This window comes from Nicotiana attenuata, chromosome 2 (genome assembly GCF_001879085.1).
Source record: "Nicotiana attenuata strain UT chromosome 2, NIATTr2, whole genome shotgun sequence".
Lineage (NCBI taxonomy): Eukaryota > Viridiplantae > Streptophyta > Magnoliopsida > Solanales > Solanaceae > Nicotiana > Nicotiana attenuata.
The window spans coordinates 27,826,042-27,898,130 of NC_031990.1; the positions used below are offsets into that span (position 1 = coordinate 27,826,042).

General features: G+C 41.4%; 1 protein-coding gene and 1 non-coding gene across 2 annotated transcripts; both read right to left on the reverse strand.

The window, feature by feature from the left end:
* TRNAQ-UUG lies at positions 18,856-18,927 on the reverse strand. The gene has a single exon. It is a non-coding gene; the product is annotated as a tRNA-Gln (tRNA).
* On the reverse strand, positions 21,620-22,832 carry LOC109222889 (elongation of fatty acids protein 3-like). Its single transcript, XM_019387183.1, has one exon. The coding sequence runs from the start codon at positions 22,501-22,503 to the stop codon at positions 21,634-21,636; it is 870 nt and encodes a 289-aa protein (XP_019242728.1). The 5' UTR covers positions 22,504-22,832; the 3' UTR covers positions 21,620-21,633.

Below are 72,089 nucleotides of genomic sequence, written 5' to 3' on the forward strand. Positions count from 1 at the left end.
TATTAACTGGAGAAATTAAAGCCTATGCTATCGAATTTGAAACCTATATCAAACATGTTCAAACAAGATTATACTAATATCAAAATTATTGAAACAGGACAAAATCAAACTAATAATGAAAACAGTACACGAACAGAATGAACAAAAATTAAACTAAAAAGAAACTAATATGAACCAATTAGTTGAAAAAACACATAATCGAATGAGAACTAATCCATACAACTACGATATATGAAAAATCACAAGACCCAAATCTAAAAATCCAACTCAAACTGGAAGTGAAAGATAAACAATTTGCATCGAAAGAACACAAATAAACAAACACATAAAAAAAAGAAAGAAAGAAATTGAGAAGCTTACTGATTTTCGGCCCCAAGTGCATTAGCTCGAATCTGGCCCCAAAAAATGATATTATATGTTTATTCCATGTCAAAATAAGCACATAATATCATTTTTAGGACCATTGGACACTGATAACCGTGGGTTGCAATTCAGACTTTGCTTGAACCCTAGATCCAAAATTTTTAAAGGTTGAGATGGATTTGGGAATAATGGCTTAGGGATTCAGGTAGAGGAGGAGGAAGGAAGTATGGGGTGTGAGTTTGGTAGGGTTTGGGTGGCAGCGCAGCCGTGCACGGTGGTGGCGGCGCCTAGGGTTTGGTATATTCGAGGAGTTCCGGTGACTTTCGAGGAAAACCAGTGGTGGCATAGGCATTAGGAGGACAAGGCGGAGCTTTGGTGTTATTTTGGAGGCAGTTGGAGCTTCACCGCCACCGTGGGCGATTTCCGGCAGTGGCGAGGGACAGTAGGTACGAGGAAGAGGGTGTTTGTCTCTGAATTTCTGAAAGGTTTTCGACATTTTTATCTAAAATTCGTGATTGAACCTGGGCCGTTAGATTAGCGTGGATGAATGGCCTAGATTTAATTTGGGCACTCACTAATTCAAACGACGTAGTATCCTTCTTATACTACGTCGTTTTATGGGCCTCAAGGGTATGGTCATGTGGACCGGGTAGGGGCGGTAGGTCTGAGGGGTGCGGACTGGGCCTGGTGGAGGAATCAAATGGCCCAACTGTTTTTTGTTCTTTTCTTTTTCTATTTCAATCCCTTTTAATTCATTTTCTCTTTTTTTTTCCAATTTCTTTTAATTCTAAAACTAAACATAAATCTAAATTAATTTCTACAACTGAATTAACCCTAAAAACTAATTAAACCTATATGATAATTAACCCAAAACAAATTCAAAAGAAACACTACTCAAAATCACAGTCAAAAGTTAAAAATGCAAATTAAACTCTATTTTTTGATTTTTCTATATTTTTGTAAAACAACTAATTTACTAATTAATTCTAAAAATGCAAAAATAGATCCTAAATGCAAATGCAATATATTTTTTGTGATTTTTCATTAATTAAGATGCACAACTAAAAATGCATAAAATGCCACAAAAATCCACAAAATTGTAAATACTAAAAGAAATTATTTTATTTTGAGTTTATGAGAGTAATTCATATAGGGCAAAATCACGTGCTCACAATGTCACAACAACACCCCACTCCTCATCCCTGAACCACCAAATGATCATCCCCACTACACTCCCATCTATGTGGAAACCCTACCACAATACACTCAACCCATTACAAACACACCGGAGTCTGATGACAAAGACCCTCTCATCAAGAACCTGGCTGCCGAGCTCAAGAAACTGACTAGCCGAGTCCAGGGTGTTGAAGGAAACAAAGGTATTGAAGGGCTGAATTATGAGGACCTTTGCATTCAGCCAGACATCGAACTTGCCGAGGGGTACAAACCTCCTAAGTTCGAGATGTTTGACGGCTCGGGGGATCCTAGAGTCCATTTGAGGACATACTGTGATAAGCTGATCGGCGTAGGAAGAGATGAAAAGATTCGCATGAAGCTCTTCATGAGAAGTTTGAAAGGCGATGCGCTATCTTGGTACATTAGCCAAGATCCCAAGAAGTGGACAAGCTGGGTAGGAATGGCGTCCGATTTCATGGACAGGTTCAGATTCAATACAGAAAATGCACCAGATGTCTTCTACATCCAGAATCTGAAAAAGAAACCCACTGAGACATTCCGCGAGTATGCTACTCGATGGAGATCCGAGGCTGCTAAGGTCAGGCCGGCCTTAGAAGAAGAACATATGAACAAATTTTTCGTCCGAGCTCAGGATCCACAGTATTATTAGAGCTTAATGCTGATAGAGGGCCAGAAATTCTCCGACATCATCAAGCTAGGAGAAAGGATTGAGGAAGGCATTAAAAGCGGTATGTTCACTAATTTCAAGGCATTGCAAGCTACCAACAAAGCCCTACAATCTGGTGGCACGTCCAAGAAAAAGGATATGAGTGCCGTGATGGTTGCACAGAGAACCAAGTCCCCAGTAAAATACCAAGCCTACCCATTACCTCGTCTCACATATCAACCTATCCCTAATTACCAAGCACCCCCGCCCTCTTACCAAGTTCCACCATCGACTTACCAATTATCCCCATCCCCCACATATCAACCTACCTCACCAAGATATTCCCAACCCGCACCCGTCTACCAAGCCTACAATGCTCAGCCTTCTCACTACCAATCACCTCCCGCTCGCCAAAACTTCCCCAGGCCCCGCCCTAACTTCGACCGTAGACCTCCCAAGCAATACACCGCCATCGCCGAGCCAATCGACCAACTATATGAAAGACTCAAAGCAGCCGGTTACGTCACCCCAATCCCTGCCATAACTCCAGAAAATCCTTCCCAATGGGTCAACCCGAACAAAACCTGTGCATACCATTCCGGCATGAAAGGGCATAGCATTGATGAGTGCCGATCTCTGAAAGACAAAAATCCAAGCTCTAATCGACAACATAATCATCGTGGCAAAGGAGCCTGCTCCTAATGTTCGCAACAATCCCTTGCCTGATCATAAGGGTAGAGGTGTGCACATGATCGAGGTGGAAGATGATTGGGACCCCAAAAGGTCAATTGGATTAATTGCCGAAGGTGACGAGCCCAAGAAACCAACGGTCACACTAAATCCGATTGTCGTCCAGATCCAGCCCTCTGGGGATGCTGAAGTGAACATGTCCATACCACTTGAGTTCGAGGCACCTTCTTCTGCAAAGGTGCCAAGACCGATTGAGGTTGAGTTTGGATCCCTAAAGGCACCTGTACCATTTGAAGTTGCTGTGTTACCTCCAAAAGCAAGGGTACCCATTCCTGTGGCTATGTCAACCATAGCACCATTCCATACGAAGGCCATTCCTTGGGATTACACCGCCGAGGCGAGAAGGAAAGGGAAAACCAAATTTGGAGAAGCAATTGCAGCACAGGGTATGACCATAACCGGCAGGGTTTATACCCCGGAACATTTAGCTGAATCAAGTAAGCAGGCCCCTGGACGGCCTATTGAAATTGGGCCTGATGATCTCTGGTGGAAGATACATGCAAAAGAATACTCAGTTGTTGATCAACAAAATAAAACACTAACGCAGATCTCCATTCTAGCTCTACTGCAAAGCTCCGATACGCATAAGAATGCCTTGTTGAAGATACTGAGTGAGGCATATGTACCCAGCAGCATAACTGGAGGAGAAATGGCGAAGATGGTAGGGCAGATATTGGAGAGTCATAAAATCACTTTCCACGAGGATGAGTTGCCCCTAGAAGGGTTAAGCCACAACAAAGCGTTGCACATCATTGTGTAATGTGAAGACTATTTCGTTACCACGACTTTGATTGATGGAGGGTCCAGCCTAAATATTTGCCCATTGGTAACTCTTAGAACATTGGGGAAGAGCCTGCATGAGATCAAGGATGGGACCATCAACGTCAAAGCCTTCGATGGTTCCCAAAGGTCCACTATTGGGAAAATCAGTTTGTGTCTGCAAATGGGACCGACTTGGTTCGACGTTGACTTTCAAGTGATAGACATCCCAGCATCTTACAACTTACTACTGGGACGACCTTGGATCCATGCTGGTGGAGCTGTAGCATCAACCCTGCACCAGGCAGTGAAGTTCGAGTGGAATCACCAAGAGGTGATTATTCATGGCGACAGTAGTAATCCCATATACAGTCGCCAAACCATTCCAACGATCGGAGGAAGGAGAAATATAGGTGGGGAAACCTACCATCACATTGAGCGAGTCAACACCGTAGACAAGGACAAGTGGTGGGATAACAAGATCGAAAGTATACTGAATTGGTGTGGATACGAGCCTGGCAAGGGACTTGGCAAAAACCTCCAGGGAATCGCCAAACCCATCAAGCTGAAAAAACATGGTACCACTTTTGGTTTGGGATACGAGTACACCTGGAAGGAATTCAAGGACTGGTCGCTACCATGGCGCAGTCCCTACTACCCACTGGAGCATCCGATACCTCGCCTGGAGCAGACTTTCCAGCCAGCAGATGTCATATATGGGTCAGAAGAAGAGGAAGCATTAGCAGCAATGAGGAACTTGTTCCCGGAGGATGATAATATGGACTGTTGTGTCATTTTCGAGGAGGAGGGGGAGGAAGGCCCTTCCATACAAGCCGTGAGCCGAGGAGCGCGCCTCAATAATTGGTCCATCAGAACCACCAAGGCCCGGAAAGCTTCGGGGTAGCAAGGCTGAACAAAGCACTATGCATTATCTTTTACTTTTCGCTAGTTGATTTCCTTTCCGTACTTTCTTTAAATTTCGAAAAGAGCTCCGATAATCAAAACAATTATGGAATTTATCAAAGTATTTCAGTTTCTTATAAATCTTGCTCTTATTATTTTCTCTATTATTTACTCTATTTACACAGCATTACTATTACTTATCTTGATGAACCGACGAATGTGACATGCGACGAGATAACGCAACGAATGGATATAGACTCAGAAGAGGATGCTATACCAGAAGAGGTCATTAAAGAGGTTGAGGACTTTGAGAATAGGCCTAAGTCCAACCTGGATGAAACTGAGATTGTCAACCTGGGGGATACAGAGATTGTCAAGGAAACGCGCATCAGTGTTCACTTGTCACCATCAGAAATGGAAGAGTACACGGAATTCTTAAAAGAATATGAGGACATATTTGCCTGGTCGTATGATGATATGACCGGTCTCAGTACATCCATTGTAGCTCATAAACTGCCGACAGATCCGACATGTCCGCCGGTAAAGCAGAAGCTCAGGAAGTTCAAGCCAGAGATGAGTTTGAAAATCAAGGAAGAAGTCACCAAACAAGTCAAAGCCAAGGTTCTCAGGGTAGTGGAGTATCCAACATGGTTAGCCAACATTATGCTAGTGCCGAAGAAGGATGGGAAGGTTAGGGTCTGGATCGACTACCGGGACTTCAACCGGGCCAGTGTGAAAGACGACTTCCCCTTGCTGAACATACACATCCTGATTGACAACTGCGCCAAGCACGAGTTGCAGTCATTTGTCGATTGTTTTGCTGGGCATCATCAGATATGAATTGACGAAGAAGACGCGGAGAAAACGGCTTTCATTACACCGTGGGGGATGTATTGTTACAAGATGATGCCGTTTGGATTAAAGAATGCTGGGGCCACCTACATGAGGGCCATGACTACTATTTTCCATGACATGATACACAAAGAGATCGTGGTGTATGTAGACGATGTCATCATCAAATCCAAGAAAGCCACTAACCACGTGGAAGATCTGAGGAAGTTCTTCAACAGATTGAGAAGGTACAACTTGAAACTGAATCCCGCCGAATGTGCATTCGGGGTTCCTGCCGAAAAACTACTTGGGTTCATCGTAAGTCGACGAGGGATAGAACTAGATCCATCAAAGGTTAAGGCCATTCAAGATTTGCCACCGCCAAAGAACAAGAAAGAGGTTATGAGTTTCTTGGGGAGACTCAACTACATCAGCCGATTCATAGCCCAGTCCACCGTCATTTGTGAACCAATCTTTAAGATGTTAAAGAAGGACGCCGCCACTAAATGGACTGATTATTGTCAAAAAGCCTTCGACAGAATCAACGAATACCTGTCAACGCCGCCAGTTCTGGTTCCGCCCGAACCGGGCAGACCGCTCTTGCTCTACCTTGCAGTATTGGATGGAGCATTCGGTTGTGTTCTGGGGCAACACGACGAAACAGGAGAAAGGAGCAAGCCATCTATTACCTCAGCAAGAAGTTCACTCCATACGAGACCCGGTACTCTCTATTAGAACGCACCTGTTGTGCTCTGACCTGGGTGGCTCAGAAGTTGAGGCATTATTTCTGTGCCTATACCACTTACCTCATATCAAGAATGGATCCGCTGAAATGTATCTTTCAGAAGCCATGCCCACTGGCAAGATAGCCAAGTGGCAAATCCTGCTGAGTGAATTCGACATTGTTTACGTGACCCAGAAAGCGATCAAAGGACAAGCATTGGCAGATCATCTCGCCGAAAATCTCGTAGATGGAGAATACGAGCCTCTAAAGACGTATTTTCCTGACGAGGAGGTCTCTTTCATAGGAGAAGACATTGCAGAATCCTATGATGGCTGGAGAATGTTTTTCGATGGAGCAGCAAACTTTAAAGGAGTTGGCATAGGAGCAGTTCTAGTATCAGAAACAGGTCAGCATTATCCGGTGTCCGCCAAACTCAGGTTCCCATGCACCAACAAGATGGCCGAGTACGAAGCCTGCATCTTAGGGCTCAAGCTGGCCATTGATATGAACATTCAGGAGTTGCTAGTGATCGGGGATTCAGACTTGCTCATACATCAGGTTCGAGAAGAATAGGCAACCAAGAACTCCAAAATACTCCCGTATTTGCATCATGTACAAGTGTTGAGGAAGAGGTTTACAAAGACAGAATTTCGGCATGTCCCCAGAGTCCAGAATGGGTTCGCCGATGCATTGGCCACTCTATCATCCATGATTCAGCATCTAGATAAGAACTTCATTGATCCTATCCCAGTAAAAATCCAGGATCAACCCGCCTACTGTGCTCACGTCAAGGAAGAAGCAGATGGAAAACCATGGTTTCATGACATTAAGAAGTATCTGTCAACAGGAGAATATCCAGAACTTGCAAATACTACTCAAAAGCACGCACTGCGGAGGTTATCCAATCACTTCTTTCACAGCGGAGGAATCCTGTATAGGAGGACTCCCGATTTGGGATTACTAAGATGTGTCGAAGCAAAGGAAGCATCCAGGTTGTTGGAAGAAGTTCATGCAGGGACCTGTGGTCCGCATATGAATAGTTTTGTCTTAGCCAAGAAAATACTCCGGGCCGGTTATTTCTGGATGACTATGGAGACGGACTGCATCCAATATGTTCGGAAATGCCATCGCTGCTAGATTCATGCAGACATGATAAAGGTGCCTCCTAACGAGCTCAATGCAACAAGCTCACCATGGCCGTTCGCCGCTTGGGGGATGGATGTCATTGGACCTATCGAGCCCGCCGCATCAAACGGGCACAGGTTCATTCTAGTGGCAATTGATTATTTCACCAAATGGGTTGAAGCAGCATCATATAAGGCGGTAACCAAGAAGGTTGTGGCAGACTTTGTCCGCGACCGTATCATTTGCCGGTTCGGCGTCCCAGAGTCAATCATCACTGATAATGGTTCAAATCTCAACAGTGATCTGATGAAGGCGATGTGTGAGACGTTCAAGATTAAGCACAAGAATTCTACAGCCTACAGACCTCAGATGAATGGAGCTGTAGAAGCAGCCAATAAGAACATCAAGAAGATACTGAGGAAAATGATAGAGAAACACAAACACTGGCACAAAAAGCTATCCTTTGCTTTATTGGGATACCGTACCACAGTCCGCACATCAACCGGGGAACCCCCTATATGCTTGTTTATGGTACAGAGGCAGTCATTCCCGCCGAAGTAGAAATTCCTTCCTTAAGAATAATACAGGAAGCTGAGCTCGACGACGCAGAATGGGTAAAGAGTCGCTACGAGCAGTTAGCCCTCATAGATGGAAAAAGAATGAAGGCAGTTTGTCATGGTCAACTTTATCAGAACAGAATGTCCCGAGCTTTCAACAAAAGAGTCAGACCGAGACGGTTCACATCGGGGTAAATAAGATTTTTCCACATCAAGATGAAGCCAAAGGAAAATTCTCTCCCAACTGGCAAGGCCCGTACATGGTTCACCGGGTCCTAACAGGAGGGGCCCTCATACTCGCAAAAATGGATAGAGAAGTTTGGCCAAAGCCATTTAATTCAGATGCAATCAAGCGTTACTATGTGTAATCATTTATGATTTCCTTTATGATGTAATTTAAACTACGTCTGACCTGATTCCCGTTTAAGAGGGGATACGTAGGCAGCCTTATGGGTTTGGTCACAATTCAATAAAATTTTCATTTCCCTCCGCAATTGGAAATTGGGGCAGAATTTTGAGGAGGACCCTCAAAATTCCGAAGCTGACTTTCAACCATTCATCGCACGCAACCGTCAGAGGCACCAGCCCAGTAAACTGGGGCAGAATTTTGAGGAGGACCCTCAAAATTCCGGAACAAAAGAGGTCGCAATGTCTTGAACCGCGTCGCAGTCGTCGGCTCATCTAAAAGAAAATCATTTTAAATTATGTGTTTACATCATATTTTTACTAAATCATGCATGGCTACTATCAAAATTGCTTTGTTTAGCGACGCTACCCCAACGAAAGCAAGAGCCAAGTAGGACAAGCGGAGTCCACGGGAAGACGAACTAACCTTCCCCCTTGACAAAACTCACGATCTTTCTTTGAATGTAGGCACCCCGGGACATAAAGTCATCAGATACAATTACATACTCATACATTTTCAGGAATACAACTCTCAGAATCATCGCCTATTATAAGTGTTGTCCACGCACGGCATCCCCAGCAGCCACAATGACGCAATCAGCTATCAGTTATCATCTCTCAGCTAAGAAATTTCATTATACCTCCACCTTTATTTCGTACATTGCATAAGGCTACCTTTCTGCCTTCCGAGACTAAGCATTGTCTCCATCTGCATTTTTTTTGCATTGCATAAGGCTACTTTTCTGCCTTCCGAGACTAAGCACTGTCTCCATCCTGCATTTCTTGCATTACATAAGGCTACCTTTCTGCCTTCCGAGACTAAGCATTGTCTCCATCTGCATTTTTCTTGCATTGCATAAGGCTACTTTTCTGCCTTCCGAGACTAAGCATTGTCTCCATCCTACATTTCCTTGCATTGCATAAGGCTACTTTTCTGCCTTTCGAGACTAAGCACTGTCTCCATCCTGCATTTCCTTGCATTGCATAAGGCTACCTTTCTGCCTTTCGAGGTTAAGCTCTACCTCTATCTTGCATGGCTAAAATATCGCCACCTCTTATTTACATCAGCTGAAATATCGCCAACTTTATTTAAATCCTGCATGGCTGAAACATCGCCAATTTTATTTAAATCCCTCACATGGCTGAAATATCGCCAACTTCATTTAAATCGCTATATCGGCTGAAAGATCGCCAATTTATATTTAAATCTCTATCGGCTGAAATATCGCCATTTATATTTATGCTTTATATTGGCTGAAATATCGCCAACTTCATTTAAACCGCTATATCGTCGCCAGATTGTATTTAAATCTTTGTCGGCTGAGATATTGCCATTTATATTTATGCTTTACATCAGCTGAAATATCGTCAAATCCTGCATTTCATGGGCTGAAATATTGCCAAATTGTCCAAGGGCGTCATTGTTTGGAGGCATCATTTTCATTGTCCGAGAACGCCATGCCATGGCCTGAGGACCCCCCGCTTTATATTTTGCACATCATTATTCAAAGGCATCATGGTTCGGAGGCACCATTATCATAGCCCGAGAACGTCATTTCATAGCCTGCGAATCCTTTATTATGCGCTTCATGGCCCAGGACGTCATGGTCTGAGGACGTCATCCTGCCCATCCGAAGACAACATTCATGGTCCAACGGGAACTTGCATCACGTTTAAATTTATGCACGATATGTTTGTATTGCTCATCTGCAGGTACACCAGCTGGCAACGGCCATTACAGCAGGAGCGATCTCGCTCCGGTTCCCGCAGCCCATCAGTCCCTGACCATCCTTCCCAACCTAAATATTGCGTCCGTCCTTTTCAAAACCTCCATCGGCATATTCTGCCGATGTATCCCGAACTACATACGACCTGATTCCTATAAGTCCAGGGATATGTAGGCAGCTCAGGAACCAGAGCTCGGTCAAAACATTTTTTTCAAGTCGTTTCTTTCGGTCGAAATTGGCCATCATATCTTTACCCGACAACTCTTTCATCCTTCCCGGGTAAAGAGGGGCAGCTGTTGATACCTAATTTTTCCCTACTTATTTTTTATACTCAAAATATTCTCAAAATAGCATGTATATGTTTACCCAAAAGTTTGATATTTTTCCTTTAATTTAAAGATTTTTAGATCAATTTATTGTCTATTTTTACATTACAAAATTCGATAATTATTTTCAAACTAGCATTTTTGGTGAATAATTTATTTCATTCTCATATTTANCACCTTAGAGAGCATACCGTCAAAAAGATTGCTAGTCTTCCTCCCAAAATAAATGGGGCATCCCAGATAAGAGAAAGGGAAAGACTTATCTGTTGATACCCAATTTTTTCCTATCTATTTTTATACTCAAAATATTCTCAAAATAGCATGTATAGGTATGCCCAAAATTTTGGTATTTTTCTAATTTTAAAGCTTTTAGATCATTTTATTGTTTATTTTTGCAGTACAAAATCCAATAATTATTTTCAAACTAGCATTTTTGGTGAATAATTTATTTCATTCTCATATTTACACTAAGATATAATTAAGGTGATTTTTGCATATTTTTAATAAATTTATTTGATATTTCTAAGCTAAAATTGCATAAAATTGCAATTATAGCCTATATTGCGATTAATAGCATTTTACAATTATAAAATTGCTCCCAGTATTTTTAGATTAACATTTATATATTATTAATTAATTCAGTGCTTTTAATTTGTTTTTAAAATTATTTCAACTATTTTAATTAAATTAAAAAGGAAAAATTGGCTATTTAATATATAGCCCATCTGCATTTCAATTATAGCCACATTACAGCCCCCAATTTAAACCCAATTTCAACCGGCCCAATTCCTAAAATCAACCCAACCCCTGACCCAATTAAATTACCCGATCGGACCCCCTTTTTAAATCACACCCGTTGATCTAAAAGATCAACTGCCCAAACACACCCTTTCCTTTTTAATTTACCAAACCCCCCCAACCCTAATTCATTTCTCCTAACCCGTCACCCTTGAATCCCCTTCCTCTCCCATTCTCTCTGCAAACCCTAGTCGCCGCCACCCAAGCTAACCCTAATCCCTGCAATTCTCGCCGGTTTCCATGGCTTCTCAGGCCATGAAACCCTCATACTCACCTCCTATCGCTCCTGTGTGCTTGGTATTCGAAGGTTTGAGGCTAGACCTCAAAAGTCTCCACCCAGACCTCCGCCGAGTTGAGTTTTTCGGCCATCTCCGGCCTGGCTCCGGCACATCTTGGCCTCCTGAGCCTGTTTCCAGTCTTATCCGACTTAGATCGGACGTTTTCGAAGCCTTTCTCATTCTAGGGTTAATCTGAAACCCTAGCTGTCGAGGTTTTTCTCCGATTCTCTTCAGATATGTGTGTATTCATGCTTTACTTTGAGTTTTTAGGAGGTTTCCCCAACTTTTCACTAAAATTTTTACTCTCAAAGTCATTTCTTTCTTAGGGTTTCTGAAAAATGCTTAAATGTTTTTCCGACTTTTCTTCTCCCTTTCTTGTGTATGTTTGTCTCTGCTATGTTCTTATGTTTCCTTTTTTTTACTATGTTTTGCCATATTTTGTTCTTCCTTCTGCCGTGTTTCTATACTATGTTTCTATGCTATGTTTTCACATGCTATATTCTGCTACTTGCTTTCCACTATGACTTGATTATGCTTCACCTACTGTAGTTTCCTACCATGTTCATTAAGCGTTCTTACTATGCCTGCTTAAGCATATTTTCCTCTACTGTTTCTTCTACTCTCATTGTGTTTCGAATTAATTCCCTTACTCTGTTCGCATTTAACATTCTACTATATCTGCTTGTTTTCTCTTCTTTACATTTGATTCAAGTCGAAAACCCTAGGATTTGGGGGTTTTGGCGAGTTTGATTTTGTGTTTTTGGACTAGGGTTTTATTTGAGCCCTGGACTCTCTCAAACTCACTTTGGAATCCATGTACTGAGTTTGAATCCTTTTGCGTATGAATTCTTCTACACTAAGACTCTTCTGATTAGCATGACAATCCCTTTTATATGTGTGTTAAAATTTTTTCTTTGAAAGGTTTTCCAACTTGTGTTCAAATCAGAATCCTTTTTGGGGGTTAATTGATTACTACTGATTCTTCTTAAGTAAAGCCTCTCTTTACCTTTTTCTGACTTGGTTCATTCATACAAAATTTTCGACTCTTGATTGCTTGGCTGTCAATTGATTTCCTTTCCTTAATTTGCATGACCGTGTACTGTCAAAACCCTTTCCTTAAATAACTATTATGTATTTACCCTTCTTGCATTACTTTGAAAAGTGTTTAATTAACCACTTCCCTTATTTACCTTGCCGTTTGAAATCAAAATCCCTTAATTAAAGGGAAACCTTGTATGAATGACTTTCAAACTATTTTCTTACCTATTTCTGCTTCTTTTCTGCACTATAAATACATGACACAATTCTAAATAACACACACACGATTAAGCATACAGAAATCACAACTCTCTTCTAAACCCATACTCTTGTTTCTTGACTGCATTTTGGCTCTCATAAGTCTACTGTTTCTCCTTACTTGCTTCTTTGAACTGGTATGCTCTAAGATTAATTTCAGCATCTCCCTAATGTGTTTATTTATAGTCCCTGTATCCATGCCTGCCTTCAATTCTCTACAAAGTTAATTCTAAAGTATCTATATGCTTTGCCTGTTCTTTCTTTGTTTCTTGCTGCTAGTATAAACAATTGCTCCCATATCCCCATTCCCCTATATGTGCTGAGTTAAGGTATGGCCTGGCAGCATCCCAATTGCTGTTCAGGGCTGAACCTGGCCTTCAATAAGGTCTTAACTCCCAAATTCTAAGGCTATGAGGCTAGTCAGGGGTGTGCCAGCATCCCAGTTGCTAGGCATGACCATCAGCCTGCCCTGGCTCTCCCCTAATTCCCTTTCATTGCACTTACACTTACTCCTAGTCTCTAAGTTCTGCCCCCCTCCTATGAGCCTTGCCTTGGGATCTTGAGTTCCCTCTGAACTTGGACATTTGAGGGCTGGCCCTTTCATACTGCACTATAATCTGATTCTGCAATGATATTTGGGGTGTAAGCATTGCCTGGAACTCTTGAAGTTCCTTGGAACTTTGACACATCCTAAATAAGAGAAAGGCTTTGAAAAATCCGATCCTGGAAGTTGGTTTATCTCATATTATTAGACTCTGAGTCTGGATTAGGCTGATTAGATGTAGATGTAATCACTGATGTAATTTTATTATTTCCTCTGATTCATTTGGTCTGTAATAAATTTTGTAATAACTACTGGGGTGTATAGTGAAAAGGGATGGGATTGTATGCATGCCAAAGGGTAGAAATTATGTTTATAGGATATTTACTTTCAAATTCTGCATCTCACATAGAAATCATGTTTATAGGATACTTACCTTCTAATTCTGCATCTCACATAGAAATCATGTTTATAGGATATTTACTTTCAAATTCTGCATCTCACATAGAAATCATGTTTATAGGATATTTACTTTCAAATTCTGCATCTCACATAGATACCATGCCCATAAATCGTTGAATTCTGCATATCATATAGATGATCTGCCTATAGGATCTCTGCATGACAATAAACAGCGGTAGAATCAGTAGCACCTAGAAAGCATGCCCATATGAGCTATTAACTAAATCTGAATCGCCCACTCGCTCTTAAGTCTAAAATCAGTGATAATTTTAAACACTCGCAGAGCTTACAACCAACAATTCTTTTGCAATCAGTTTATTCCTCCGTTCCTGAATTAATAGATATCATGACTATAGGTCCCGTTTAACACACAGGCAAATAGTTAAGTAATTAACCAACTGTCAATTTTCGACAACTACATCTAAGCAGGACTAATTTGGACTCCCTATCTGGGAAATATGTGGTAAATCAACTTTTCCTGCGTTAATTTAGTTAAAGACCTAACCAGTATTTGTCAGTCGTGCTAAATAAGTTGCTTTTTTTTATGAGGAGGCCTATTTGAGCCCTTAATTGCTACCAGTTCCCCTTTAATTGTTTACGTGTTTTGATTGTCGCCCTAGCTTTTTTAACCTTTTAAACTCTGAAAAGCCTAACTCCCTCCCCTTTTAGGATTAGTAGTCTCAAATGCCTCCGGGACTGATAGGTGGGACGGGTAATAGCATGCAGTAGGTGACGATACCATTCTGCGCTTAATACCTTAACGGGGTAGGAAGGGTAGACATGGAGATGATGATCACACGATAACACCATGCGTACGATTGGCTACCAGTGTTGTGTGGATGATCCATGTGTTTTACAAACCTAAGACCCCTTTCCTTTATGTAACTTTGTTATTATAAAATTCTGTCTTTGTTTCAGCCACCCAAAACTCTTTTTTTAATTTACTGCACTATTCTTGTCTTCTAAATTTTCATTTCATTTATTTAAATTCTGTACTTGGACGTTTTCTTAAACAAAGTGTGAGACCACTTAGATCCTAATTTCCATATGCTTGTCACGTACCTATTTGCAACCTTTGTGTATAGAATTATTTGTCTGCATTTCAAGTCACAACATAGCATGGCTGGGAACCACACTAGTGGATCTTGAGGGGTGTCTAACACCTTCCCCTCGAGATAATTTCTAGCCCTTACCCGAACTCTGATTTTCCAATTCAAAACCCTTAGTGTCCTAATGCACTTAATCATTAGGTTGCGACTCTTCAAATCCAAAAACCCAATTCCCAAACGGGGATAGAGTTGTCTTCCCAAATGTCGTAAACCCGATTTCGCGAGGAAAAGGGGGCGTCGACATGTGGTGACTAGGGAGCCTCCCACTGCATTAGGATTGGATTCAGAGCTGTTAGTGCTTCTGGTGGGAAGAACGGGAGATCTGGCCCTAGGTTTTGTGGTAGTATTGGGACTGGGTTGAAAGGAGGGGGTAGGTTCCACTGACCTCTCATTTCCTGTACTAGGTTCTAGTTCAGAGCTGGAGCTAGAGGTTGTAGAATGTTGTTTACCCATACATGATTCAAATAGTTATTTATGGCAAGATGAAGACCTTCGGATACTAGTTGGGCAAGGTAGCGAGGATTTTGGATCAAGATTACACTCTCCTGTCCATTGATTGTTGCATTGAACATGAGACCCCTCCCTATTAGCCCTAACTCTATCCAGGGTAGGGGGTGGTGGTCCTGGGACAGTGGTGGTTGGACGTAGACAATGGGATTGTTTGGGAGTTGCTGAGGAAGAGGAAGAAGGTTTGCCATGTTCAAGGGAGAATGGTTGCGAGGGATTTGAATCAACCGGTATCTCCTTCGGTTGGTTAATGGGAGCCTTGGCATTCTTGAAGGTGTTTGGAGTGTTTAAATTTGTAGGAGTTGAGAAGTAGGGAATGATTGCATCTACATGCATGCAATTTGCGGGATTTTGCGTGTAGGATATATTAGAAGATTTTGAGGATTTTGGATGGGGAAATTTGGTCACATGTCCCATGCATGCTTCCATTTGTCCAATCCCCAGACTACTAGTGGCCAAGTGTGGTTTTTGCTGATTATTGGTTTTGTTTGTTGTAAGGGAGTTCTGTGGGTTAGGGGTATTGTCCAACTTAGAAGGGTAGTCTAGTGTAGTAGTTTCACACGAGGTGGGTAAACTAATAATTTCGGCTAAGCTACCTCCATTCAATTGGTTAGGCGTTTGAATAATAGGATCATTAGGGTTAATAAGGTTATTAACTAATTTTGTCTTTTCTAAATCTTCTATACAAGCATGTAAGTTGATATTATTAGAGTTTTTTAATAAAAAATTATATTGAGGGTAGTGGTTTTCTGAAACAGTGTGCTCCTTACACAGAGTGGAGAAGCGGTTTTTTTTATTCAAGTTACCCTGTTTGTATCCCATGTCTGTATTGGTGGATTTTGCCAGACGAGGATTATACTGTGTAGGAGACAAGGAACAATTATCCTTATGAACAAATTTTAGCTTTTGAGTTTGAATGAACTTACCTGTTGCAGCATTAAAGATTTTAACGTCTATACCTGTATCTGCCGAGTTATCTTTGTCATCTTTTGTGATCTTTTTCTGCATCTTTTTTGTCTTTTGGAAGGTCACTGTGTGCCAGCCTTCTTCATTCCTTGCTTTCCCTAAAATTGTTTCATCAGAATCATCTTTATTACCTTTTACTTGGACTGCTGGGATTGCAGCCATTGGACATAGGTACGTTGAGTGCCCTAACAGTCCACAACTCTTACATAGTATTTTCTCCCCTTCATATTCAATTAATTGTTTATAGTTTTCAATATTAATAGACTTTGCAACTGGTTTGTCCATAGGCAATTTCACACATAGACGAGCAGATCGACCTCTTAGGGTAGCAGAGGTACAGGCATCTATTTTAAGAAGCCTACCAATCGAATTTCCAATTTTTTGGAGTATGATCCCATCGTAAAACTCCGTAGGTAGGTTTGGTAGGTGGATCCAAACAGCTGTATGAATTTGTTTGGCAGTGGATGCTAGAAGTTTGGTTCCCATCTTTGGCATGATAGAAAATGTCCAAAGATAAATCATGGACCATTTTGTAGAACTGTGATCATGCTTTCCTGCTTTTGAAACTTAGCAATAAAGTAATCTGATCCTAAATCTATTAAAGGAAAATTTTCAGACACCTTCCAAAGCTCCTGGACTTTCTTCTTGAGAATTTGATGGGTATTCTTTTTCCTTGTAGCTTAATAATAATGGAGTGCTTCCGGGGCATGTACATCCGTTTTTTGTCTTCTTGTGAAAGGGAGATTATCTTTTCTTCCATGGTTAGTTCAAGGGATGTCATAGAGGAAGTATTGTCATCGGAGCTGACTGTTGGAATGGTCAAGTCGGTGATGATATCCAATCCTTCACCTCCCCTAATTAATTTATCTTTAAATGAGGTTTGAAGATTACTAGGCATTTGGGCAGTGCAATCGTTTAGAATGTCCGGTGGGTTTGGTGGAAAATGCCCTATTATAGTTGAATGTTATAAAACAAAAGAATTCACTTTTCATTAGAAGTTCTTTAGCGGATTATTAAGATGTAAATATAATATAAAGTATTGTTGGCAAAAATGCTTTAGTTGATTATCTATAGATGAGCAGAACTTTTTTTATATATATATATTTTAAATTTTTTGTGCCTTTTTTTGGCTAATTTTGCAAAGTATTAGTATTGCTTTAGTGTTACAACTATTATCTTTACTTTTGCACATATCCATGGTTGAAAAACATGCAACTCTCCATTTGAAGAACGGCTTAGCCTTGCTTGAGAATGATGAAAAAGAATTTCTGTCAGTTAGTTGAATCAAACATGCACAAATTTGCGTGTTCATGGAAACTTCTTTGGCTTCTTACAATAATAAAATGTTAATCAAACTTTTTAAATATTGAATTAGCAACAAAAAATTAATTTTCTACTCAAAGATGTTAAATTCAATTACATTTGCTTATGAATTTGTGTGTCTTACATGAAATATTGATAATTGTGCACTATCTGGTAGTTTGTAGTAATTTAAAATAATCCAAAAATTCACTCAGTTTGAGTAGCTATTGATTATTTGATTAGTTTTCGATTTGCCTGTAATTTCCTTTCAAGTTTCAACCATGTAATGTTCATTCCCTGTTAGGAGGGTTGTTTCTACTACCGTGTGGTTCATTCAAATGATAAAGAAAGGAAACGTCTTTTACCGTTTAGATTATACATATCAGAAATAATATGGCCCAATTTTATGTGTAAAGATTTGTCTTTAGGAATGAAATTTTGAGAAATATAAAATACGAAAAGAGGTAGGTGTTGTCCTAAAACTACATTTCTATCCATACGATCGCAGTGTATAGAGAGAAAGCGATTGTGCTGAAATAAATATATAACATTCATTGTTTAGAAATGTCTATACTTATTTGAGTTTAATATTTTATTAAAATAAATTTTATAACCGCGCGAAGCACGGACAAATTTACTAGTTGAGTAAGTAATATTTTAGCTTCATTTTCTATTCTTTTAGCTTTTCATTTGGGATAGAGCTCGCCAATTAAGAGTAAAGGATAGGAATGTAGAAGAAGAGAACTAATAGAAGGAAGGTCTATTATTATCTTTAAAGAGTTGGTATATTCCAAATTAAAGCCAAAATATTACTCCGGGCCTCAGCGGATACACTTCATAAATTCATTGTCCAGACCCAACATCGTCAACCTTACTCAGTATATACTGCCTAATACATGTGAAGTGCCATTGATATTAAGAATTCGTCGGAAAAATCTCATCGAAGTTGATAAAAGAATTGCTGTGATCACTGCCCTGCATCTGGAAACATTAGGAGCTGACAAGAAATAACTCCACTGCAAAATGTCGATATCCTAGTTTTTGAGAGCTGGGAAAGCAGGTCGCCACATAATTTTCCCATAAAGAATAACATGGGATGGGATGACTCGAATTCAATGAGTTTTACGCAACGGTTGGGATGTAGAAATACCAAGAGACAAACTAATTATATAAAATTGGAGAATGGCTTTTTTGCTTTATCTGTCATCATAAAAATAGTATAATAACATCAGGAATCGTCTAAAATATAGCAAAATAAATTTATTTTTTAAGAACTTTAAAGTAGGTCCCACCGGGAGTCGAACCCAGGTCGCTGCATTCAAAGTCCAGAGTGCTAACCACTACACCATGGAACCACTAATCTGACATGCAACGTACAATGTTCTTAGTTGATGTTAACGTACCAGTAATTAAGAGAGAGCACTAATTCGAAAAACTATTCGGGTACGCACTGCGCGTATACGTATTCTATGGAGTACTTTTGATTGCTTTATGCTTATTAATTGCAAACAACTTAAAGTGAAAATTACTTTTAGAGTTTTTGAAAATATAAAAGAAGATCTGAATGTGTGATATAGTAATTATGTTAAACCATATATAGGAGCGAATCTGCGGATGAAGTGCATATAAAACTTTCAAATAAATTACTACAAACTTCAATAAGATAGTAGTAAATCGATAATACTTTGGTACTTGTCTAGCCAGAGAACGTATTATATCATGTATCATACAGTATTGCCTGACAAATGGCCACTTGGCCTTAGAGAAGATATGCTATCCGATTGCGCTTCTCTTTCCCGTAAATAGATAGGGTAATTTATTACTTGGAGGGTTTTAGCTCTATCTCTACGTCCAAGATATTCCCACTTAACCTTTATAAAATTTCATGTTCGACCGGCTCATAGCTAATTAAGAACTTGATATTAGTCCTCAACCTCAACAATGAAAAAAAGTACCCTTTGACTCAAATGTTGTTTAACACTTTTTAAGCAAATCAATCGAATAGATGAAGAGGTAAATCCTAGTTAAAGATAATTAACTCTAGATCCGAGATGAATAATATGAGTAGAAAAACATAGCCGAGTATAAATATCGGGCGTGATTATAGCCAGATTTAATAACATAAAGAAAGATGCATTGAATAACATTAAATGGCAATAAAATGTAGATAAAGGAAAAGATTCACCCGATCTTGAGTTAGTCGGATCTTTTCTTTCATTTGATAAAGATGAATGATAGACAAAATACAAGAACCATTGGACCCTTTTTGGATCTGATGAAGGTTTTGGATCACAGATCCTCCTCTCTCTTTTGAGAGATGTGTTTACATATTTTTTAGAAAGAGGGAGAGGGAGACCGAGAGAGAGCCCCCTTTTTTGGGAAGTCCTCTCTTCCTATTTATAAGGGGGGTATCCATAGAAAATCCTAAAAAAGGTACAATTTAGAGGGAATATTCGGTAGAATATTCCTTTTAAGTATTCCAAAGCAAACTAGTTGTTTGATGACGGTCCGACCTTGGCTTGTCCGACCTCGCCTATTGATGACGGTCCGACCTTGGCCTGTCCGACCTCGGCTATTGATGACGGTCCGACCTTGGCTATTGATGACGGTCCGACCTTGGATATTGATGACAGTCCGACCTTGGCTGTTGATGACGGTCTGACCTTGGACTGTCTGACCACGACCTTATGTCTCCGCGTGCCGAATTTCTCTGATCTAATTTTGACCCATACACCCCTCAACCTCAAGTTGCCCCTCCTAAAATGACACTCAACTAATTATCATAAACGTGAACAAAATAATGAGTGATTAATTTTTTGAAAAGTAAACAGAAATAAAAGGGGAAGCAAATTGACCCTGTGAAATGGCTTTGTCATGATTCCGTCTGAAATTTCTCTAGTTCAATCATTGGCTGCGAATTCTGACTTTTAAAGGCCCTTAATCATCAAGAAGGCCAATTACAATCAGCTAAGTTAATAGATGTACGTATTCATCTAACATTAGAGAAAATTTGATTTAGTTACCAGTGGTAAAGCTGTGATTTTTATTTTTTGAAGTCAGCGGGTAAATTTGGAGAACTGAAGAAAAAAGTTCTNGGCGAGTAGGCCGAATGTGAATTCGAACGAGGTCGAGTGTTGATTCGACGAGGCCGAATGTTGTTTCGGTCGAGGCCGAAGGTTGATTCGGTCGAGGCCGAATGTTATTTTGGTCGAGGCTGAATTCTTCTTTTTGGCGATGGCCCTTGGCCGTTGGGGTCGACCTCCTCTTTTTGGCGATGGCCCTTGGCCATAAGGGTCGACCCCCACTTTTTTAGCGACGGCCCATGGCCGCAAGGTCGATTCGGACGAGGCCGAATGTTGATTCGGATGAGGCCGAAGGTTGATTCGGTCGAGGCCGAATGTAGATTCGGATGAGGCCGAAGGTTGATTCGGTCGAAGCCGAATGTTGATTCCGACGAGGCCGAATGTCATTCCGGTCGAGGCCGAATTTTTCTTGTTGGCGAAGTCCCTTGGCCTTTGGGGTCGACCTCCTCTCTTTGGCGATGGCCCTTGGCCATAAGGGTCGACCCCCTCTTTGTTAGCGATGGCCCTTGGCCACAAGGTTGATTCGGACGAGGCCGAATGTTGATTCGGACGAGGCCGAAGGTTGATTCAGTCGAGGCCGAATGTTATTTCGGTCGAGGCCGAATTTTTCTTTTTGGCGAAGGCCCTCGGCCTTTGGGGTCGACCTCCNTAAGTTAATAGATGTACGTATTCATCTAACATTAGAGAAAATTTGATTTAGTTACCAGTGGTAAAGCTGTGATTTTTATTTTTTGAAGTCAGCGGGAAATTTGGAGAACTGAAGAAAAAGTTACTGTAATATAGCTATAACAGCAGAGTTTTTCACTTCTAATAGTATCAACTATAGTATACAACTATACATATACACGTATTCCTAAAGTACTCCTTTTAACAGAATTTACAATCCTACTGACAAAACTTTATTGCAAAAATTTTGGTAAAGAAAAGAAGAGAGTGAAGGTCGTGGGTGGGTCGGGGGGGGGGGGGGGCTGGACCTCATCAAATATCCTTGCTCTTGGCAGAGTTCAAGTTTTCAGCTGGCGCTTTGACCTTTCTATTTCGTAAGTGCATCTTGACATAGAAGTTGAGGAACAAGAAAAGAATGGCAGCGTTGAGCACAGAGTTGAAAACCCATGCCCCAATCCCATTACACCCACCACGTTTCATGAAATGAAGCAACAGCACCCCAACATGACATACAATGTTACATCCCAGCAACACAATCTGACAGCCTGCGACGAATGGGAAGCACGCGCTCGGCAATCCAATCGCCGTCCAAAATCTGTATCCATATACTATAGAATATGATAACGTCGTTAATAGGATCGCTAGCACTTGAAAAGACTGCGAGAATTCTAGCCAAAGGAAGGACATAAATATGAGAATGGAGTTGTTAAATAGTTGAAAAACAGAGAGTTTTCTACGTTGGAATATGGTAAAGAAAGTACGAAGAGTATGGAGAAAGCGAGAAAGGTAAAAGATGTAGGACCAAAAGAAGACGCGACCAGAAGGGCGCGTGCCAAGAGGAAAACAAAGGAGCCACTGAAATGGGGTGGTCTTATAACGGCGCCAGAACCACCGGGTGTCGCGGATATCAGCGGCAGCGGAGAGGACGATTCCGGTGAAGATGGTGAGGGAGATTAGGACCATGGAGAGGGAGTGGAAGGCGGGAATTGGGCCGAGAGGAAGAGGACGGCGGTGGCGGAAGAGAAGGAGAAGGAGGAGGTGGAGAAAGAGGGAGAAGAAAATATAAGCTGCGATGGAGGTGAAGAGGAAAGACCACGTGTTGCCCCATGATTGGCTGTGAGACCAACGAAAATTTACAATGGAAGGGCGCTCGGAGAGGTAATATATAAGGTTCTCAATCATCGTAAATGCAATAATCAACTTAAAAGTACTACGTAATCAGAAGGCAGAAAGTTGAGAAAATGTTTTGCCCAGGAGATTGCGTAAATCCACTGCAAACGTTGTACTTAATACTTTTTCTGGGGCTTTTTGAGTGAAAGGTTTGGTGGAAAATGCCGGTATGGTTCTGAAACTTGTGCTCTTATATAAATCAGAAGAAGCAAGTTTTTTTCGATACAGTTAAAAATAGTTTTTTTTTCCTCATTATGATAATGTAGTTTTGGATATGCCATTTTGTTATTCATATAAACGTAGTCAATAACCCTAAGTTACTAAGAAATGTTTACCTGACGCGTATGTCGCTCGATGCTAATTGATAATGACAGTCCTTGCATCCTTGTACTAAACTATTATTATTACAATTTAAAAATAAAAAAATAAAAGCATTCACTTCGAATGATATGGTTGTCCGGATCGGAGTCCACTTAATTTTTCTTCCAAGTAGTTAATAATGGATTAATTAGACTGAAATTTTGTATTAATGATATTGCTAATTCTTCAACTCTTGGCTATTAAATAGTACCCTTGATGACTGAAATCCTACATAGTCCATCCAACTTATGTAGTTTATTTAGTTTGTGTACTATACATGGCAGATCCGGGATTTTCAAATGGTGGGTGTTCAACTATATTTAATACTATAAAAATTGTACTGAGACTGGGAGCTCAGTTAATGTGTTTATGTGAATTATAGTTTTTATATATAAGTAATAGTGTTTGTCGGTGCTCAAGCAACAAGTACCCATAACCCACATAGTGTATACATACAGAATCATTAAAAACCCAAAAAAATAAAAAAACTTTTGTTCTAAGAGTTTGACTTATATACTCCTATAACGATTGTGTAAGGAAATAGCATTTGTATTCTGCACAGACTGCATATATAGCCCGTATGTTGACCCAAGTCCCTTCCTAATCCATACCAAGTTTGTACTTGAAATTTACCCATGAGCTATGCACGAAACAATATAGCCTTGTCAAGGTTACTATTAATGTTGACGTAGTTGTTGCTTAGCCATGAAGAGAGAAGAATCTATTAAGCTGTGGGCCAGTGGCTATGACCCGTTAGAATTTGGGTCGTGCTCGTTCTTTGATAATCATGACAAGTGAACAACTATTTTACGCATTATCATTATCGTGTAAAGTTCTAATTCGTGCAATGCACAGATAAACTGCACTAATTCGGAGAATTAATTAATTAAATAAATATGATATGGCATCTCATAATAGTAACACGTGTTTCATGTTGCAAGGGAACTATTAGTATGTAAAATGTCAACTTTCTATTGCTGAAAAGTAAAGGGAAACTCGATTAACTTTTAGCATTTTAACATGTGTTTTTTATCTTTAATCGTGGGGAATAATAAAAACAAGAAATCAAAAATGTAAGCCTCACCTACGCTTAATAATTATATAATGTGCTGAAACTCAATCAAAGAGAATTTACAATGTGAAACTCACTTACATTAATCTTCCACTAGCCACCGCTTGACAGTGTTCGTGTAATGACCTGAAAGTAATAGAATATTTTTTTAAATGACTAATCTCATTTTACCGCAAACACTGATCAAAACCTTAACAGCTCATTAAGCGTATTCAAGGTCTGTTTAATATATTTTCCAACCACGAAGATTTGAACAGATAATTAACAGACTGAGCATTCCTTTATATATAAGTACAAAAACAAGGAGCCCCTTCCTGAAAGAGGTCAAGTGTAATTAAGTGAATTATTACCGCTTATTAAAGACAACTACCTATGAATCTGTATACGGTAAAAACCGAGCCTACCCGATTCTACTAATTGATCGAGATCAGGGAGTTGCATCAAAGGTCGACCCCGCAGTGGATCAAACCGAAGCACGAGGACAAGGTACCGAGTTCGAGAATCGAGGTGCCTGTCGAGATCGAGACCAAATAGGGCAGACTTCGAGCAAAGCGCAATAACAGAAAAGCGAGATATCCGTGACTGGTCAAAGATCATGGCGGAAATCTCGAAACATATCAAATCAAGGGCGGTTATTTAGGCTAATCATGAGATTTACTTCCGTAATTAGAATTGTACCATAGATATGATTCATCTTCTATAGAAAGTAGGTTCTAATCATTTTGTAAGTGTCACACCTCCTTTTTACCCGTAGGGGGATATAAGGGAGTTTTTCCAATTTAAGTGACATTAATCGAAATGGGATTATTTATTTATTCAGAGTCGCCACTTGGGATGTTTATTATGGTGCCAAGTCACCGATTTATATTAAAAATTCCAAATCGAGGAAATTTGACATCATTTAAAAGTCTGCGAAATCAGAAAACTAGGTAAGAAATTCTGTTAACCCGGGAGAAGGTGTTAGGCATTCCCGGGTTCAGTGGTTCTAGTACGGTCGCTTAACTATTAATAATCGGCCTAATTATCTGATCAATTACATGTTTTATACCTATTGTGTATTTTTAACTTTTTAAATCGCTTTTAATTATTTTAAACCAATTTAAGATTTATGGAATTATTTCTTGAACAAGTTACGATTGTCGTACACTTGTCGTTTTAGGAACATATTGCAAACCACACTACATGGAATGCACCCGCGATTTGCGACATGTTTATTTTATTATTATTCGAAGTTGTTATGACTGGGTCACATGAAATGCACACCCGAATTGGGGAATACGTATCATGACCAAGCCACGAGAACCGTACCCGTAATCACGATAATTTTATTAATCGCGCCTTAAGCAAATTACGGTGTTTAACCAATTGTTTCCTAAATTAATTTTGGATTGCGTGAAGGTATCAAGTTATAGAAATGGGATTGTTAGAACATAATCCTGCCGGGTCGTTGTTCTTTCATTTTTCATAAACTGAATAACACCTTTCAAGAAATAGGTTAGTTCCCAACTTGAGAAACCAAGACTAAAATATTGCACAAGGCCTTGACAAACATCAGTAATGGAGAAAATGTTAAAGGATTAAACATATTTATCCAATTAAGAGACTAATAGTAATTTAATAACACCAAAGATGTACTTTAAGGTCACGAATCATTGCAATGATTCATAAAACTCACAGAAGCTGGTTCATACATATGAACATATCATCAGGTATCATACTACTCTTTCAAGTCTCGCCACAGAGTTATGTAACACAACTGCTCAATCCTAATTATAAAAGGCCGGTAACCAACCAGAAGGGAGCATACTTCAGGAAAATTATGGAGAAAACACTAGCATACATGAACTAAAAGCTTAGATCACGCACTTAAGCACATATGACAGTACTTGATTTTCGAGTCCCAAACTACTCTGGTAATTACATAGAAAAGCACAAGATCAAGCACATAAGAGCACCAGCAGCCATAAATCAGTTGGAGTAAAATTCTGTCAAGAGGTACCCAGACTTCCCTCTTCTAGTCAAACACAGCTCTATCAGATATTAACAAATTCATTTGCACCAACTTAAGGATAGTAAACATCATTGCATGGACAGTGGAGCCATAGCACATAATTATTTACACATGCAAGTTTAGATAAATAAGATTGAAGAGTATTCAACCTTCTTCCTAACCAATCAATTTTAACAGTATCAAGCAGTGAAAATACCTAAAATAGCAAAATAAACACCTAATCACTGAACAAGTCAAACATGAGCATATTTAAATCTAATGAGCAATTTATCTTAACATAATTACATAAGTGGAGACTGAACAACAGAAACAATCTTCATCCCAGATTTCAACATTTTTTGATCATTCAAAATTCAAGTAATTACATGGTTTCGTATTTACCTGCTAGGCGAAGGAAATGGCTAGATTGAGCCAAGTCAAGGCTAGGAAAAACAGAAGATCGGAGCTCGACAACAGTAGAATCAACAACACGTAGCTTCAAATTCCGTTTTCGAAATAAACTCGAAAACCCAGAAATTAAGGAGATAATGCCGCGGAAATCAGCAGAGCCTTCGAAATTCGCTATTCTCCGATTTTTCTTCCTCTTTTATTTTTTTTGAAATCTCTTTTGTCATTTTCAACTTTCCAAACTTTTGGAACTTCAAATTTTCTTCTTGCTTTTTGTTTGTCGCTGAATGCTTTTGTGTGTGTGCGCGCTCTGTTCTATTGACCGATAGAAGAGGAGGAAGGGAGGTCGCTGTTTTTGCTTGGGAGGGGATTTTCTGGTTGTAAATAGGGAAGGTTTTTTTTGTTCTTCAGAGAATTGGGGATGGGGGTTACTCCGTTGCTAGGTTAGGGAATAGGGGTCTGATGTTCTTACGGGTTGTTTGGTAGCTGGTTAGAAGAAAGGTTATTGATGTATAAGGGGTAACATAACTTATACCATATTTGGTAGGCAATCGTTATTTTGTATAAAATTCTGCATAACTAATACCATGTTTGGTTGACATTTTTCAATTATGCATAAATAATACATGTATAAGTTATGAGTCAATCTGTGTATTATTTTATGCAGGGTAGAAGATGAAATAACTAATACATGTATTAGTAATACATGGATAAACTACTGAAATGACAAATTTACCCCTATCACTTTACACATAAGGCTTCCTTATTTCTCTGCCAACCCGTCAACAAGTTTCACTTGCTTTCACTTGCCATCTATATACCTTGTCTTCTCTCATTTTTAAAGAACAAACTAGCAAAAGCAAACTGGAGAAGCCACTAGAAAATGGAAATACCAAAACTAAGAAGTGAAAATCAAATATGTCTAAACTTCACATAGTTCAGTAGTATGACGAAGAAGTGAAAGTAACACCCAGAGTTCCTAACTAAATTGTTTCCTACATAAATGGAAAGAGAGAAAAAACAATGCAAAAGAAGGAGAGGGGTATAGTTGTAAACAAGCATTTTACTTTAAAAATTATATAATGTATATCAATTTCTAATACAACAAACCAAACATCCAAAAAAATAATCTCTGCATAACTAATACCTGCATAACTAATCCCTGCATTACTTATCCCTGCATAACTAATCCCTGCATAACTAATACATGTATAACTAATACCTGCATAACTCTAACCGGCAACCAAACGACCCCTTAATGTGAGGGATTAGGTTATAAAGATGGGAAAGGGGTAATGGGTCAATGGTCTGGGCCAGGTAGGGGAGCATGGATTAGGCAAGAAAGAGGGAAATTGAGCCATTTAATTTGAGCCCAATCTGGTTTGAATTTCAAAAAGCAGCCTTTTCCTTTTCTTTGTTTTTCTCTCTTTTTCTTTTGGTTTTAAAAATCTAAATGAATTAATTAAACAAGCTAAATAAAATCCTAAATTAAGCTCTAACTTAAATTATTTTGTAAAATTAATCTTACTTATTTTTACTAATTTAACACTAATTAATTTAAAACTAAAAGCTAAAATGTGGACATGACTATTGTATTTTTTGTAAATTTTGTTCAATAATGCAATTAACCTATGCAATTAAACTCTAAATGCAATTAAGACCTAAAATGCTATGCATGAGACATTTTAGGTTTTTTTATCATGATTTTAAAATGTTAAATATGCATGAAATACAACTAAATGCATACAATCAATTTAAAAGAAAATCCTAAAATTCTACAAATTCGATAAAAAATATTTTTTGATTTTTTAGGAGTAATTTTCTATGCGGGGAAAAAATTAGGTGCTCACAGTAAGCACCTTACATTCACACATATCAAAGCAATGCAATACTTTCTGTCTAGCTTATAGTCTTGTTCATCAATTTGCTTATTTCTTAACTATTCGAGTACCGATCAGTTCGAGGGCACTCAAGCTTGAGGGTTGAATTACATTTCAACACTAGTTTCTTTACAATTAACCTCGAATACTTGGGGCATCACCCTCGGATGTTACTTTGTTACAAGGAAGGTATTTCGTGTCAACAGGGTCTCGATATGTAAAACTTTGTAAGGGCCAAACGATAAAACGAACCGTGCCCATGTATATTACTCGAGCACTAAAGGCGAACATGTACACATGTATAATCTATTGAGAGAAGCATTTTTCTTTGCCAAATATTTCTTGCCTTAAAGAAATTTTTACTTTACGATTTCATACTTTTGATCTATTGTGGAAACAGGCTTAAGGGCCAATCACAACTGAAATTCAAACAACTTACCCCATACTCGAGGACTGCCGTTCGTAAAAGCGATGTAATCGACTTATTAAAGTCTCAAGATTACAAGACCTTAAAAAGGTAACCCTCGCTTTTATAGGCCACGGGCACCTCACTCGGGGACTGACACTTTGTCCAAGTTCAAAGTGTAATCGGGAAATAAGCCCAAGAGACAAATCCCATGTTAAAGGTTATGGCCAAACTACCACGGTTCGGAGACGTCCGAATTCTGTAATAAAATAGATCTTCTAATATCTTCACAAAACCGGTTAAAAGGGGCTACCCTCGGCAAAATATAAAGGGTTTCGATAACATCAACCCTCGAAAATCCTAAGGAGTACCGGATTGTTCGAACTCTCGAACAAACTTTATTTCATGCTAAGGCATAGCAAATTTTTATATGATTAACTTTTTAAGCCAAAAAGGGAATGAGCCATTCTTTTGAGGCCATATCGGCCTAGTCCAAGAGCCTAAGGGCCGTTTTATTTTTTGAGTTCGAGGAGCCATCCTCACTCAACTAAAACCTAAGAGTCATCGCACTTCGAGGCAAAAAGTTACGCACCTGATTATAAAGACTACACTAGCCAGACCTCAATCCAATTGCCTAAGCTTCAAACTTGTGAGCAAAATCTTCATAAAGCATGAATGAAGCACAAGAAGAAATTGAAATGAAAACAAGTCAGAGAGAAAAGAGGTCTTTTATATATAAAGATATTTACAAGGACTGATCAGGGTCCTACACAAAAATAAAATAAAAAGAAGAAAAATCCTAAGGTTCCTAATTATTTTTGGGGGTATCTCCCTCTCCATCGGGGTCCTCCCCACTCTCCCAAATCACTCTTGCTTCTGGCATCATCATCATCATCATCATCAGAGGAGGCCAATGCCTTGGCATCGTCTTCAAGCTCTTTGGCTTTCCTTATATCATCAGTAAGATTGAAACCTCGAGCATGGATATCCTAGAGAGTTTCCCTCCAGGATTGGCACTTGGCGAGCTCGGCAATCCTAAAAGCTCGATTTTGAGAGGCCTCGGCAGATTCTCTTGTTTGGGCTTGAGTGGCTTCAGCATCAGATCGGTAGACGGCCACGATCGTCTCCGCGTCAGCCTTTACTTTTTTTGCTTCAGATTTAACCTTTGCAAGTTCGGCGGCCAACTGAGCCTCGAGCTCCTCTATTTTCTTGGCTTGAGCTGAGCTTTCCTCCTTCATGCCTTTAATCTAATTTTTCGCCGATGACAGTTGGGCTCGAGCAGCATCTTTCTCCAAGGCAAGGCGGTCCATGTTTTGTTTCCACCCCAAGGTATCCACCCTTATCATGTTAACCTCCTCACAGAGTTGTTCGATCTTTTCGGTCTTCTACTGAACATGTAAGATCGAAGTATCAGTCATCGTCCCTGAACTAATACACTAAGCTTCTGAGATTTTCATTAGCTGCTCAATCAGGTCGGTCTGCTCTTTATGAGCCGTGGCTAGTTCGGCTCGGAGGCCCTTGGTCTCCTCTTTTTTTTGCCCGCAGAGAAGTTTGAGGGCATTTCTCTCCTCCGTGAGCCTTTGAAGATCGGCCTCATATCGGCTCAGCTCTGTTCGGGATTTAGAAAATGCCTCCTTATAAAGTGCCAAGGCCTATGCTGAAAGAAGAAGGGATATTAGACAAGAAAAGAAGAAACAAATACAAGTGTGATGTCGACGAGGGGAATTGGGACTTACCCGACTCAAGGCTTGTTGAGCCTCATCGAAGAGACTCGATGCTTCAATCATGTCGGCAACATCTTCTACCCCGGTAAAACACCCACGGAAGAAGTCCTCCCCTCCATGGGCTCCTTCCACATCGGGGGTCCCCATGGCCTGGGCTTCCTGAATTGCCTCCTCAGAAATGTAGGGAGGGTCGGCGAATATCCAATTACTATTTCCCCAAGCGATTCACTTAGGGTGTTCTCTTCATTTCGAAGGGCCTCGGAGCCGGCCCCTTCGGACACACCCACCGATTGCTCATTTCGGCGGGAGGCATCTTCAGCCTCCGACGAGTCGAGGACTTTGCCCGGGCCCTCTTCGAAGACCTCTTCGGTTCGAGGCTGAATCTCCTCAACTATCACTGACTCAGCGGCCTTTGGGTCCTCGGTGTTTTTCTCACTCAGCCAACCAGTTCGGAGCCGTCGTCTTCATCATCATCTTCTTCTTCTTCCTCCTTAGTCGCTGAGCTACCTCAGCAGGCAGAGGGACAGTGTCTTTCTTCGGCTTACGAGCCTTAATTTTCTTGGGCTTTGGATCCTCGGAGGTCGAGACCCTTTTTCTCTTTTTATCCTTCGCTGGTTTCAAGGCCGGGGGCGAAATCTCCTCCTCCCCGGACGGGGGCCTCATGACAGCATCTAGTCTGAGGCCTGTATGAAAGGAAATCAAGTGAGTATGAAAAGAAATATTTTAGCAAAAATCATCAAATACGTGAAAAGGGGCTTACCATGATTTTTGGCCTCCCATCGGCCCCTTGCCAAATCACGCCATGAGTGCTCAGCGTACGAAGAGGTCGAAGCCAGGCCCGAACCCAACTGTCGAGGTTAGGAATCGCACCAGGCATCCAAAAGACCGCTACATCATAGAAAAGGATGTCGATGAGAAGAAGCAAAGGAAACAAAACAATAAATAAAAGCTATAGGTGGTATTGTACTTACGCTTCATATTTCATTTCTCGGGAAACGGCATCTTCTCGGCCGGGATTAGGCCTGAAGTCTTCACTCGAATGAACCGGCCCATCCATCCTCGATCCTTGTCCTTATCTATGCTCGAGAACAGCACCTTGGTAGCCCAACCTGAAGTCTTACTAACCCGCCTCGATAGAGACGGGGGCTGTACAACCTGATGAGATGGTTGAGGGTGAAAGACATCCCCTCGACTTTACTCCCAAAGAATCGGAGCAGAATAACAATCCGCCAAAAAGAGGGATGGATTTGACCTAGGGTTATTTGATATTGACGACAAAAATCGATGATGACGGGATCGAGAGGGCCCAGCGTGAAAAGGTAAGTGTAAACACTTAGAAACCCTTCCACATGGGTAGTGATGTCTTCTTCGGGGGCCAGAATTACCACCTCTTTGTCTTCCCAATGGTATTCTTTCTTTACCTACTCAAGGTCGCTCTCAGTTATCGAGCATATATATCTTGATATTGGCTCGCATCGACTAAGGACCGACTAAGTTTTCTTGACCTTGAAGTCGGAAGTAAGGGCACACCCCCCCCCCCCGGAACACTCTCCTCAAGGCGCGGCTCCACCGGTGTTTTATTGTCGGCCGTCCGCGATGAAGAAGCATTTTCCTTTTGAGGAACAATTTTCGACGTTTTTGCTATTTTTGTGTGAGTTTGAAGAGAGAGGGAGACGATAGGTCTTAGTGTTTGAGAGGAGATTAACAACAAACCCTGAAATTCTGAAGAAAGGAGAGACTTAAGAGGTGTAAAAGTATAAGAGATTAGAAGAAAGTGAAAGTAAAGATTGAATCAATGAGAGAGGGGGCCTTGTCACGACCCGAGTTTCCCACCGTCGGAACCGTGATGGTGCCTAACATTGCACTCGCTAGGCAAGCCAACGTTACAAGTTATTTCATCCTTTCCTTTTTATATTTTAACAATTTACAAGTTAACACAAGTAAATCAGCGGAATAAAAATGGAAGAACAGAATTTAACAGGTTATCTTAATACAAATAACGAAAACCATAATAAAACTCCACCCAAAATTGGTGTCAAAATCTCACGGACCATCTACGAATACTACAAATAATAGTCTGAACAAAGAAATACACATCTGTCTCAGAAATAGATAAAACAAAAACAAAATAGGATAGAAGGGGACGCCAAGGCCTGCGGACGCCTGCAGACTACCTCGGGTCTCCACTGGACTGAAGGCAGCAACCTCGAACTACGGTCCGTATGGTCCAGCACTGGGATCTGCACAAAAAGTGCAGAGTGTAGTATTAGTACAACCGACCCCATGTACTGGTAAATGCCGAGTCTAACCTCAATGAAGTAGTGACGAGGCTACGGGGGGCATATATATATATATATATATATATATATATATATATATATATATATATATATATATATATATATATACACACACATAACCAGCAACAGTTTATAATAATGGAACAGAGGAATAGAATGAAAAATAACCGGGACTTGCATTAAAGAAACACAGGACTCAGCCATTCTACTAGTATCCAGCTATAACCAATCCTTAGGGAGTTTTCAATATCTCAGTAATAGACTTCGATAGAAATAAATGCCAAAACCATAACTGATGCAGCGTGCATCCCGATCCCACCATATAAATAATAGCAGTATCAATGTTCCAACAACAACAGTATCAATATTCTCCCTTATTCCTCCTTGTTGCGGCGCGTAACTCGATCCCACCTGTCCTCCCTTATTACTCCTCAACACATATCACCTTTACTCCTCCTGTTGCGGCACGCAACGCGATCCCACCTGTCCACCCTTATTACTCCTTGTTGCGGCGTGCAACCCCGATCCTAACATATGTATATATCAACACCAATCACAAAGATTAAATACAAGGTGTTTCACAAGTTAACTCAATTTGCACAATTCTTATACTTCAATCTACACAATGGAATATCGCTACGATTATGTAACTTCACTCATGAAAATAAATCAGCGAGACCAACCAATGTGTCACGACCCAAAATCCACTAAGAGTCGTGATGGCGCCAGACACCACTGTCAGGCAAGCCAACCAAAAATACTTAATTAAATTTTCGTTTTAATACTCTTGAAATCTATGATTTTCCTTCAAATTTACCAATTAAAAAGATAATCGCTTCAACTCAAATTAAATAATAAGCAATTAATACAAAATACTTCATAACCATCCCAGAACCCGGTGTCACAAGTGCATGAGCAATTTCTAAGAAAATCGAATAAAGTACAACAGTTGTCCGGAATACAATTAGACAGAAAATAAATAAAATCTTGAGAGAGACTATACTAGCTGCGGATCGCCTCGAGAAAATACAGCTCACCTAGTCTCCGTGTCAACCATGCTGCTACGCCCACTAAGCCACTAGAGGTGCATGTGCCTGTGCAACAAAAATACAAAGAAGTGTAGTATGAGTACAAAAACAACGTGTACTCAGTAAGTATCCCGCCTAATCTCGAAGAAGTAGAGACGAGATGGCAACTTCGACACTTACTAAAGGTCCAGTAATAATATTATTAATGCGATGACTTACGAATTTATTAAGAACAATAGTAAAATTTAAATGAGTCACTAAATAGGTGAAAATTCCTTTTTTTTTAAAGTCTCCGGTTTCATAATCCATTAGTTAACAATTATCTTAAGTCGGGAGAGCAGACAGCAATATCAATAAATCTCAAGGCAAGCAATACAAGCATGCGCAATTCATGCCGAGGTCGTACGGCCCGATCCAACAGAAATGTAAACTGTGCACTGCCGAGGGTCGAGCGGCACGAACCATAGATGCATCTATTTAATCTACCGAGGCGTTCGGCCCGTTCCAAAATTTAAACACGCACAGACAATCAATCAAGAATTCATCATGAAACAATTATCCAAAGAAAACCAAATTCTCTTTTAACAATTTAGAAAACTGAAGTTTAATTCTTTTTAGAAATTCATTTACCACTTTGATAGGATTTAAGCGATTCAACTGTCAATAAGATTGCAAATATTCTAAGTATAACATGCTTTTGGATCCTAGACTACCCGGATTTACACATATTAGTAGCTACGCACGGACTCTCATCACCTCGTGCGTACGTAGCCCCACAAATAGGAGCACATAACCAATTATTTCACCTATGGGGGCAATCCCTCTTACAAGGTTAGAAATGAGATTCACCTCGCTCCGAAGATCCATAACCAGCATTCTACGCCCTTCCAAAGACTTGAATCGATGCTAAATACTCCAAAATTAGCCAATGATTATGCAAATTCATTAATATATGCTCAATTACTCATTACAATCCAATTTATAACAATTCCTAACCTCGATCGAAAAGTTGACAAAAACGCCCTCGAGCCCACGTGCCCGGATTTCCAAAATTTTCGAAGAATAAGTTTACCCATAGCCTCACGAACTCAAATATATAATTTTCTCTTAATTCCATTCCCAAAATCGTGGTCAATTTCCAAGAATATAAATTTCTAGGTCTTTCCACCAAAACCCCAAATTTCTACCAATTTACATGCTAAAATCCATACATAATCAATGTATTTAACTCAAGATAGGTGGATTAACTTACCTCCAAGTTGCTAGGTGGAAGTCCCTCTCAAAAAGCTCCAAAATCGCCCCAAAGAAGAGAAAAGGGGTGAAATGAACTCAACCCCGCTTTTTAAAACATTCTGCCTAGCGACTTCCGCACCTGCGGACTCCTCGCCGCTTCTGCGAGTCCGCATCTGCGGAGCCCCCATCGCACCTGCGCCAATCACCACTTCTGCGGTCTTTCTTCTCGCTTCTGCGCTTGGGCAGATGCGGCCAATACCCCCGCATCTGCGGTCCCTGCTCCTTTCACATCTAACCGCTTCTACAGTTCCCTTCCTCGCTTCTGCGGGGCCGCTTCTGCGGTGAACCCTCCGCAGAAGTGGTTATACCAGCAACCAGACCCCTTCAGCTATCTCCAAAATTCCAATTTTGATCCGTTAACCACCCGGAATCCACCCGAGGCCCCCGGGACCCCAACCAATCATACCAACCAGTCCCAAAACACGTTACGGACTTGCTCGAGGCCTCAAATCATATAACAACGCAAAAACCACGAATCGACCTCCAATCCAAGCTTTATGAACTTTAAAATTTCAAACTTTTACTTTTGATGTTTAAACCTATCAAATCACATCCGATTGACTTCAAATTTTGCACACAAGTCATATTCGAGATTACGGACCTACTCCAACTTTTAGAATCGGATTCCGACCCCGATATCAAAAAGTCCACTTCCGGTCAAACTTCTCAAAAAACCCTTCAAATTTCTATCTTTGGCCAAATGACTCCAAAATGACCCACGGACCTCCGAATTCACTTCCGATCGCGCTCCCAACACCAGAATCACCATACGGAGCTACTCCCAGACTCGGATTCCCAAACGGATGTCGGTAACACTAAAATGCACTGCAACCCAAACTTATAAAATTTCTTCCAAAATGCTAACTTCCAAAATATGCGCCAAAACGCTCCATGGTCATCCAAAACCCGATGCGGGCATACGCCCAAGTCCGAAATCATCATACGAACCTGGTGGAGCCTTCGAATCCCAATTCCGAGGTCGTTTACTCAAAAATCCAATCCTAGTTGATTCTTTCAATTTAAAGCTTCAGAAATTAAAATTCTCCTTCTGAATCAACCTCGAAATTCCCGAAATTCAATTTTGCCCACGCGTACAAGTCGTAATACCTGAAATAAAGCTGCTCATGGCCTCAAATTGCTGAACGGCGCGCTACGGCTCAAAACGACCGGTCGGGTCATCACATCCTCTCACGCTTAAACATACGTTCGTCCTCGAACGTGCTAGGGACTGTGCTGGGGTTGTCTGAATTCACTGTTTAACACCTCGAGCACCTACCCGTGCTTCCACAACTCAGCTGGGCGCCCTAGCTCAGTCAATTTGAAGACATCCTTTTTCACTTAAGCAAATAAGCCTTAGAGCCCAATTCCATCATCCGGAATTCTCTGCCAGGCCTGTTCCAACATACGCTCACCGTATCAATAACTATACGCAGCACCAAAACATGATTGCATATCTTAGCTGAATTCACACCTTGCACCACTTTACTCACAGGACCACAATAGCATTCTCTGATCGAATAAATCGAAATTCCACGAATCTGATGCTCCCATTGCACCTCATGACCTACATATGTCTTTCTCTAACTCTTACAATACCGCCACGATGGAAGAGATGCGTAGAAATTGATAACCAATTGCCGAACCAACAAATCATTGGGTCTATACTCCTGTCAGGAACCATCACCTCATCTTGAACCAAATAATGACCTTAGCTCCTTAATGTACTTCATACAATCCGATCGCACGGATCCTAGATCCAGTAACCTTATCTTACTATGTACGAACTGCTTAGGCAGCAAGTCACCCCTGACATGACCAAAAGTCTTATATTATGCCACAACGTGCCAATAGGCTACCAACTCGAACGCGATACGTAAGGAAAATAAACTCTGGAAGGGACTACTCAAATCACCCAACTAATATGAACCTTCCTCAGAAAATGGAGAAAAAAAACACATAGAATAGAATATAAGGGACTGTAATTATCATCATACTGTTGCGGCGTGCAACCCGATCAGCACATAAAACTCACATGAGGAGATACACATCGAGCTGAATTGCTCATTACAACAAGATACCGAATATCGGTCACAAGCACGCTAAGGGCATAATACCATCCCTAGGGAGACATATAGTGCCATAGGCTACAAAACTCAAGCACAACTGGGGTGCAATATACGATCTGCATCTCGAGAGCCATTTAGCTCATATAACATCATCTCTACGCGGAACCTCAACACATAAGCAATTTCCCAAGTCATCTCACAACTCACACGGTGCAATGTATCATCACATGAAATATCTGACGACGATATAGCACCCAGACTACCCTTCCATAAGGAGCGCATTACTGAAATGAACACATCTGGCCTGATATAAAGCCCATATTCACATTTAAATCCATCCATAGACCTCAAGCTGATTCTGATTGCACCGAACTAGGCTAATAACCTTTCAAAGGTCCATAAATACTCCCCTTTCTCTCATAACACATAAGAACAACCATCATAACTGGAGTAATCATCCACAGTCCACACCCCAATAAACCGAGTGCCCTCCAGGCATAAATTCTCAAATTAACGATACCACCACAATCTCCATACTTGGTTTCATTCTCCAATCAATCAGTGACTACATGCCACACTTGTACAATCTTCCCATGGAATACGCCCCCACGACCTTTTGTAACAGATAACAAGTCTATATATCCATACCACCGGTCGTACTAACGCTGAAAAGCGATCAAGAATCCATAACCAGGATGCAAAGCCTCTTTCACAAACGTCGATCTCAGGTGACGTTGAAGACAATACCAACTTACTTTAAACATCGAAACTACTTTCCTGCTCATCCGAGCTCGTGACATTCCCGTCAACACCGAACTGTAACCTTGATCCTCACTTCAAATTCCATACCACTCTCTGCACCCAACACGCCAATATACGATAGAACACGATTTTCATCATAACTCCGGAACCACTAATAGATTAACACTTCATCATATAAAACTTTTCACTTAACTCACTTCAGGAGAACCATTGCGACACACATGTGAGTTCTCATAACCGTAGAATACGCCAAATCTCTAAATAGTTCCGGGACCCGCCTACACATGACAGGCCATAAAAGTTAGAATACTTCTGAATAACATCAATTACGGCGGCCGACAAGCCTCACATGTACCGCCACAAATCACTTGCATAACTTAATCGCGCTAAAGGGATCGATCACTACCACCAATATGCCGATTCAACTATGGCTAATCAATCTATCTTCTTCCAATTTACCCTCGATCACCTTAGAAATAATAATAACTCCATTCAACACATAGCATACTCCATCCGCACTCATCTCGAGTGACCTCGCCTCACGAGATCATGCTGTCTCAAATCCCATGAACCATTTCATACCTCCCAGTTGCTACCCTGCAGGTCAAAACATCATAGAACCTTCTGGGCACCTCCTCATAAGCTACTACAAGGCTTGATTCTTAACTGTATCTATAGGCCCGAAGCCATAAGGCACCACACTTTGTCCCTTTGAATCTACTAGGACAGTTGTTGAGAGCCACCCACTCTGACTTGGCCCCGAATATAATCAACTCCATAAATCTTCTAGCACATGAATACCCTCTCGGCGAAGCACCCGACAGAATCACTTCCTTTGAAACCCACATCTATACAAGGCATAAATCCTGAATCCTTCCCCAAGTCTGAACATGGGCCAATAAGGCCAACCATCGCACACCTTTGACAATTCTTTTGCTCAATTTACCACTTATGTTCCTTTCCTGTAGCTAAAATAACCCACCAATATGCTAATAATCAGAAACCTCGCAAGTAGTTAACCATGCAACCCTAATCATAGGCGGTGGGACTCTCCCACTTAGCTTGAAGCCATTATAACACAACTCTGGACTTCACCAGGATCCTTTATCTCTTATTGACATAATCTTGCGCAATCAACCACCAAAATTCTCGGAGTCTTTCTGTAAAACCCTCTTGTTATACTCTGAATCATCAACCACGTTTACACGACCGATATCCTTACTGTATAGCCAATTGAATTTCCGCAGAAGCTTCGCCAACCATGCAACCACCGATCCGCTCACCGGAGAAAACCCACCTGTGGGATTTGCGTGCCGACGCCTTCCAACGCTGCTACACGGGGTGCAATCCCCATGACATTAATGACCCATCCTGAGTCCAAGCTCACTCTCTAGCTGCACAAGTTCATTCACCTCTCGTGGACATCAATTAAGTGCGTGGCAACATCCTTCCAATTCAAAGTTAGGTTGTATCCTTCTTCATTTCAGGCAGCTCCTTTCCGTCAGATCAAATCTCCTGCCGCACAAAAGCCCATACTCCAAATTAATCCGTAGGCCCAAATCACCAATCACTAAAATTCCCAAATCACTCCAAACTCTCCCACTTTGGCGAAACTCACCCCTTTAGTCGACTACTCGACCTTTGCTTCTTATACCTGGCCTTCTAGAAATTTTAACCACCGCCTGACACTCCCCACATGTCCTTCCTCGTCCTTTGCTGCTCAGTTGTTGCCTTAAATAAAATCTATCTTCGTGGCACTTGAACCCACAATTGCTGCTAACTTTAAACCTTTCCGAAGATCATCTTCCTCGAACCGTCGACATTAGGACACTGATTCAATCCTGCACTACCGCACCCCGCGATATCTGACAGCCGCATCTTCAATACTATTTCACAATATCTTACCCCAAAGGCGAATTGTAGAAGATCATAAAACTGGCGATCTTAGTACGTTCAATTAGGACAACGACACCTCATTATAGAAGAAAACTCCACCACGCTCGCAAATACCCAGTCTCGTTACTCCACCAGCCCACATCTGGCCATTCTTAGTCCGTTCGCCTTTCCCCTGTTGGGAATAAAATGTCGAATCTCTAGATCATGCACTGAGTAAATCTCCCTTTAAGTCTTTCACTTCTCCGACACGTAGGTAAACATCCTACCATTATATCAATACTGCAGAACAAGCGTCCATAGCATCATGGCAACTTGTGCCTAGGCTCAGAGCTCTCGGAAGTACCGCTACTGAGCTGAAACGACAGAATATACTTTCACAAGGCGGCGGTACAGACAACTATGCAGGGAGAAACATCCCGCACCACATCGGTAGTACCATTACAATTCTTCAATTCTCGATTTATAACAGGCGATTCGCGTCGCGTAGGATTGAGTAGGAAGGAAACAGGGGCACAAGCCTCCAGGAATCAAATCGCACGATGAGGAATCAAGAAGGGAAGTACTCCTAATAGTCCTGCAGCCTCCCGAAGATAAGTACAGACGTCTCCGTACCAATCCGCAAGACTCTACTAGACTTGCTCATGACTCGTGAGACCTACAGGAACCCTAGTGCTCTGATACCATGTTGTCACGACCTTAGTGGATTTTTGGGTCATGACAGTCACAGAGGCCATTTGTGCGATACCGACCTGGCTGCGACGGATGATTATATTCAAGAGCCCGACGAGATCATGGTAAGACAATTTAATTATTTTTTATGCAGTCAACCCCTACATTACTATTATATATTTCATATACTAAAATATGTCATTATTGTGTAGGTTACTGCTGCACCGACGACCCCTTCTACTGAGGCTGCCAGCGTTACTGACGATCAAGTTGCAGCTCATCCTCCGAAAAAAAGGTGTCGTGATAAGGATGATCCTGATAGTGTAGCCGGGCGGGATGGGATGTGCTTGAGGGCACCGGCTGCTTTAAAGCATAAAGGCTGTGGGACACAATGATTTTTTTTGATTTTATGTACATATGAAAATCATTAAATAATAGCAACCTTATCTATGCTTTAGCATTATATGTGCATTATGTTTTTATTTCTTACGGNGTAGGATTGAGTAGGAAGGAAACAGGGGCACAAGCCTCCAGGAATCAAATCGCACGATGAGGAATCAAGAAGGGAAGTACTCCTAATAGTCCTGCAGCCTCCCGAAGATAAGTACAGACGTCTCCGTATCGATCCGCAAGACTCTACTAGACTTGCTCATGACTCGTGAGACCTACAGGAACCTAGTGCTCTGATACCATGTTGTCACGACCCAAAATCCACTAAGAGTCGTGGTGGCGCCTTACACCACTATCAGGCAAGCCAACCAAAAATACTTAATTAAATTTTCGTTTTAATACTCTTGAAATCTATGATTTTCCTTCAAATTTACCAATTAAAAAGATAATCGCTTCAACTCAAATTAAATGATAAGCAATTAATACAAAATACTTCATAACCATCCCAGAACCCGGTGTCACAAGTGCATGAGCAATTTCTAAGAAAATCGAATCAAGTACAACAGCTGTCCGGAATACAATTAGATAGAAAATAAATAAAATCTTGAGAGAGACTATACTAGCTGCGGATCGCCTCAAGAAAATACAGCTCACCTAGTCTCCGTGTCAACCATGCTGCTCCGCCCACTAAGCCACTAGAGGTGCATGTGCCTGTGCAATAAAAATACATAGAAGTGTAGTATGAGTACAGAAACAACGTGTACTCAGTAAGTATCCCGCCTAATCTCGAAGAAGTAGAGACGAGATGGCAACTTAGACACTTACTAAAGGTCCAGTAATAATATTATTAATGCGATGACTTACGAATTTATTAAGAACAATAGTAAAATTTAAATGAGTCACTAAATAGGTGAAAATTCCTTTTTTTTTAAAGTCTCCGGTTTCATAATCCATTAGTTAACAATTATCTTAAGTCGGGAGAGCAGACAGCAATATCAATAAATCTCAAGGCAAGCAATACAAGCATGCGCAATTCATGCCGAGGTCGTACGGCCCGATCCAACAGAAATGTAAACTGTGCACTGCCGAGGGTCGAGCGGCACGAACCATAGATGCATCTATTTAATCTACCGAGGAGCTCGGCCTGTTCCAGAATTTAAACACGCACAGACAATCAATCAAGAAGTCATCATGAAACAATTATCCAAAGAAAACCAAATTCTCTTTTAACAATTTAGAAAAATGAAGTTTAATTCTTTTTAGAAATTCATTTACCACGTTGATAGGATTTAAGCGATTCAACTGTCAATAAGGTTGCAAATATTCCAAGTATAACATTCTTTTGGATCCTAGACTACCCGGATTTACACATATTAGTAGCTACGCACGGACTCTCATCACCTCGTGCGTACGTAGCCCCACAAATAGGAGCACATAACCAATTATTTCACCTATGGGGGCAATCCCTCTTACAAGGTTAGAAATGAGATTCACCTCGCTCCGAAGATCCATAACCAGCATTCTACGCCCTTCCAAAGACTTGAATCGATGCTAAATACTCCAAAACTAGCCAATGATTATGCAAATTCATTAATATATGCTCAATTACTCAATACAATCCAATTTATAACAATTCCTAACCCCGATCGAAAAGTTGACAAAAACGCCCTCGGGCCCACGTGCCCGGATTTCCAAAATTTTCGAAGAATAAGTTTACCCATAGCCTCACTAACTCAAACATATAATTTTCTCTTAATTCCATACCCAAAATCATGGTCAAATTCCAAGAATATAAATTTCTAGGTCTTTCCACCAAAACTCCAAATTTCTACCAATTTACATGCTAAAATCCATACATAATCAATGTATTTAACTCAAGATAGGTGGGATTAACTTACCTCCAAGTTGCTAGGTGGAAGTCCCTCTCAAAAAGCTCCAAAATCGCCCCAAAGAAGAGAAAAATGGGTGAAATGAACTCAACCCCGCTCTTTAAAACATTCTGCCCAGCGACTTCCGCACCTGCGGACTCCTCGCCGCTTCTGCGGTCCTTCTTCTCGCTTCTGCGCTTGCGCAGATGCGGCCAATACCCCCGCATCTGCGGTCCCTGCTCCTTTCATATTTAACCGCTTCTGCGGTTCCCTTCCTCGCTTCTGCGGGGCCGCTTCTGCGCTGAACCCTCTGCAGAAGCGGTTATACCAGCAACCAGACCCCTTCAGCTATCTCCAAAATTCCAATTTCGATCTGTTAACCACCCGGAATCCACCCGAGGCCCCCGGAATCCCAACCAATCATACCAACCAGTCCCAAAATACGTTACGGACTTGCTCGAGGCCTCAAATCATAGCAAACAACGCTAAAACCACGAATCGTCCTCCAATCCAGGCTTTGTGAACTTTAAAATTTCAAACTTCTACTTTCGATGTTTAAACCTATCAAATCACGTCCGATTGACTTCAAATTTTGCACACAAGTCATATTCGACATTACGGACCTACTCCAACTTTCGGAATCGGATTCCGACCCCGATATCAAAAAGTCCACTTCTGGTCAAACTTCTCAAAAAAACCTTCAAATTTCTATCTCTGGCCAAATGACTCCAAAATGACCCACGGACCTCGAAATTCACTTCCGATCGCGCTCCCAATACCAGAACCACCATACGGAGCTACTCCCAGACTCGGATTCCCAAACGGACGTCAGTAACACTAAAATGCACTGCAACCCAAACTTATGAAATTTCTTCCAAAATGCTAACTTCCAAAATAGGTGCCAAAACGCTCCCGGGTCATCCAAAACCCGATCTGGGCATACGCCCAAGTCCGAAATCATCATACGAACCTGCTGGAGCCTTCAATCCCAATTCTGAGTCGTTTACTCAAAAATCCAATCGTAGTTGATTCTTTCAACTTAAAGCATCCGAAATAAAAATTCTCCTGCCGAATCAACCCCGAACTTTCCGAAATTCAATTCCGCCCACGCGTACAAGTCGTAATACCTGAAATGAAGTTGCTCATGGCCTCAAACTGCTGAACGGCGTGCTAGGACTCAAAACGACCAGTCGGGTCGTTACAAATATGCACCATAAGGCACCAATGAACCAATATAAGCCAACGAGGTAATAAAATGAAGCTACGAAACCAATAATACCTCAACGGGAACATCATCAATTAACATGAAATAATTAAATAATTCAATAAAGAGAACAACAGTTAACATGAAGCAATTAGACATGGAAACATTTATGATCAAGTAGCAAATTAGGCAGGAAAGCAAGATATAAGGGGAAACGGGAAAGGAAACGGGCTAAACAAGTAATTTGGTAGCTCATAGGTGCTCGTCACCATACCTATACGCCACACACATGATATTTCACATAGCAAGCAAGTCGGGAATCCCTAGTCCCTCAAGACAAGGTTAGACCAAACACGTACCTTAAGCCAACGGACAATTCAACACTCAACCACCGCTTTATCTCTCGATTCCACCACCAATTCACTCGTATCTAGCCATAATTATTTCAATAACACCAATAAATGTTAATTAAACCAATTCTATGCATGAATATGAATTTCCCGATGTTTTCCCCAAAAAGTCAAAACCCGACCCCGTGCCCGCTTGGCCAAAACTCGAAGTTTCGACCAAGACCCAATCGTAAGGGTGTGGAGATAGTAGCACGTCCGGATTGTAATTTGGAGGTCCATAGTTGAATTAGTCTTGAAATGGCGAAAGTTGGATTTTTGGGAAGTTTGACCGGGAGTAGACTTTTTAATATCGGGGTCGGATCCCGATTTTGGAAGTTGGAGTAGGTTCGTAATGGAAAATGTGACTTGTGTGCAAAATTTGAGATTAATCGGAGGTGATTTGATAGGTTTCTACATCGGTTGTTGAAGTTGAAGTTTCAACATTCATTGATTTTGACTTGAGGTGTGATTCATCGTTTCCAGGTTGCTATGTGTGATTTGAAGCTTCGAGTAGGTTCATTTCGTCGTATGGAACTTGTCTGCAAAATTTGGCGCCATTCAGAATTGATTTGATATGGTTCGGACTCGATTGCGATTCTAGAAGTTCTTGAAGTTTAAGTTGACCTTCATAAATTTTGGCATCCGATTCGTGGTTTTACACGTTATTATGAAGTTTTGATCGCGCGGGCGAGTTCGTATGATGTTATTAGACTTGTGTGCATATTTGGTTTAGAGCCCTGAGGGCTCGGGTGAGTTTCGGATTGGTTTCGAAATGATTTTTCATAATTCGTGAGTGGTTGTTCTGGTTTTGTCGCGTTTACGATGTTTTAGTCGCAAATGCGGCCATCGCATTTGCAAAGGCAGCCTCACAATTGCGAAGCTGGGCTGCGGGAGAAGAATTCGCATTTGCGAAGAACTTTTCGCTTTTGCGAAGGACCGATGCTCGCATTTGCGACCAATTCGGTCGCATTTGCGAAGGCAGCAGAGATTCCAAATCTTCGCATTTGCGATAAGTTGTTCGCATATGCAAATGCGACATCTGCTGCCTGTTAAGTGCTGAGAATTCCTAGAATTAGGTTCATTTTCATATATTTTGAATCCTATCTTCGATGAGAGGCGATTTTGTGAAGGATTTTCATGCCAAATCATTGGGTAAATGCCTTTAATCAATTTCCAACTATATTTCATGACTTTATATAAGATTTACCATCAAATTCATGAAAAATCTATGGAAAAATTTGGGGATTTTGTCAAAGTTTTGAAAAATGAAAATTTGGGATTTGAGAGTTGAATAGTACTCAAATTTGAAGAAAAAAAATATGTATTTGGACTCGTGAGGCTATGGGTAGTCAAGACCTACCCTTGGACCCCGGTTTTGACCGGGCAGGCCTAGGGTTTGACTTTTGTTGACGTTTTAGAAATCTAATAGAAATCACAGCTTTATTAATTGAAATTATTTTCTCTTGCATTGTATGATGTATTCAAGTCGCCGTTGGCTAGATTGCGCCGGGCTGAGGCGAACTTGTAAAGGAAAAGGCTAGATTGAGTGCCGAGTTAGCCTAATTGAGGTAAGTATTTTGCCTAACTTTGTTGAGGGAATTTTTCCTCCTATTTGACATTGTTTGCTACATGCGGGGGTGATACATATATGAGGTGACGGACGTATATGTATGTGCCAGGGTTAATCATGCTCGGGGGGTGAATTATGTTACATTTGTGTTTGTAGAACTTCGTGGCCTCCTGCTTCATGCCTTACTTGACTCTTAGATACTAAGAACATAATATTTAATGATAGAAATCAAGACTTAGCTTATTAACCTGATCAAACTTGACAAAAATTCTGAGTATACATTGACGTGTCTAATCAGGTCATCACTATGCGTAATCATTAGTACATTACTATGGTCGATATTCTTGGGATACTAGACTCTATACTTGTGTTGTGGATCAATTGTGAGATTTGTGGAAGTATTTAAATGATACGGTTCTTGATGGTTGTTGAATCATTGTTGACTTGGAAATTGGTGATTGGATTTGTTTGAAATATCCGTTAAACACTCTCCTTGATGTTATGTATGCTTCCTACCTTGTTTGTTATTGATGTACATATGCTTGGTAAGGAAGAGTGTAAAGCACGAAGGGTGATGCCGTGCCATTGTTTATACATTATCATGTGAGGGAGAGTGTAAAGCACGAAGGGTAATGTCGTGCCATATTATTGAGAGTAAAAGCACAAAAGCTGATGTCGTTCCATATTATGTGAGTGTAAAGCACGCATGGTGATGTCGTGCCATGTTATGAGAGTGTAAAGCACGAAGGTTGATGCCGTGCCATTTTATTTATACTGTTCTGCTTTTATCATCGTGAGTCATGGCATGATGGGTGTTTCCGTGCAGGCGAGGATGAGGGACATGCATTATGATGTGATATCTGTTTTCCCGTGCATATGTTCATGTCTTTACCTTGAGTTGGTATTGTCGTAATCTCAAATCTAATGTGACTTGTTGCTATTTTTCTGTCATTTGTCTCTATATCAATTGTGTTGTGTCTCTCATAGCTTCTGCTTGTTTAACTTGCAAATATCATGCATATTTTCCTGCTTTTATAATTACACTCATGTCGTATCTATTCTGTTGCATTTTGGTACAAGCCTTCCACTATGCTAGTCACTCATGTTTCTACTTGTTAACTTGTAAAGATCACGTGCTTCCTTCTTGTTTGTTATATCTGTACTTAAGCCTCCATCATGCTAGTTAGTTGAAGTTGATATTCCTTGTTCCCAATTGTTGTCATCACTCACATGCTTTCCGCCTAGTCTTTTACTGTTGTTCATATAGTTATCCTTGTTCATTATTGCTACTTGCGTATTCCCTAACTTGTGATTTCTGCTATCCGTATTTCTGTCATCTGGTTGGTTCTGTTATACATAGATTGGGTGAGGATGAGATAAAAGCACAAAGGGTGTTGCCGTGCAAATGACTTGATATCTGAGTACATACCTCATGCTATAAAAGTTAAGAATTGACTGTTATGGTTTATTGGTTTCATTCTAAGGAAATGATTGGTCGAGTATTTGAAAATGCCAAATTGTGATCTCTGTTAACACTCGGTAATTGTTTTCGCGTATCCGTTGTGTGTGTTCTTCTCGATTATATTGTGGTATTATTCTGTTGCTGATTCACAGTGCAGGTTTTATCAGTATGCATCTTTTAACTAAAAAGCCTCGTCACTACTTCGATGATGTTAGACAAAATATTTACCAGTACATGGGGTCGGTTGTACTGATACTACACTTCTGTATGATGTGTACAGATTTTTGGAGTAGAGTTGCTGGTGAAGCCGGGTGCTGATTCTGAAGATGTTCGCGCGTTCGGGATATAGCTGCCTCTTGTCCTTGGTAGCTTAGGTTTTGCTATTCTGTTTATGTATCTTTCAAAGAGAATGTGTTTTTATTCGTACCAACTTTGTAATTTCCAAGTTTAAGAAGCTCATGAGTCGTACTACCAGGTCTTGGGTAAATTTGTAAATGCTCAGTTATCTATTCTCTTTTTTCTTATAATCTCAGTTGAGTTGTATTTTCTGTTAATTGGCTAACCTAGCGGGTTGGGTTAGGTGCCATCACGACCAGTGATTTTTGGGTCGTGACACTACTACAATTGAACTAGAGTAAAAGACAAACACATGGAACTAGTTATTCAATCTGGTTCATGTAGCTTCAGGTTCACACTCTTGAAACTCACAGGAATTGCTCACAAAATGTCTTGTTATTTTTCTCTCAATTCTTGCTTAACTTCGGTGTGTGTTTGTCACCTGTAAAAGAGAATAAACTTATATTTATAGAGTTAGTAGAATAAGAATTAACTAGAGTTCTGATGCTTTACTCTTCCTTGGTGGAAGAGTTCTAGTTATCTTCAACTTCTAACTCTTTCTTTATCTTTGATAGAGTTCTCCTCATAAATTATGCAATCTTTTTGTTTAGGGATTATCATAAATAACCACTTATACTTATCCCTTTCACGTGCATGCCTTTTGCTTGAACCTAATTGTAACATGTGTACAATGTCCATAGACCTGGTTCATGCATATATTCCTTTGTCAATCATCAAAACCAAAACTGCTCAGGTCAATACACCTTCCATTTTATATGGGTAACGGGCATCTCCAAATATTCTTTACTTGCCTTGAGGCAATTTTTTCTTATGTTGAAATTGTATGTCAAACATTAGAAAATGCCTTGGAGAATAATTCTTAAGTAAACGCAGGAATGATGACACATTGGTACGAGGGAGTAAGAATTAACAATATCTGTTATCATTATTATTTTGGACTACTAAAAATAATATTCCCTTCATCTCAATTTTTGTGTCAGTATTTGATATGGAATTTAAATAAATGAATATCTTTAAAATTTGTGATTTAAAATAAATCACAAATATTTATGTTATTATAAATTATCTCATTAAAGATAAAGTAAAATATTTAAAGTGAACTTGTTTCTTAATAGGAAAGTATACTATTTTTAGAATAGACTAAAAAGAAAATTGTGACATAAACTAAGAGAAAATATAGATTGTTGTCTATTTGAAAATACACTATTTAGTTTTTTATCTCTTCTATCGAAATCTCTACCGATACAAGTGATGTTTTGGACTTTTGGTGCAACTATTTGTACTATAAAAAAATATTTAAAGATACCCTCCGTTATACTATTTGGTCATATCAGTCCCTACTGTTATACTATCATTCAAATATACCCTCAATTGGACGGACAGCCACGTGGCACCTCAGAATTAAAAAGGCCCACCCCAAATTAAAATACCCGGGTCAATACTAACATGCCCCTAATTAGATCTGTATCCGACCACTTAAAAAACACCCTTATCCAATTAAACCCCTCATTTCACTATAATGATTTTCTGTAGCAACCAAACCAACAACTCTTTTTCATGAAATATTTTGAATAAGTCACTAAGTTCATGTAAAAATAAGCATTAATCTTCATATGTTCTCGATCCGATATCGGCAGCTTCAACCATAAACTTGCCTCTGTGTGTGTTTTTGGCACGTTGCATTTTTCTCTTTTTGAGTAGTAGAGGTAGTGATAATTTTCAACTTCTATGCTGTCAAAGTTGGATTTTGAGACAATTCACAAGTGATTTTGCGGCCATGACACGGTTGCCTTCTATTTGTCTGATAAAAATGTAGACCTGAGCCTTAGAATTCTGGAAATCGAACCTGAGTCCTCTTGTTCTTGGAAATTTATTTATGTTTAGTTTAAATTTTAGGTAAAGCTTTATGCCAAAAGAATGAGGTGTCAGAGAAGATGGGTGCCTTTTCTTCTTCGGTAAGACCATGATTTCAAAACCAAAAAATACTTTGCTCTCTCATTGGCCGTGGTTGATAGATATATGGATGGAAAATATTCTAACTCCATATGAACCCAAAATCAATCTATGGAGCACAACAGTTTGTGTTATAACAGGCAATAAGTAAGAAAAAATAGAAGAAATCGGAGTAAAACGAAATGGAAAAGAAAAGAGAAAATGGAAGTTGATTCCACTTGTTTAGGGTTTTTTAAGAGAAGGACTGACTTTGGGTCGGGTTATGGGTAGTGGGAAAATAAATTGGGTAAAAAAAGGGGATGAGTCTCTTTAATCCTGATGTGCCACATGGAAGTCCGTCTAATTAAGGGGTATATTTGAATGATAGTATAACGGTAGGGTCTGATATGACCAAATAGTATAACGGAGGGTATCTTTAAATATTTTTCGATAGTACAAGAATATATTTGACCCTTCTCCGATTTGAAAATACACTATGTAGTTTGTTATTGTCACGACCCGGATTTCCCACCCTCGGGGGTCGTGATGGCGCCTACTCGTAGAAGCTAGGCAAGCCACAAATCATAAACTCCTAACTCTTTCATTTTAAATTTTTTTTTACCAATCATATCAACAAGCGTTAAATATTAGAATAACAGCGGAAATATGAAATTAAAGCGGAAGACTTAACGACGTAAACCAAAATAACAAGGAAAATCCACATAAGTCTCTACCCGGTACTGGTGTCACAACATTCACGGACCATCTAAGAGTGCTACATACAACTGTCTGAAACAAGGAATAAAGTCTGTCTCGGATACAAAAGGAAACAGATCATAAATAAAGATAGAGGAGATGTCGGGCCTGCGAACGCCTGCAGAACTACCTCGGAAATCTCGTGGACTGAAGACTAGCTCTCGAACTACTGCTAATGCCTGGTACCTGGATCTGTGCAAAAGAGCACAGAGTGTAGTATCAGCACAACCGACCCCATGTGCTGGTAAGTGCCTAGCCTAACCCCGGCGAAGTAGTGACGAGGCTAGACAGGACTACCACATAAACCTGTGCAGTTATATATATATATATATCTACAACGGGAAAATAACAAAAACAAATATTTTTAAATGGGAGGGGAACATGCTTCGGGGATAGAAGATAATACAGAATTTCAAGGAAATAATAAAGAACATCAACAATTTAACTCTAACACGGATACGGGAAATAAAAGCAGATTTCACTGTCAGTACATATCTCGTTGCAGGCGTGCAACCCGATCCCATTTTATTAAATCTCGTGGTAGGCGTACCACCTGCTCCCATTTTATTAAATCTCGTGGTAGGCATGCCACCCGCTCCCATTTTATTAAATCTCGTGGTAGGCGTACCACCCGCTCCCATTTTATTAAATCTCGTGGTAGGCGTACCACCCGCTCCCATTTCATTAAGTCGATAGTTCTTCCAAATGAAATTTACTCTAACAAACGCAACAATTTATACGAACTAAGACAACAAGTACACAATAATTATGACTCACTAAGGAAAATAAGTAATGACAAGTAGCAATTAATTATGAACTTTAAGGAGCAATTAGGCAATTTAATATTTAGTATGCTAAATGTTAACTAGCAATTAAGTCACATAAACATGTAGCAATTATTCAAGGCATAATGTTGCGCAAGTATACCTCGAGCCAATAATAACAAGTAACACAATAAAGGAAAATGCCAACATAAAGAATCACAGTAATAGTGGAATAAGACAGTTAATGCACCTGAACCGATAATAACAAGAAAATCAATAAATAGAAGTAAAGGACAACATAACTCAATTATCAGCAAAAATCAGGAAAATCAAAGACAAGTGCACAGCATCACCCTTCGTGCTTTTACACTCTTCCTCACCCAAACAACAATCACAAACAAGGGGCAAGGGAATAAACAAAATAATAATAGAAATCCCGGCAAAGGAACACAATTAAACAATTAAATCCCAGCAAGGGTACAACATCAATAATCTCAACGTCCCGGCAAGGGAAAGTAATCAATAAGCAACAATATCCCAGCAAGGGAACAATTTAAATACTCTTTCTCTTTCTTTGACTTTTATTTCATATCTCACTTTACCACTTGAGCCAATGCTCCAAAGGGTTTAGTCATTTCATATACTTTCACATTTGTAATATAACTTGAGGCAATGCTCCTCGATGTTCATAGGTTACAATTTCCTTTCAAAAGCTTTTCACAACGAATAGGAATCATCACCAAGGTAAGAGGAATACAACGAAATCAAGATATTCACAATTTAAAGACTCACGGTCATGCTAGACACCAACGTATAGATACTCGTCACCATGCCTATACGTCGTACTCGACAATTACCACATAGCAAATAGGACTCAACTCCTAATCCCTCAAGCTAAGGTTAGACCAAACACTTACCTCAACTTCCACGGCCAAAACAATCCACAACAACCGCTTTCCCTCTCGAATTCGGCTCCAACTCAATCAAATCTATACAATAATGACTTCATAATATCAATATATGCTAAACAAATCAAACCCAATGCTAATTATAGATTTCCAAGCTTTCTTCCCAAAATCCCAAAAATTGACCCCAGGCCCGCTTGGTCAAAACACGAGGTTCGGACCAAGTTCATATCCTCCATTCACCCACGAGCCCGAATATATAATTTGTTTTCAAATTCGACCCCAAAACGAGGTCTAAATCAAGAAAATTCAAAAAGCCCTAACTCTATCCATTTCCCCCAATTTCTACCCTAAATTACATGTTTTAGACCTAGGAATTCAATAGATGTTGATGGAAAATGAAGAAAACGAGTTAAAAATTACTAACCCAAGAGTTAATGGTGAAAGGATGCATCAATGGTCGCCCTAGAACTTTGGAGAAGAAATAGTTTGAGAAGTGTTATGAAAATCCCGTTTGCATTCTGTTTTGAAGAATTAAAATAACTAGGCGAATTTGTTCTTCGCGATCGCGGGAAAGAGATTGCGGTCGCATAGGGTAAGGCCTGCTGTGCACTGCGATCGCGTACATAAGGTTGCGATCGCACAAAGTAGAGTTTCTGAGCACTGCAATCGCGGACAATAACACGCGATCGCATAGAAGGAAAATAATGAAAGCTGGCTTTATACATCGCGATCGCGGAGAGGAGAATGCGGTCGCATTGAAGGAATGGGGCTAAGCAACGCGATCGCGGATGAATTCTTGCGATCGCATAGAACAAAGACGGGGCACCTGAGACTTAAACTATGCGATCGCGGATGCTCCTATGCGATCGCATAGAACAACATACCAGAACACCAGAACTGAACTTTCTGCAATTTTTCCTAAGTTTAAACAATTCCGAAACACCTCCGAAACACTCCCGAGCCCTCGGGGCTCCTAACCAAACACATACACTAACTCAACAACATCCTACGAACTTAACCGTGCGATCAAATCCCCAAAATAACATCAAAAACAATGAATCAAACCTCAAAATCAAGAGTTTTTCTTCAAACTTTATTAAGTTTCAGATTTAGAACTTTAAGCCCGAAACACGCCAAACGACGTCCGATTTCAACCAAACTTTATAGAAACATCTTAAATCACATATAAAACCTGTACCGGGCGCCGGAACCAAAATATGGGCCCGATACCAACACATTCTAATCAATTTTCATTTCAATTTTTCCTTAGTAATTTCAGAAAAACAATTTTTACTCAAAAATTCATTTCTCGGGCTTGGGAGCTCGGAATTCGATTCCGGGCATACGCCCAACTCCCATATTTTTCTACGGACCCTCCGGGACCGTCTAATCACGGGTCCGGGTCCGTTTACCCAAAATATTGACCGAAGTCAAATTTACTCGTTTTAACACCAAAATTTAGCATTTTTCACAAAATTTCATATTTAAGTTTTCCGGCTATGCGCGCGGACTGCGCATGCAAATAGAGGCGACTCTAAATGAGGTTTTCAAGGCCTCGGAAGCACAGAATGGGTAAGAAAATAGGTGATGACCCTTTGGGTCGTCACAGTTATCTCTTCTATCGAAATTTCTACCGATACAAGTTATGTTTTGGATTTTTGGTGCAACTATTTGTACTGTGTAGGCCATCTCCAACGCTGTCTTCATTTGCCATAATGCAATAGGTTTTTGGAGTAATTTGATTACAATGTTGCTGCAGTTTTGGCTGCAAAATGGGAAATGAATAGTGTCACTCCAAATTTGGGGTGCCACTATTCATCGCCTCCATTACTATTCCCAATGTTTTGTTTTTATCATTTAACTCTTTTAAGTGATCTCTTTATTTATACCTAATTATATTTATGTAATATCTTTATAATATTAATTTTATATCTTAACTTTGGCGTATAATTTTGATAAATTAATTTTCATGCATTTATTATTTTTATGTAAAATTATAAGTTAATTTTATTATAAGTTATAATTGTATAAAAAATATATAATTATCTCAAAAAATGAAAGGGTGCAAATATAAAATATTAAATATTGCTAAATTGAAAAGTGCGAATATAAAATATCATTTATAGAGCATACTAGAGGTGAAAGTTGAATTTATGTAGTAATTAATCTGAATTTTACCATAATGTAATATGTATTTAATTATTATTATTATTATATATATATATATATATATATATATATTATAATAACGGAACAGAGGTATAGAATGAAAAATAACCGAGACTTGCATTAAAGAAACACAGGACTCAGCCATTCTACTAGTATCCAGCTATAACCAATCCTTAGGGAGTTTTCAATATCTCAGTAATAGACTTCGACAGAAATAAATGCCAAAACCATAACTGATGCGGCGTGCATCCCGATCCCACCATATAAACAATAGCAGTATCAATGTTCCAACAATAACAGTATCAATATTCTACTTTATTCCTCCTTGTTGCGGCGCGCAACCCGATCCCACCTGTCCTCCCTTATTACTCCTCAACACATATCACCCTTATTCCTCCTGTTGCGGCGCGCAACGCGATCCCACCTGTCCACCCTTATTACTCCTTGTTCCGGCGTGCAACCCGATCCCACCCGACAATCATATTTCTCCCTTATTCCTCATGTTGCGGCGTGCAACCCCGATCCCAACATATGTATATATCAACACCAATCACAAAGAATAAATACAAGGTGTTTCACAAGTTAACTCAATTTTCACAATTCTTATACTTCAATCTACACAATGGAATATTTCTACGATTATGAAACTTCACTCATGAAAACAAATCAGCGAGACCAACCAATGTGCACCATAAGGCACCAATGAACCAATATAAGCCAACGGGGTAATAAAATGAAGCTACGAAACCAATAATACCTCAACGGGAATATCATCAATTAACATGAAACAATTAAATAATTCAATAAAGAGAACAACAGTTAACATGAAGCAATTAGACATGGAAACATTTATGATCAAGTAGCAATTAAGGCAGGAAAGCAAGATATAAGGGGAAACAGGAAAGTAAACGGGCTAAACAAGTAATTTGGTGTCGCATAGGTACTCGTCACCACACCTATACGCCACACACATGATATTACACATAGCAAGCAAGTCGAGAATCCCTAGTCCCTCAAGTGAAGGTTAGACCAAACACTTACCTCAAGGCAACGGACAATTCAACACTCAACCACCGCTTTACCTCTCGATTCTACCACCAATTCACTCGTATCTAGCCATAATTAATTTAATAACACCAATAAATGTTAATTAAACAAATTCTAATGCATGAATATGAATTTCCCAATGTTTTCCCCAAAAAGTCAAAACCCGACCCCAGGCCCCCTTGGTCAAAACTCGAAGTTCGGACCAAGACCCAATTGCCCATTCACCCCCGAGCCCGGATATGCAATTGGTTTTGGAATCCGACCTCAATTTGAGGTCTAATTCCCCAAATTTCGAAATTCTTAAATTCCACCCAAGAACACCCAATTTCCCATGAAAATCCTTAGATTTTGTGATGAAATCTTGCACAAAGATGAGATAGATTGAAAGAGTTGAGTTAGAAATCACTTGAGTTAGAAATCACTTACCTACGATTTGGAGAAGTTTGGGTCTTTGGAAAATCACCTAGGGAGGTTTAGGGTTCGAGAGATTTGAAAAATGGGTGAAAATCCCATCTAAGTTATGATTTACACTATCGCAGATATCGCATTTGCGATAACAGGTTCGCAAATGCGACCAAAGCATCGCAAATGCGAAGCTTGGCTTGAGATGCTGCCTTCGCAAATGCGAACTATTGTTCGCAAATGCGGTGACTGTTGGAGTCGCAATTGCGACGATGAGCTTCGCAAATGCGAAGGTCCCCCTCCCTGCCCTTTGATCGCAAATGCGATGAAATTTCGCAAATGCGATGCTCGCATTTGCGAGCCAGACTTCGCAAATGCGAAGTTTGCAGACCTACAATCACACCAGCAAATTCCTTAAGTCTCAAAACATTCCGTAGCCTATCCAAAACTCACCCGAGCCCTCGGGGCTCCAAACCAAATATGCACACAAGTCTTAAAACATCATATGAACTTGCTCGCGCGATCAAATCACCAAAATAACATCTAGAACTATGAATCCAATGCCAAAACTCTTGAATTTTTCCAAGATAGTTCAAAATTTCTAGCTTTTCAACCAAAGGTCTGAATCACGTCAAATCACCTCCGTTTTTCACGAAATTTCACAGAAAGGGTCTAAATACCATAACGGACCTGTACCAGGCTCCGGAACAAAAATACGGGCCTGATACCAACAAGATCAAATCTATTTAATTTTCAAAATCCATTACATTTTTAGTTAAACAATTTTCTTCAAAAATTCATTTATCGGGCTTGCAACCTTGGAATTCGATTTAGGGCATACGCCCGAGTCTCATATTTTACTACAGACCCTACAGGTACGTCGGAACACGGGTCCTGATCCGTTTACCCAGAATGTTGATCGAAGTCAAAATATACGCCCGGACTGCGCACGCAAATCAATGAGAGATTAAAGATGGTTTTCAAGGCCTCGGAACACAGATTTAACTTCTAAAACAAGAGATGACCTTTTGGGTCATCACATTCTCCACCTCTAAAATAACCGTTCGTCCTCGAACGGACATAGAAAAGTACCTGGGTCGGTGAAAAGATGGGGATATCTGCTCCGTATATCGGACTCGGACTCCCAGGTCGCTGCCTCAAACAGGCTGACCTCTCCACTGCACACGAACTGAAAGCAAACTCTTCGATCTCAACTGACGAACCTACCGGTCCAGAATTGCTACCGGCTCCTCCTCATAGGTCAGGTCCTTGTCCAACAGGACAGTGCTGAAGTCTAACACGTGGGATGGATCGTCGTGATACTTCCGAAGCATGGTCATACGAAACACTGGATGCACCGCTAATAAACTCGGCGGCAACATAAGTCTGTAAGCCACCTCTCCCACCCGCTTAAGAATCTCGAAAGGACCGATGAACCTAGGGCTTAGCTTGCCCTTCTTCCCAAATCTCATCACGCCCTTCATGGGCGATACTCGAAGCAACACTCGCTCTCCGACCATGAATGCCACATCACGAACCGTACGGTCGGCTTAACTCGTTTGCCTGGATTGAGCTGTACGAAGCCTACCCTGAATGATCTTAACCTTGTCCAAAGCATCCTGCACTAGATCTGTACCCAACAATCGAGCCTCCCCCAGCTCAAACCACCCAACTGGCGATCGACACCGTCTACTATATAATGCCTCATAGGGAGCCATTTGAATGCTCAACTGATAGCTGTTGTTGTGGGAAAACTCCGCTAATGGCAAGAACTGATCCTACGAACCTCCAAAGTCAATAACACAAGCGCGGAGCATATCCTCCAAAATCTAGATGGTACGCTCGGACTGTCCGTCCGTCTAAGGATGAAATGTTGTGCTCAACTCGACCTATGTACCCAACTCACGCTGAACTGCCCCCCAAAAATGCGAGGTAAACTGCGTACCTCGATCAGAAATGATAGACACGAGCACACCATGAAGACGAACAAGCTTCCCATTTTCCTTTCATCGCGTTCGCAGCATTGGCTTCACATTCGCGTAGGGTCAATTGACCCTGGGGGGCTCAGCCTTCTTTCTCCTTCGCGTTCGCGCTAGTAACCTCGCGTTCGCGTAGTGTCTAGGACTCCTCCATCGCGTTCGCGTGAAGTCCCACGCGTTCGCATAGAGCAACTTCTGAACCCCCGCATTTTTATTCTACGCGTTCGCGATAACCTTTCCGCGAGGGCCTGTGAGTGCTACCCTTCGCGAAGGGCAATTTCCCCCAGTTATATTTTTAATTCCAAAACAGAACAGTGACGGGATTATTCACAAGTTTTCATGAGCTCCTTCTTCTCCAAGGTCCTTAGGCGTCCATTAAAGCTTTCTTTCACCAAAACTTCGTGGATTTGATTGATTTGGAGCCGAGTTCGAGAGGGAAAGCGGTTGTTGAGGATTGATTTGGCCGTGGAAGTTTGAGGTAAGTGTTTGGTCTAACCCTAGCTTGAGGCATTAGGAGTTGAGTCTCATTTGCTAATTGCTTCTTGTTGATTACGACGTATAGGCATGGTGACGAGTATCTATACGTTGGTGTCGAGCATGACCGTGAGTCTTAAATTGATAGTTGTTGTGTTCTTAAATGACACTTCGGATGCTTTAAATTGATGACTCTTGATATTGAGTAGAGATTTAGTTTATTTTCGTGGACTTATTTATGCTTGAGTACCGGTATTAATCGAGTTGAGTAAGAGTTGAGCTAGGATTTGGTTATAGCTGATTCTCCCTTGCCGGGATGGTTATTTTGATATTGTTGTTCCCTTGCCGGGAAATTATTATTATATTGCTTTGTTTTCCTTGCCGGAATTTTATTGTGACTTTGTGTTGAAATGAAATGGGAGCGGGTGGTACACCTACCACAAGATTTGATGAAATGGGAGCGAGTGGTACGCCTACCACGAGATTTGATGAAATGGGAGCGGGTGGTACGCCTACCAAGAGATTGATGAAATGGGAGCGGGTGGTACGCCTACCACGGAAACATTGAGAAATGGGATCGGGTTGCACGCCTGCAACGAGATTTGTACTGACAGTGAAATCTGCTTTTATTTCCCTTATCCGTGTTAGAGTTAATTTATTGATGTTCCTTATTATTCTCTTGAGATCCTATATTATCTGCTATCCCCTAAGCATGTTCCCCTCCCATTTAAAATATTTATTCTTGTTATTTTCCGCTATATATATATATATATATATATATATAAAACTGCACAGGTTTATGTGGTAGTCTGGTCTAGCCTCGTCACTACTTCGCCGGGGTTAGGCTAGGCACTTACCAACACATGGGGTCGGTTGTGCTGATACTACACTCTGTGCTCTTTTGCACAGATCCAGGTGTCGGAGCAGCTTTCGGTGCGCAGCAGTAGTCATGGAACCGACCTTCAGTCCACGAGACTTTGAGGTAGCCTTGCTGGCGTCCGCAGGCCCAGCGTCTCTTCTTTCAGTTTTCATGTTCTGTTGACATTTGTATTCGAAACAGACTATGTCCTTTATTTAAAACTCTTATTTGTAGTAATCCTAGACAGTCCGTGTATTGTTGTGACACTATGTGCTGGGTAGAGACTTGTATTGGCTTCTAGATGTTATTTTTATACTTAGTTCAGACTTCCGCTAAATTTTACTTTTCGCTGTCTTTTTACTGCTTATTCATTGATAATTTAATTGTAAATCATGTATAAAACGAGATAGGCTGATGTTTGCAAAGGTTCTTAGCTTGCCTAGCTTCCACGAGTAGGCGCCATCACGACTCCCGAGGGTGGGAAATCCTGGTCGTGACAAGATGGTATCAGAGCTCTAGGTTACATAGGTCTCACAACTCACGGACAAGCTTAGTAGAGTCTGAGGGATCAGTACGGAGACGTCTATATTTATCCCCCAGAGGCTACTGAGTTAGGAAAAGTTTCACATTTGTTCTTTCTTGTCGTGCGGTTTGGTTTCCCAATGCTAATTGAATTTCTACTCTGTTCTTTCGCAGATGGCAAGAACACGCGCTTCCTCATCTTCTGACCAGCAGTCCGAGCCCCAGGCAGCTCCCGCTAGGGGCAGAGGGCGAGGCCGTGCTAGAGGCCGAGGTAGGGGCAGAGCTCAGCCCCGAGTAGAAGCACCAGTGGCGGAGCCTCAGGTTGACTTCGACGAGGAGGTTCCAGCCCCAGCAGTTCCGGTGGGCCCAGCTCAGGTCCCAGAGGGGTTTATTGCTACCCCAGTTCTTCAGGACACTCTGGTCCGATTGGTGGGTCTCATGGAGAGTGTTACCCGAGCAGGTTTGCTTCCTGTAGCACCAGTCGTCTCTCAGGCTGGAGGAGGGGCCCAGACTCCTGCTACTCGTACTCCGGAGCAGGGAGCTCCCCCGATTCAGACTCCAGTAGTTCAGCCAGTTGGAGCAGCTCAGTCGGGTGTGGTAGCCCAGGCCGGTGATGGGGCAGCTATGTTTGCCAATGCTTTATGGAGATTGGATAGGTTCACCAAGCTCTTCACTACTACTTTCAGTGGTGCATCTACCGAGGATCCTCAGGATAATTTGGAAAGTTGCCACAAGGTTCTTTGGAACATGGCTATTGTTGAGACCAATGGGGTTGATTTCTCTACATTCCGGTTGTCTGGATCCGCCAAGACTTGGTGGAGGGAGTATTGTTTAGCTAGACCAGCAGGATCTCCAGCCTTGACCTGGGAGCAGTTCACACATCTATTTCTGGAGAAGTTTCTCCCTATTACACAGCGAGAGGCATATCGGAGGCACTTCGAGCGTCTCTATCAGGGATCCATGACAGTCACCCAGTACGAGACCAGGTTTATTGATTTGGCTCGCCATGCTCTTGTTATACTTCCCACTGAGAGAGAGAGAGAGAGAGTGAGACGGTTTATTTATGGACTCTTTCAGCCTATTCGTCTCCAGATGGCTAGAGAGACTGGGAGCGAGATATCCTTTCAGGAGGCGGCCAATGTGGCCTGGAGGATTGAGATGGTGTTGTCACAGGGGGGTGGTCACAGGGCAGATAAGAGGCCCCGTCAGTCAGGCCGATTCAGTGGTGCCTCGTCTGGAGGCAGAGATTCGTATGATAGGGGTCAGCCTTCTAGGCCTTTCCAGTCAGCCCTTCAAGTTTCTCACGGTGCTTCTGGTAGCCGTGGTCCTCAGACGCAGTATTCCGATCAGCAGTCTTTCAGTGCGCCACCAGCACCTATTAGTGCACCACCACTTCAGAGTTTCTAGAGTCGTCAGCCCCAGCAGCCGAGGGCTTGTTTTATTTGTGGCGACACGAGGCACATTGCTAGATATTGCCCTCGCGCACCAGGTGGCTCTCAGCATTAGAGTTCTCGTGCCATGGTTCAGGCACCAGGTGTCCCACAGCCCGCCCAGCCAGCTAGAGGTGGGGGTAGAGGTACTAGAGTTGGAGGTAGAGGTCATAGAGGTGGAGCTTAGACCGTCAGAGATGGAGGCCAGCCAGCAGCAGGCCGACCTAGAGAGGTAGATCAGAGTGGGGCCCAGCCCCGATGTTATGCTCTTCAGGCCAGGCCCGAGGCAAAGGCATCAGATGCAGTTATTACAGGTACGGTTCTGGTTTGTGATAGAGATGCTTCAGTGTTGTTTGATCCGGGGTCTACGTATTCGTATGTGTCATCTTATTTTGCCCCGTATTTGGTCATGCCTAGTGATGCATTAGGTATTCCTATTTATGTGTCTACACCGGTGGGTGACTCTATTGTGGTTGATCGAGTCCATCATTCTTGTGTTATGGTGATTGGGGGTCTAGAGACTCGTGTAGATTTATTGCTTTTAGACATGGTTGACTTCGATATTATATTGGGGATGGACTGGTTATCACCCTATCACGCTATCTTGGACTGTCATGCCAAGCCTGTGCCCTTAGCTTTACTGGGTATGCCTTGTTTAGAGTGGAGAGGGACTCTTGGTCATTCTACCCGTAGTGTTATATCGTATGTGAAGGCTTGGCGTATGGTCGAGAAGGGGTGTTTGGCCTATTTAGCCTATGTTCGTGATTCTAGTGCTGAGGTTCCCTCTATTGATTCTGTGCCCGTTGTTTGTGAGTTCCCTGATGTTTTTCCTTCAGACCTGCCGGGTATGCCACCCGACAGGGATATTGATTTCTGCATTGATCTGGTACCGGGCACTCAGCCCATTTCTATCCCACCATATCGTATGGCCCCGCCGGAGTTGAAAGAGTTAAAGGAACAGTTGCAGGATTTGCTTGAGAAGGGTTTCATTAGACCAAGTGTCTGACCTTGGGGTGCGTCGGTGTTATTTGTCAAGAAGAAGGATGGGTCAATGAGAATGTGTATTGATTACCGGCAATTGAACAAGGTGACGATCAAGAATAAGAATCCGCTACCGAGGATTGATGATTTGTTCAACCAGCTTCAGGCTGCCAGGGTATTTTCCAAGATTGACTTGAGATCTGGCTACCATCAGTTGAGGATTAGGGCATCCGATGTCCCTAAGACAGTTTTTCGCACTCGGTATGGGCATTATGAGTTTTTGTTAATGTCATTCGGGTTGACAAATGCTCCAGCAGCTTTTATGGACTTTTTGAACCGAGTGTTCAGGCCTTATTTGGACTCATTCGTGATAGTTTTCATTGATGATATATTGATATATTCCCGCAGCCAGAGGAGCACGAGCAGCACCTTAGAGTGGTTCTTCAGACTCTGAGGGATAGTCAGTTATATGCCAAGTTCTCCAAGTGTGAGTTCTGGCCGAGTTCAGTTGCATTTCTGGGTCATGTTGTATCAGCAGAGGGTATTCAGGTGGACCCAAAGAAGATAGAGGCAGTCAAGAACTGGCCTAGACCAGCATCAGCTACAGAGATTGGGAGTTTCTTGGGGTTGGCAGGCTACTATCGATGGTTCGTGGAGGGATTTTCATCTATTACAGCCCCGATAACCAGATTGACCCAGAAGGGTGCCCAGTTCAGATGGTCGGATGAGTGTGAGGCGAGCTTTCAGAAGCTCAAGATAGCTCTGACTACGGCACGGTGTTGGTTTTGCCCACAGGTTCAAGGCCTTATACAGTCTATTGTGATGTTTCCCGTGTTGGGCTTGGAGCAGTGTTGATGCAGGATGGCAAGGTCATTGCCTATGCTTCAAGGCAGTTGAAGATTCATGAGAAGAACTATCCGGTTCATGATTTGGAGTTGGCATCCATAGTTCGCGCATTGAAGATTTGGAGGCATTATCTATATGGCGTGGCATGTGAGGTGTTCACGGATCACAAGAGTCTTCAGTACTTGTTCAAGCAAAAGGAGTTGAATTTGAGGCAGAGGAGGTGGTTGGAGTTGTTAAAGGATTATGATATCACCATTCTATATCATCCGGGGAAGGCCAATGTGGTGGCCGATGCATTGAGTAGGAAGTCAGCCAGTATGGGCAGTCTTGCTTATATTCCGGTTGGTGAGAGGCCGCTTGCTTTGGATATTCAGGCCCTAGCCAATCAGTTTGTGAGGTTAGATGTTTCGGAGCCTAGCCGTGTGTTAGCTTGCACGGTCGCTCGTTCTTCATTATTGGAGCGTATCCGTGATCGGCAGTATGATGATCCCCATTTGTGTGTCCTTAGAGACACGGTGCAGCGCGGAGGTGCCAGGCATGTTACCTTAGATGATGATGGAGTTTTGAGATTGCAGGGTCGAGTATGTGTGCCTAATGTGGATGGGCTCCGAGAGTTGATTTTGGAGGAGGCCCATAGCTCCCGATACTCTATTCATCCGGGCGCCGCGAAGATGCATCAGGATTTGCGGCAACATTATTGGTGGCGTAGAATGAAGAAGGATATTGTAGCATATGTAGCTCTTTGTTTTAATTGTCAGCTGGTTAAGTATGAGCATCAGAGGCCTGGTGGTTTATTTCAGAGGATTGAGCTTCCCGAGTGGAAGTGGGAGTGGATCACTATGGACTTCGTTACTGGACTTCCGCTGACTCGGAAGAAGTTCGACGCAGTTTGGGTCATTGTTGATAGGCTGACGAAGAAATCAGCACACTTCATTCCTGTGGCAGTCTCCTTTTCTTCTGAGAGGTTGGCCGAGATCTATATTCGGGAGATTGTTCGCCTTCATGGTGTGGCCGTATCTATCATTTCGGACCAGGGTACGCAGTTTACCTCGCGCTTCTGGAGAGTAGTTCGGCGAGAGTTGGGCACACGGGTTGAGTTGAGCACAGCATTTCATCCCCAGACGGACGGTCAGTCCGAGCGGACTATTCAGATCTTAGAGGATATGCTCCGAGCTTGTGTTATTGACTTTGGAGGTTCGTGGGATCAGTTCTTGCCTTTGGCGGAGTTTGCTTACAACAACAGCTACCAGTCGAGCATCCAGATGGCTCCTTATGAGGCCTTATATGGTAGGCAGTGTCAATCTCCGGTTGGATGGTTTGAGCCGGGAGAGGCTCGGTTGTTGGGTACGGATATGGTTCAAGACGCCTTGGACAAGGTCAGGATCATTCAGGATAGGCTTCATTCAGCTCAGTCCAAGCAAAAGAGCTATGCAGATCGCAAGGTTCGAGATGTGGCTTTCATGGTTGGTGAGCGGGTATTGCTCCGAGTGTCGCCTATGAAAGGCGTGATGAGGTTTGGGAAGAAGGGCAAGCTTAGCCCTAGGTTCATTGGTCCATTTGAGATTCTTGATCGAGTGGGAGAGGTGGCTTATAGACTTGCTTTGCCGTCGAGCTTATCAGCCGTGCACCCAGTGTTCCATGTGTCCATGCTTCGGAGGTATCACGGCGATCCAGCCCACGTGTTAGATTTCAGCACTGTCCAGTTGGACAAGGACTTGTCTTATGAGGAGGAGCCGGTAGCTATTCTAGACCGGCAGGTTCGTCAGTTGAGATCCACGAGTTTCCCTTCTGTTCGTGTTCAGTGGAGAGGTCAGCCTCCTGAGGCATCGACCTAGGAGTCCGAGTCCGATATGCGGAGCCGTTATCCTCACCTTTTCCCCGACTCAAGTACTTCTTTCCTTCTGTCCGTTCGAGGACGAACGGTTATTTTAGAGGTGGAGAATGTGACGACCCAAAGGGTCATCACCTATTTTAAATGAATTTTGTGCTTCCAAGGCCTTGAAAACCTCGTTTAGAGTCACCTCGATTTGCGTGCGCAGTCCGGGCACGTAGCCGGAAAGCTTAAATGTAAAATTCTATGAAAAATGCTAAATTTTGATGTTAAAATGAATAAATTTGACTCAGGTCAATATTTTGGGTAAACAGACCCGGACTCGTGATTTGACGGTCCGGAGGGCCGTAGGAAAATATGGGACTCGGGCGTATGCCTGGAATCGAATTCCGAGGTCCCGAGCCCGAGAAATGAATTTTTAAAGGAAATAGTTTTTCTGAAAATGTTAAGGAAAATTGAGATGAAATTTGATTAGAACGTTTTGGTATCGGGCCCGTATTTTGGTTCCGGCGCCCGGTACAGGTCTTATATATGATTTAAGGTGTTTATGTAAAGTTTGGTTAAAATCGGACGTCGTTTGACGTGTTTCAGACTTAAATTTCAAAAGTTGAAACTTGATGAAGTTTTGGGAAAATTCATGATTTTCAGGTTTGATTCATTGTTTTTAATGTTATTTTGGCGATTTGATCGCTCGGATAAGTTCGTAGGATGTAGTTGAGTTAGTGCATGTGTTTGGTTAGGAGCCCCGAAGGCTCTAGTGTGATTCGGATATGTTTCGGGATGGTTATAGACTTAGAAAAGTTGCAGAAAATAGCTGTCATCTGTTGTCCAGTGATTTCCTCTATGCGATCGCATAAAGAAGGTCGCAATCACATAGAGCAAACTTCAGGGGTTCACAAATTCTTCTATGCGATCGCAGTTTCTACTCCGCGATCGCATTGTGTAAAGCCCAGCTTTCAATTTTCTTCAATGCAATAGCAAGCTTTGTCCGCGATCGCAGTGCCCAACAAACCTTACCCTATGCGATTGCGATCTTTTGTCCGCGATCGCAGTGCCCAGCAAACCTTACCCTACGAGATCGCAATCGATTGTCCGCGATTGCGTAGAACAATTTCACCCAGTTATATTTTTAATTCCAGAACGGTGTTGTTGCGGGATTTTCATAAACATTCACGAACTCCTTCTTCTCCAAGGTCCTTAGGCGTCCATTGAAGCTATCCTTCACCAAAGACTTCTTGGGTTAGTAATCCTTGCTTGTTTCCTTCCATTTTCTTCAACATCTAATGAATTCCTAAGCCTAAAACATGTAATTAAGGGTAGAAATTAGAGAAATGGGTAGGGTTAGGGCTTTTTGATTTTTCTTGATTTAGACCTCGTTTTGGGGTCGAATTTGAAAAGAAATTATATATTCGGGCTCGTGGGTGAATGGGGGATTTGATTTTTGTCCGAACCTCGTGTTTTGACCAAGNTCTACCCGTAGTGTTATATCGTATGTGAAGGCTTGGCGTATGGTCGAGAAGGGGTGTTTGGCCTATTTAGCCTATGTTCGGGATTCTAGTGCTGAGGTTCCTTCTATTGATTTTGTGCCCGTTGTTTGTGAGTTCCCTGATATTTTTCCTTCAGACCTGCCGGGTATGCCACCCGACAGGGATATTGATTTCTGCATTGATCTGGTACCGGGCACTCAGCCCATTTCTATCCCACCATATCGTATGGCCCCGCCGGAGTTGAAAGAGTTAAAGGAACAGTTGCAGGATTTGCTTGAGAAGGGTTTCATTAGACCCAGTGTCTCACCTTGGGGTGCGCCGGTGTTATTTTTCAAGAAGAAGGATGGGTCGATGAGAATGTGTATTGATTACCGGCAATTGAACAAGGTAATGATCAAGAATAAGTATCCACTACCGAGGATTGATGATTTGTTTGACCGGCTTCAGGGTGCCAGGGTATTTTCCAAGATTGACTTGCGATCTGGCTACCATTAGTTGAGGATTAGGGCACCGATGTCCCTAAGATAGCTTTCCGCACTCGGTATGAGCATTGTGAGTTCTTGGTTATGTCATTCGGGTTGACAAATGCCCCAGCAGCTTTCATGGACTTGATGAACCGAGTATTCAAGCCTTATTTGGACTCATTCGTGATAGTTTTCATTGATGATATATTAATATATTCCCGCAGCCAGGAGGAGACCGAGTAGCACCTTAGAGTGGTTCTTCAGACTCTGAGGGATAGTCAGTTATATGCAAAGTTCTCCAAGTGTGAATTCTGGTTGGGTTCAGTTGCATTTATGGGTCATGTTGTATCAGTAGAGGGCATTCAGGTGGACCCAAAGAAGATAGAGGCAGTCAAGAACTAGCCTAGACCAACATCAGCTACAGAGATCCGGAGTTTCTTGGGGTTGGCAGGCTACTATCGACGGTTCGTGAAGGGATTTTCATCTATTGCAGCCCCGATGACCAGATTGACCCAGGAGGGTGCCCAGTTCAGATGGTCGGATGAGTGTGAGGCGAGCTTTCAGAAGCTCAAGACAGCTCTGACTACGGCACCGGTGTTGGTTTTGCCCACAGGTTCAGGGCCTTATACAGTTTATTGTGATGCTTCCCGTGTTGGGCTTGGAGCAGTGTTGATGCAGGATGGCAAGGTCATTGCCTATGCTTCGAGGCAGTTAACAATTCATGAGAAGAACTATCCGGTTCATGATTTGGAGTTGGCAGCCATAGTTCACGCATTGAATATTTGGAGGCATTATCTATATGGCATGGCATGTGAGATGTTCACGGATCACAAGAGTCTTCAGTACTTGTTCAAGCAAAAGGAATTGAATTTGAGGCAGAGAAGGTGGTTAGAGTTGTTGAAGGATTATGATATCACCACTCTATATCATCCGGGGAAGGCCAATGTGGTGGCCGATGCATTGAGTAGGAAGTCAGCCAGTATGGGTAGTCTTGCTTATATTCCGGTCGGTGAGAGGCCGCTTGCTTTGGATGTTCAGGCCTTAGCCAATCAGTTTGTGAGGCTGGATGTTTCTGAGCCCATTCGTGTGTTAGCTTGCACGGTCGCTCGTTCTTCATTATTAGAGCATATCCGTGATCGGCAATATGATGATCCCCATCTGAATGTCCTTAGAGACACGGTGCAGCGCGGAGGTGCCAGGCATGTTACCTTAGATGATGATGGAGTTTTGAGATTGCAGGGTCGAGTGTGTGTGCCTAATGTGGATGGGCTCCGAGAGTTGATTTTGGAGGAGGCACATAGCTCCCGTTACTCTATTCATCCGGGCGCCGCGAAGATGTATCAAGATTTGCGGCAGCACTATTGGTGGCGTAGAATGAAGACGGATATTGTAGCATATGTGGCCCGTTGTTTGAATTGCCAGCAGGTTAAGTATGAGCATCAGAGGCCTGGTGGTTTATTTCAGAGGATTGAGCTTCCCGAGTGGAAGTGGGAGCGGATCACTATGGACTTCGTTAATGGACTTCCGCTGATTCGGAAGAAGTTCAACGCAGTATGGGTTATTGTTGATAGGCTGACCAAGTCAACACACTTCATTCATGTGGCAGTCTCTTATTCTTCTAATAGGTTGGCCGAGATCTATATTCGGGAGATTGTTCGCCTTCATGGTGTGCCCGTATCTATCATTTCGGACCGGGGTACGCAGTTTACCTCGCGTTTCTGAAGAGCAGTTCAGCGAGAGTTGGGCACACGAGTTGAGTTGAGCACAGCATTTTATCCCCAGACGGACGGTCATTCCGAGCGGACTATTCAGATTTTGGAGGATATGCTCCGAGCTTGTGTTATCGACTTTGGAGGCTCGTGGGATCAGTTCTTGCCTTTAGCGGAGTTTGCCTACAACAACAGTTACCAGTCGAGCATCCAGATGGCTCCTTATGAGGCCTTATATGGTAGGCGGTGTCGGTCTCCGATTGGATGGTTTGAGCCGGGAGAGGCTCGGTTGTTGGGTACAGATTTGGTTCAGGAGGTCTTGGACAAGGTTAGGATCATTCAGGATAGGCTTCGTTCAGCTCAGTCCAGGCAAAAGAGCTATGCAGACCGCAAGATTCGAGATGTGGCCTTTATGGTTGGTGAGCGGGTATTGCTCCGAGTGTCGCCTATGAAGGGCGTGATGAGGTTTGGGAAGAAGGTCAAGCTTAGCCCTAGGTTCATTGGTCCGTTTGAGATTCTTGATCGAGCGGGAGGTGGCTTATAGACTTGTTTTGCCGTCGAGCTTATCAGCCGTGCATCTAGTGTTCCATGTGTCCATGCTTCGGAGGTATCATGGCGATCCAGCCCACGTGTTAGATTTCAGCACTGTCCAGTTGGACAGGACTTGTCTTATGAGGAGGAGCCGGTAGCTATTCTAGATCGGCAGGTTCGTCAGTTGAGATCCAAGAGTTTCCCTTCTGTTCGCGTTCAGTGGAGAGGTCAGCCTCCTAAGGCATCGACCTGGGAGTCTGAGTCCAATATGCGGAGCCGTTACCCTCATCTGTTCCCCGACTCAGGTACTTCCTTCTTCTGTCCGTTCGAGGACGAACGGTTTGTTTTGTCATCACCTATTTTCTTGCCCATTATGTGCTTCCGAGGCCTTGAAAACCTTATTTATAGTCGCCTCGTTTTGCGTGGCAGTCCGGGCGCGTAGCCGGAAAGCTTAAATGTGAATTTGTGTGAAAAATGCTAAATTTTGGTATTTAAATGAATAAATTTGACTTCGGTCAACATTTTGGGTAAACGGACCCGGACCCGTGATTTGACGGTCCCGGAGGGTCCGTAGGAAAATATGGGACTTGGGCATATGTCGATGCCCCCTTTTTCTAAAGGCGAAATAGGGTTTACGACATTTGGGCGGACAACTCTATTCCTTTTGGGAATTTGGGTTTTGAGATTTAGAAGAGTCGCCACCTAATGATTAAGTGCATTAGGACACTAAGAAAGAAATGAAGAGAAGAAGAACCAGAGAATGGGGAAGGGCTTGAAATTATCTCGCGGGGAAGGTGTTAGGCACCCCCCAAGATCCACTACTGTGGTTCCCGGCCATGCTACAATTGTGACTTTAAATGTGAACAACAAATAAACATACGAGATAATTCTCACATAACTATTGCAAGTAGGGGAAGTATAAAAGTTAAATAAACGAGCTGAAATTTGGGACTAGGCAATTTCATAATTTATTTAAAGAATATACGAGTGCAGAAGAATGGGAGTCAAATAATTGATACAAATAATCAGACAAAGGGATGAAATGGGGCGACAATTTGGGAGAGAAAAAAAAGTACTTGGACATTTAAAGAGATTTTTTTTAAATGATTAAAGCAAAAGGCAGGGTTTTAAAAGAACCGAAAACTGCAATTTAAAAATTCTGAAAGAGAGAAGTAAACACATAAAGAGGGAGGGGGTCCTAGGCTTATAAATAATATGGATCACCCACGCAACACCCGGTAACCAATTATACATGTGGTGTTGTCACGTGATCATCATATCCATGTCTACCCTTTCCCACCCCGTTAAGGTACTAAAGCGCGGAATGGTCTCGTTACTTATTGCATGCTACTACTCGCCCCAATCCTATCAGTCCCGGAGGCAGTTGGGACTACTAATCCTAGAGGGAAGGGATATTGGCTTTTGAAGTTTAAAAAGAACAAAATCTAGTGCGACAAACAAAACACATAAGAGCAGTTAAGGGGGACATAGCAGCTAAGGCTCAAATAGGCCTCCTCATTCAAAGCAGAAATTGTTTAGCATGACTTACAAGTACTGGTTAACTCTTTAATTAAACTTACGTAAAGGGGGTGGCTGATTTATCACATATTTTCAGATAAGAAGTCTGAATTAGGCCTGCCTGCTGGTTGTAATTATTAAAGACTGGTATAACTAATTGATTACCTAATGGTTTGCCTAGGTGAAACCTATAGGCATGATATCTAACAAGGTCAAACATACTGATTTTAAAGAAGATTAATTCTAAGCGTTATTGATTTTAAAATGGTTATGTAAGTGCAGGAATCCTAAGAGCATGGTATCTAACATGCAATTGATTATTTTTTAACCTATGGATTGTTTGCCTAATGACATGTGTATGTGCAGAAGTGCAGGAAACTTATAATCATGGTTTCTATATGCAGAAGTACAGAAACTTATAGACATTCTATATGTAGATGCATAAACTTATAGGCAGGTATGTGGATGCATAAGCGAAAAAACAGGCTGTGATTGCAGAAATAAATACCTAAAGCATGATGTCTACCCACATGCATAACATGAGTGACCCTCCGAATGAATCAAGAAAAATAAAAATAAAAGAAAAAATTACATCAGAAATTAAAGTTCCAACCAAGGAGAGCCTAATTTAGACTCCTAGTCTAAAACATGAGATAAACCAACTTCCAAAGATCATATTTCCAAAGCCTTTCTCATCCTTTGGGTGTGTCAATGTTCCAAGGAGCTTCATGAACTCTAGGCAGTGCTCACACCCAATTACATTTGCAGGATCAGATTGTAGTGCAGTGTGGAAGGGCCAGCCCTCAAATGTCCAAGTTCAGAGGGAACTCAAGGTCCCCAAGGCAAGGCTCATAGGAGGGGGGCAGAACTTAGAGTCTAAGAATAAGTGTAAGCCCCTGACCAGCCTGTCAGTTTGAGTTTGGGAGTTAGGACCTATGGAAGGTCAGGTTCAGACCTGGGCAACAATTTGGATGCGGCCAGGCCATGAACTTTAACTCAACACACATAGGGGAATGGGGTATGGAGAAAACATAAAAGAAAAAACATGCTTAATACAGAGTATAAACAACAAAGTAAACCAGAACATGGCAACTGTAAAGTAAACACATAAGGAAGGAGCTGAAATTAAATTGGCACATACCAGTTTTAGGGAAAACAAATAAGTAAAACAGCAGTCTTGAAAAGCCAAGTTGAACTTAGGATTCAAGAGTTTCAAAAGTTCAAAAGTTGTTTTAGTGCTGAAGGGTCGAGCCCCTTTTATAGTGCAGCAAACAAGTAAGAACAAGGTAAGGAAATAACATTGAAATCAATCTCCCTTTAATTAAGGGATTCTGAGTTCAAACGGGTAAAACAATTAAGGAAAGGGATTTGAAAAAATATTTTCCAGGCGGTACAATAAAGGGTAAATACATAGAAGTTATTTAAGGCAAAAGTCCAATGGTACACGGTTTATGTGAAATAAGGAAAGGGAATCAATCAAACAGCCAATAAAATCAAAGTGGCAGGCTTTGTTCGAATGAACCAAGTCGAGAAAAGGTTAAGATGGTTCAATTAGAGAAAATCAGTAACAATCAGTCAAACCCCATTAAAGGAATTGAGAATCAATTAGTAGTTGGCAAAACCTTTTTTGAAAGAAGAACTTCTCATATATAAAGTAGACAAATCAAACAAAAGGGGTCGTCATGTTACTGAGAAAAGAGTCTAATATTGAAAGGTTCAGAATCATAAGCAAAGGGAAAACAAGTTGAGTTTGTAGACTCATAGTGAGTCTGAGAGTCCAGGGTTCCAATGCCGAACCCTAGTCCAAACACCAAATCAAACTTGCCAAAGAAAACCCCAAATCCTAGGGTTTCAAATCGAATCAGACATAGAGATGAGAAGGCAAGCCATTGAAA

Coding starts and splice junctions, on each gene's coding strand:
- LOC109222889 (XM_019387183.1), bottom strand. CDS start 22,503: ATGATTGAGAACCTTATATATTACCTCTCCGAGCGCCCTTCCATTGTA.